At 42.5% G+C, this 60,149-nt stretch overlaps 1 protein-coding gene across 1 annotated transcript; it reads left to right on the forward strand.

The window, feature by feature from the left end:
* The first annotated feature begins 7,957 nt into the window (after positions 1 to 7,957).
* LOC125426318 (F-actin-monooxygenase MICAL2-like) lies at positions 7,958 to 58,373 on the forward strand. Its single transcript, XM_048484578.1, has 12 exons — positions 7,958 to 8,114; positions 11,468 to 11,657; positions 12,976 to 13,148; positions 17,303 to 17,380; positions 22,601 to 22,698; positions 25,919 to 27,233; positions 31,037 to 31,131; positions 38,802 to 38,894; positions 43,333 to 43,582; positions 50,635 to 50,734; positions 51,508 to 51,581; positions 56,898 to 58,373. Exons 1-12 carry the CDS (start codon positions 7,958 to 7,960, stop codon positions 57,080 to 57,082), a joined length of 2,808 nt encoding a protein of 935 aa, XP_048340535.1. The 3' UTR covers positions 57,083 to 58,373.
* The last annotated feature ends 1,776 nt before the right edge of the window (positions 58,374 to 60,149 follow it).

Raw genomic sequence — 60,149 nt, forward strand, 5'->3', positions numbered from 1 at the left:
GGCCTTGTGAACTCTTACATATGTTTTTTTTTGGTTATACTTGGGTTTTGTTTTCTGTCATTTAAGTACCTTGACGTTGAGCAATCTTCAGGTGCAATAGATCCTGGTACTCTTCTAATCTCTGTCCCTGATGTTTTCTAAGACATTCTTAACTGTTCTATGATTGAAAGTACTCTCCAGAAGTTTTATATGTAATTTGCACTATTCTTGGTAATCACACCATCCTTTGTAAAGAAATTAACAAAAGCTTTTTAGAAACCTGATTTCTGACCTGCAGTGAACTAGGTGTTTTTCGATATCTCATCAGCTATTCATTTATAGTGTTCATCATGGTTCTGAGACCCTTTATGGCACAGGCAATAAAGGTCCAGTTTCTACTTGCTGTTGTAAGGTGCCCTGAGTCTGTAAAGGAAAGGGCAACCTATAAATCAAATTATAAATAAATAAAATAAAGTTTATGGTCACAAGCAGTACTATATCTAGGAATTTTAATCCAAATGGTGGACTCCAAAATGGTTGTCTCATGTTCCCCAAGACTGTACACGTTCAGTAAGGCTGTACAAGACTGTACATTCATATTCTTTCTCATGCTTGTGGGAGGGGGGGACCTTCAGACATGAGTGAGGAACAATGATAAAATGTAGATTTTGTCAAAAATGAAAGTATTGCTTTTTAAAGGTATTGATGTGGAAATTGTTAGATGGCTGTTTTCTGCTCTGTTGTGAATCAACTCAGAAGCCTTGGAGCAAATTCTCCTGCTGATTCTTGCCATTATATCAGAACTAGTTGACAATCTTTTGACAATCTAATTGTCTCACATTGTGCCAGGGCTGCTCAGTGGCAGAATGTGCTTTATGGTGTCAGGGTACAGGCTGACAGCCTATGAAAAATGCAGAAAAATTGTCTCAGGGCAAAGTACTAGAATTGGATTGGACCCTATGACTTTTTTCTGCTAACTGAAGATTTGTTACTTAACAGAAGGGATTTCATTTAGCAAAAAGGACTCATTTGGTCCAGCCCAGTGTAATTGTCCTAGTTCTTCCCACACCACCATATTGACTATGAAATGCTGATGAACCTTCAAGTCTTATTTGAGATAATTAAACCATTACGGAATTATGATTACCATATATACTTGCATATAAGTCGAATTTTTCAACCCCCCTCGACTTATACGTGAGTGAGGTGTATTTTTTAAAATATTTTAGGGTTTTTACTTTGTCGGCCACCAGGGGGTGCAGTTTTTAGGCTAGCAACACCAAAATTTCAGGGTATCATCTGATGACATGCCTGATGATACCAGCCAAGTTTGGTGAGGTTTGGTTCAGGGGGTCCAAAGTTATGGACCCCCAAAGTGGGTGCTCCCATCCCCCATTGTTTCCAATGGAAGCTAATAGTAGATGGGACTACCCTTTTGAGGGTCCATAACTTTGGACCCCTTGAACCAAACTTCACCAAACCTGGGTGGTGTCATCAGGAGGGTCTCCTAAAGATACTCTGAAATGTTGGTACTGCTAACATAAACATTCCTCCCCTGACGGACACCCTCAAATTTCCCTTTAAATCACCCCCCCCCTTTCTGAGCGGATTTAAAGGGAGAATCAGGGCTTACAGAGCTAGTTTACTGTTTTTCTTTTAAATAAATATTCAAAAACATTTAACCTACTGATGCCTCAATTAATGTAATTGTATTGGTATCTATTTTTACTTTTGAAATTTACCAGTAGCTGCTGCATTTCCCACCCTCGACTTATACGCGAGTCAATAAGTTTTCCCAGTTTTTTGTGGTAAAATTAGGTTCCTCGACTTATATGCGGGTCGACTTATACATGAGTATATACGGTAATAGAGTTTATTTGCATATGACCATACACCTTTACAAAACATAGTAAACTAATTTGACACTTCTAAAATACATACAAACATTAAAATTCCAGTAGTATAAACAGCCTTAAAACAATAACAATGAAACAGTCAGGATGTCCAGTCAAGTTCAATTTTAGGTAACTCCTCTCATGGACACTACATTGGCCCTTATTTTCCTTACTGCCAAGGCATACTTCTTACTGCCAGGGCATTTTCCTTACTGCCAGGCACATTCTGTAATATATAAAATCATCAGAGTCTGACAGCACAAATATTAATTTCTCAATAACAGAATGTAAATTTAAACCAACTAATACTCTAGCAAGAAATTTAATCCTGCACATAAATTGGGCAATCAAAAATAAAATTGGGTAAATCCTCTGTGACTAGCAAACTGCAAATACAGAAATGTTGTTCCTTTGGTATATGACTATAGTGGCCAATAAATACAGCCATTGTTTTGAAATTAAGGGAGTGAACACTGCTCTGAGGTTATTGTCTGATATCTTAACTAAGCAGGGGGATCTGGAATTATTTGTTTTAAAATAATTTGTTCCACAAAGCAGACTTTGTTTTCAAAATTAATGATTTGTACATCAGAGTATCGACTTATATATCCTCTAAGTTGAAGAGTATTTGCTGAGGGACCATAAAGGTCATCAGGGATGGTATATAGTGGTGAGATTCAAATAATTTAACAACTGGTTCCAGAGGTGAGATTCAAATGATTTAACAACTGGCTGTTTACAAGCGCCATTTTAACAACCGGTTCTGCCGAAGTGGTGCGAACCTGCTGAATCCCACCACTGATGGTATATCATAAAAGTATACTATTGATGAATCCAAGACTTTCTGGGTGTCTTGATCACATAAGGTTAAACGACAATTGATTGAGTGTACTTGAATTATCCACTCTGCATTTTCTAAAGATTTTAGTATAGCAAGATGTATCCAGACTCTGAGGCCGTTTCTGCACGGCCGTAAGGGCGCCTCCACGCCGGCAGGAATTCCGCCGGCGTGGAGGCGGAGGCCGTTCGCATGCAGGCATCTGGACGGCCTCTGGAGACACGAGAGGTACATGGGAATCTGGACAGGCATCTGGACGGCCTCTGGACGGCGACACGAGAGGTACATGGGAAAGGGAAGGGGGGAAGAGGCAGCTCCATGCGGAGCCGCCTCTTTCGGCCGCCAAATGTCCTGCTCACCCTCCTCAGCCCCGCCCACGCTGCCCTCCGACCTCCAGGGGTCGGAGGACAGCGAGGGAGGGACTTAGGAGGCCAGCAGGACGGCGACACGAGAGGTACATGGGAAAGGGAAGGGGAAACAGCGTGTTCCTGGCGGCGCGGTTCACACCGCGCCGCCGGGAAGACGCTTCCCCTCAACAACAACCCTTTAAAGGCTTGTTGTTTAGGGCGGCCTGACGCCGCTCTGGGGGAGGGGGAGCGCAGTCAGGCCTGTGCGAACGGCGGCCTGGGGGCGGCGTTTTTACCGCCCCCAGGCCGTCGTTTTTGGCCCGTGCGGAAAGGGCCTGAGAGAAGGTAGACTGGTTTCTATTCTCATCAAGTCAGCCAGGGTCCCCCTAGGAAGAGCTAAGATATGCCTTAAAATAAATTTTGAATTGTTTCTATGCTAGTAATTATCTCCTCTTTTCAACCCCATACTTCAGCTCCATGTAGCAGGTGGTGGACAACCTTGTTTGCCAATAGTTTTAAGGCAAGAACAATATGCAAGCCTCCCTTTGTTTAACAAAACTTCAAGCAGGAGACTTGATAGTTGCCAAATGGATATTCCAGTTTAGAGTCTCTCTGGAAGTAATACCAAGATACTTGAAGGAACTACACTTTTTAATTGAGTGATACTGTTAGTGTACTTTTTTATATTCATATAGCCAAATAAATAGCTAAAAGCCTCTTAAGTCCCAGTAACTGGTTGCTCATTGATGCAGGTGTGCATACTTTAGTACCTTAATTGTATAATAGAGATTCTGTAGCTGATTATGTATAAGGTGTCTGCCATGCAACAGGAGCGGATGTCCATCACGACAAGGGGTTTTTTCGGACATATTTCCTCAAGTCTCACTTTCACTTTCCATTCTTTCCACGTCAAGTGATACTACTTGTAGTGAGATTTTAATTTGTTTCACTGCCAGAGCTTGGCAGATTTGCCAGTGAGCACAGGTTTGCTCCAGACATTTTCCCTTCACCCGTGGCCAGTCTACCTAGCTTCACCCTTCCCACTCCCTCACACTTCATTTCATTTATTAGATTTTTATACCGCCCTATCCCCAAGGGGCTCCGGGCGGTGTACAACAATAAACATAATAAAATGGCAAAATCTTTAAAAGCTGCGATAAAACAGTAAAAGCTAAGTCTTATAAATACAATACAATAAAATACAATAAAAATACAATAATAAATATAATACAATAAAAATACAATAATAAATATAAATGGCATCCAGCTGCTCCGTATTTGAAATCCTCTCCCCAAGAGGGAGGAATGGCAGGTCCCAGATGTAGAGGGCCATGAGGCAGAGGGCCATGAAAGGGGGAGGCACCATCAGCGGCGGTTCCTCCAAAGGCCCAGCGGAACAACTCGATCTTACAGGCCCTGCCAGGAACTCACCAAGGTCCCGCAGGGCCCGGACAGTTGGAGGAAGAGCGTTCCACCAGGCCGGGGCCAGAGCCGTGAAGGCCCTGGCCCGTGTGGAGGCCAGCCGCATCACCGAGGGGCCAGGGACCACAAGTAGGTTGGCCTCAACTGATCGAAGAGGCCGTACAGGGACATATGGGGTGATGCGGTCTCGAAGATACGATGGTCTCAGGCCGCGTAAGGCCTTAAAGGTCAACACCAACACCTTGAAGATGATCCGGAACTCTACTAGGAGCCAATGCAGCTGATGCAGCACAGGCTGGATGTGTTCCCAGGTGGCGCTGCCTGTGAGCAAACACGCCGCCGCATGCTGTACCAGTTTTAGTCTCCGGATCAAACGCAAGGGAAGGCCTGCGTAGAGCGAGTTACAATAGTCTAATCTGGAGATGACCGTTGCATGGATCACTGTGGCTAGATCCGCTTGGGAGAGGAAGGGGGCCAGCCGCCGGGCCTGGCGAAGATGGAAAAAGGCAACCCGGGTTATATGGGCCACCTGGGTCTCCATTGAGAGAGACGAATCCAGGTGGACCCCCAGGCTGCGCACAGAGGGGGTCGGCGCCAATATGGCCCCCTCCCACACCGGCGGCTGAAAAGTCCCACCTCCCCCTTCGCGGCCAAGCCAGAGGATCTCCGTCTTCGATGGATTCAGTTTTAACCTGCTCTGTCGCAACCAACCAGCAATCGCCTCCATACAATGCTGTAGAGCCGCAGGGGCGGCGGCTGCTCCCCCCTCCATCAACAGAATGAGCTGAGTGTCATCTGCATATTGATGACAGATCAGCCCAAAACTCCGTACCAGCTGAGCAAGGGGTCACATGTAGATGTTAAATAACAGCGGGGATAATAATGCCCCCTGGGGTACACCGCACTGAAGCGGGCACTTCCGGGAGGCCTGATCCCCGCACCTCACTTGCTGATTCCGACCCCGGAGAAACGAGACAATCCACTGAAGGACAGTGCCCCGTACTCCGGAGGCGGCCAGGCGGTGGGTCAAAAGGTCATGGTCGACCACATCAAACGCTGCGGTAAGGTCTAGTAATACCAGCAGCGCCGATCCGCCTTGGTCAAGCTGAATATGGAGTGTGTCTGTGACGGCGACGGGAACAGTCTCCGTCCCATGCCCAGCACGGAAGCCGGACTGGAAGGGGTCGAAAGCCGATGCGTCATCCAGGAAACCTTGAAGCTGCTCCAACACCACTCTCTCAATTACCTTCCCCAGAAACGAAAGATTCGAGACGGGGCGGTAATTGGCCAGATCCCTTGGATCTAATGATGGTCTTTTTAAGAGTGGGTGGACCACTGCCTCCTTCAACCCATCCGGGAAGACTCCTTGCTCAAGGGAGCCATTGATTATACTCAACAGATGGGGTCGTAACTCCGCCCGGCAGGTTTTCACAAGCCAGGACGGGCACGGATCCAGAGGACAGGTAGTAGGTCTAACAGCAGCTAAGGTTCTGTCAACAGCGGCTTCAGAGAGCAGGGAAAACTGGGCCAAACAAGGGCCTGAAGACGGCAAGGGAGTCTCCAGTTCACTAATTGTAGCCAACGTGGGTGGAAGGTCATGGCGGAGCGACGCGACCTTGTCCGCAAAAAAGCTCATAAATGCCTCACAGCTAATACTCAATTGAGGATTTGAAGAACTCTCCGATAAGGAGGTCAATGACCGAATTATACGAAACAATTGTGCTGGGCGGGAGCTAGTGGATGCGAGAGAGGAGGAGAAGAAGGCCCTCTTCACCTCCTTCGTCGCCATCTCATAGGCTTTCATAAACGTCCTATAAGATGTTCACACAGCCTCGTCATGAGATTTCCTCCACACTCGCTCTAGACGTCTAAGCCCCCGTTTCATACGGCGCAGCTCCTCCGTATACCATGGAGCGCGTCGAGAACGGGGGCGTAGAGGACGCCGGGGAGCAACAACTTTGATGGCATCAGAGAGCCGGGAATTCCAGTCCTCCACCTGCTCATCGAGTGTGCCGGCAGGTTCAGGGTCCCGCAGAGCATTCAGGAAACCAAGTGGATCCATGAGTCTCCGCGGGCGGGCGTCAATCAGCCCGTCGCCTAGACAGGGGTGGTGCGGCAAGTCCATCCGGACCTTCAAGGCATAATGGTCGGACCATGGCACTCTATCAATAGAGGATACGACCAAGTTTATCCCCGACCCGAAGACCAAATCCAGCATGTGCCCGGCCTCGTGAGTGGGACCAGAATTTACTAAGGAGAGGCCTAGCGTTGCCATGGATGACACTAGGTCCGCGGCCGCCGTACATGAGGTGACATCGACGTGGACGTTGAAGTCGCCCAAGACAATAAGTCTGGGGAACCGCAACGCCCAATCCGACACCACCTCCAGCAGCCGTGGCAAGCCGTTTCCTGGTGCGCTAGGCGACCGGTATACCAGAAGAACGGCCAACCTCTCCAAGGCCAACCACTCCAGGCCAACACATTCCATGCGGGTGATCTCTGGGACGGGGACTGCCCTGAAGGGAATAGACTCGCGGATGAACAGAGCCACGCCACCCCCCCGGCCCTGAGTTCGTGATTGGTGGAGGCACGCGAAACCGGGTGGCGCGACTTCGCCCAAGGCGACGGTCACTGCCACCAATGCCTTACTCCTCAACTCCCCTTTCCATGATGCCAACTCTTTCCTGCTTCCTACTCATCCTGCTGGCATATTTGGGTAGCCAGCAAGTGGAATTCAAAGAAAAGAAGCTCAACCACATGGGCTGAGCCAAAACACACCGACTTTGAAATTCTCATATTGATGTTCCCTTAAGAAGTGCTTGGTAAATGTGTTTTCAAATCCAGTCATCTCTATAGGTCTATCAAGCTCAGCTAGGACTAGCAATGGGGATCAGAGGCATAATCCTGTAGTATTTGTGGCCTATTCACACAGGCCTAAGAGAGTACTGTACCTAAGGTTGACTGAAATCAATGGGAAATCATAGGTGACTCTTGAATCACATTGATTATGGGGCACCCTACTGTTTCTGGACTGAACTCTCTTTCCTTATTGCTCTGAGTCTGTGAGTGAGGCTACTTAATTGGGTTGTAACAAAAGATTATCGTTTTCTTGAAAATTACTTCTGCTACTGAGAATTGATTTTTGTCTTCTTTCAGTTATAACCTGTTCTTGAAAAGTGAACAAAATGAACCCTTTCTTCTGTTTTTGTAGGGGGGCGGGGAACAAGGCATCAAAATCCTCTGAGGTGTGTTTTTCTTTCTTTCTTTCTTTTTTTATCCGTGACCTGCTGAGATATTCTGTGTTCATAACAAAGAAGCTGTGTGAGGTCACTGGAAATTAAGGACAGGGTAACCATACCACAGCTTGCTGTGATCATACTCCGTTGTTTAATGAAAACTGGTAGCAAGAAGCAGAAAGAATAACTGAAGGAGAAACCATTGTCAGGGTTCCAGTTTAGACCTAGATGATTACATACATGGTCCTGCGCTATGCTTCCATTATCAGTTGGAGAGCTTTTTCAGTGCCTGCCTTTTGTGTACATGCCAAAAGATGCATAGGATGGCAGTTTGAGAATGTAGAGGAAAGCTGTGATAATTATAGGCATGGAACAGCTGCTCAAAACTATCCCACAGGCAAATATTCAAGCAGCATCATAATCTCTGGGGTGTAGTCCTTTGCCTGTTACACTTTGTTTCCTACTCTTTGGTTTTGTTTATCTTCTATATAGCAACTGCATAAGTAATTAATACTACAAGCTCTAATATGAACCTCTGCAATGAGCTGAAGACATTAAAATTTACCCAATGGTTTGTCCTCTTGGCTACCTTTTAACACACCAGATTCTGCCATGTTCAGCTGGTTTTAGAAATCCATCAACATACAGTAAAAATAGAGGAACAACATAGTGCAGAGTGGTAAGTTTCAAAACTTCAGTCAAAGCTCTGCTCATGATCTGAGTTCAATCCTGACAGAAGTTTGTTTCAGGTCGCCAGCTCAAGGTTGACTTGGCCTTCAAACCTCCCAACGTTGGTAAAATTTGTACCCAGCTTGCTGAGGTACAGTGTAGACAACTTGGGAAGGCAGTGGCAGACCACTCTGTATACAAAGTTCTGCTTAGTAAGTGTTATGATGTGACATCAATCCATAGGTCAATAATAACCTGGTGCTTGCACAAGGGAGTAACTTTACCTACAATCATTTTTTTCCAGCCACATCCTCATACAATCCAGTTTTCTAAAATCTTTGAGTAAACACATCAGAAAGGTTTTGCAGCATTGTAGGTAGAGGTGTGGCCCTTCACTCCAGTTACCTAAGCCCCCAGCAGTACAATAAAACACCAGACAACTTTTTGGTGTGGGTAAGAAAATAGGCCATAGCCGTAGAATTTTATTGACAGAAGGTTCAGGAAAGCATGATGGCGCAGCATGGGGAGGTGATCCAAGCCTCTGAACAGCCCGAGCGCTGTCCCCCAGAGTAAACCGGCTCCTCCAGTCCGCCTGCTGGAGGAATCTGTACCTCAGCAAAGAGTTAGAGTGAGGCATACCCAGACCGGTGAAGTGCCCGTGACTGGTGCCCCCTCCAACACCCGCTAGGGGCACAAGCACCTTAGCCCCCTGCGGGGTGTCCCAACCATTGGCTTGTTCTACCCCTACCTCTTAAGGAGGTGTACTAACAGGGGAGCTCCCTCAGTTCCCCCTTTCAGCAGATCACCACCCATGTGCAACCCACAAACAGCTATGACAAATGATAGTACACTTAACAACAACCGATTTAAAGGAACTGGGTGGGTGGGTTTTTGGCACTTTGAATGGTCAGGGATCTGCCTGAGCACATAAAAATCCCTTCATTCTTTGGCCTTGTGAATGTGTGACAATATAGTACAAGAATACCTTACTTTATAAACTGGCTTTGCATTTTAAACAGATGTTTATTAAAGGAAAGCCCACAATTGTAAACACTCCATCAAGTGCATAACTAACATTCTTCACATTTCCTAGACTAGATTAGTATCTGACTTTATAAGCCCAGGTTACAGTTCAGAGTTCTCATGTTAACGAATCTGCACTTCACAAACTCTCTTGAGCAGCACTAACAGGTCAAGTGATTCAAACTGCTTATTAGTTTTTGTAACTCATCTTTGAAGACATTTGGACAGAAGTGTATCTAGAGAAAATGTAGCCTGGGATAAAATCTGAGTTTTCCAGAGGCCCCCTCCCCACCGGATGGGCAGCCACCCTCCCCCACCATGACCAAACAATGATTTTTTGCACCAGGTCATCTCAAAGTCACCATCACATTGTGGAACATGTCCCAACTCACAACTCTGAACACAGCAATGCCACACAGCAGAAATAAAAAAAATGTGACATTTTCAAAATGCTTTCAAAATGTTTAAAAACTGTTATAACATTTTTAAGTGTTCTAAGCGTCATATGGCTTAAAATGCTTTCAAAAATGTTTAATACTGCTGTGAAAACATTTTATGGTGTTATATTCAGCACCCCCAGTTGCCCCCCAGCACTGGAAACACAACACAGAGCCAGGAAGGAATGGAGGGAGGGACGGAGGGACGGAGGGACGGAAAGGGACAAATTTCTAGTCATATTTTTCACAGTAGTTACACACATTGAATTTCAGATTGTGCTGTCCTGTTGTGTGGTTCTATTACAATAGGAATTTATATATACCTTGTATAAGAATAAATAATACTTGGAAATAAGGACTCTGAGACCAGCAATTAAGCCATGCAGCAATGTAAGCCCAATAGCTGGAGCTCTCTGAAGCAATTTAAAAACCATTAACATTTTGGTTTAATGAACTCTGCAAAGTTTGAGGAAGAAAAATGAAATGACTCTCCCCCCACACCCCCACCCACCCCTCTCTCTCTGTCTCTCTCTGTCTCTGTCTCTGTCTCTGTCTCTCTCTCTCTCTCTCTCTCTCTCTCTCACACACACACACACACACACACACACACACACCCCAAATCAGCTTAAAGCCTAGGAAAACCAACATGTTTTTACCTGGAACTGAACACATGGCATCAGGAGAATCCTTGTTGGAGTGGGGACAGAGATCCTGATGCCCCGGCCACAACAAAAGATGTGGTACTTACCAAGCTTGCCTCTAGCTGTTGTATTAAAAATGCAAAAGCCAGGACCCCAGTCCAGGTCTAGAAGGAAGGAATCTGGTGCGGGGGCACACGCACCTACTTGCAGCTGGAGCCTGGAGAGTGGATTGGAGGGCTCACAGGGCAGTGGCGCAGATGGGTGCTGTGCCTTGTTGGCTGCCGGGGCTGTAGTGTGCCACGTGGAGCACCTCATGCATGGCTGGCCAGTACAGTACCTCCAGCCGCAGCCATGCCACTTTCCATTTCCCACTCCTCAACTTCCAACGCCTGTGCAGTGTGCCCCCTCTGGCTTTGGCAGCAGCATGTCACACTCACCAAGCTGGCTGAGGGGGCCAACTGCCTGTGCGCATGTTACACATGGCACACCAGCTCTCCCAGCCAGTGCCTGCTGCCGGGCCATTGAACCCAGCTGCTGCCAGCTGGCCCAGCAAAGGACAAAAAAGGCCTGCGGAGCGGGCTGCACCTGGCCCATCTGCAGCAAACCCGCTGCCTTGCTGCTGTGCAAGGAAAGCCAAGCCAGCCAGCAGGCGGCAAGCACAGCCCAGGCTAGTGTGGGGGATGATTCCCCCCCCCAGGTGACCCAATGGCGGCTGCCTGGGGTCATATGACCCCATATGTCACTGTGGGCAGTATGTCCCTGCATTTGGATCCATATCAGATGGAAAATTACTTCTTCTGTTCTTAAAAGGCAGACTAATTTTGATAGTCAGGTAATTCTAAAAGTACAGAAAGAAGAAGTACGAACAGTTGACATTTCCTTTTCCCCAGGTCCTGTGCAACATTTGAAGCATCCCTGAATAAATTACATGACACTATTATACTATGATACAAAGAGGCTTTTTTTGTTTTCTACTCTAGATTGCTGCTATCATCCAAAAGATGAGCCAACTTCTTCAAAGAAGTGCAAAAATGTCTCTGAAACTGACTTTATAGGAAAAGACGTCTCTGTATCCTCAGAATGGGCCTCCGTAAAAGTTATCCCAGAAGAAGAGATGACTGAACACAACCTTCTGGCTGTCCGGGTTATGGTAACCAGTGATGGAAGCAGGTACTTTGGAATTCTTATGGTTTGGTGATTGATGGTAGTTGGCAAGTTTGCAGTTCCTGAGGATGTCCTACAATTTGCTCCATAAACACAAGTGGTAGCATGGAGGAAGGAAGGATGATGACTCAAGAACATTAATCTTTACAGCTGCTGTAAACCTTGCATATTTATATGATTCATTTGCAGGAAATCTTTACATCCCAAACAATCAAGTTCAGTTTGAATCAAGTTTGGTTACAATTTTTTAAAAAATTCTTGTAAAACTTGCAGTACTGAAGTAAGGAATGTTAGAATTCCATGAATATATATATCTCCTATTGTGAGCTTAACAATTATATATGCTGACTGTAAAGGATATTCTTTGCACTTCTGCACTGGGTAACAAGAGATTTTGTATCATCTCCCCTATTCCACTTATAGGTTTGAGAAACCATTCTTAAATTAAGTCACCCTTCAAAAGTGGGAGAAGTTGTGAAGTTGTGACAAATTCTGCCTTCAACTCAAAGCTGACTTGTGGTGGCCTCATAGACTTTTGAAAGCAAGAGATGTTAGAAGGTGGTTTGCCATCACCTGCCTCCCACCTCACAATCCTTGGAGGTCTCCTATCCAAATACTAGCCAGGATCAGGTCTGAAAGTGTGATTGGTCCAAAGTCACCCAGCAAGCTTCCATGGTGCAAGTGAGGATTTGAACTTGAGTTTCACAGGTCCTAGTCTTACACCTTGACCACTACACCATGCTGGCTCTCACAAGGGATTAGCTAGCAGTTAAAATGGGCTAAAGTGTGCCAACAGCTAAGCAGACTCACATATTTATTAAGGACATGTTTTAAGGATGGTCTCTGTGGCTATGGGAAACTTGCACTTGCAGGCTTTAGGAATGCAGTGAAATTATATTACCAATATTTGTACATTCATCCTAGAAGCAGGGAGGAAAAGGCTTTATGTTAGTTTCGGAAAGACCTTTTATGCCTTTCCCCAGAAATAGCTGATGCAAAATTTTCTGTCTAGAACTGGTATAACAATATTGCACTAGCACACAAAGGTAAGGAAAACATGCTGGTGGAAAAGCCTTTGGATCGCCAAAAATAATTTTTATTTTAAAAAAGAGTTCAAATTTTAGTGCAAAATTCAACCATCCCAGGTTCCCAAGAAGAATTGTATAATAATAACTGGTCTTACTAAATTATGAGGAATATTTAAATCACAGCCAGCAGCTGCTCACACAAAATATCACTCCAAACTGCAGCTGGAAATATTATTAGTTGTCTTATACCATTTGCTGGCCTTGCTTAATTCCTGTGTTCATTCTTTGTCTTGTAGCTCTGAACAAGAATCTGAATTTTGTGGTGATTCATCCAGTTCTGAGTTTAACAAGAGGCAACTTTCATCATCTGAGACCAGGAGCTTCACTCCATCTTCACCGAGCCTTCTGTCCTTGAATAAGAGTTCGGTCCGAAAAGAAGAAGGCCATGCCATGTCCAAATCTGTAAATGGTAAGAGATTTAAAATAGCAAATGTTGTGTTTCTATTGTTACTCAAAGATGCTAAGCCTTCAGTCTATCCTGTCGCACCTAGCTGTATTCTACTGAGCAGGTTGCAGTGCTGTAGGTTCTTCTTTAAAACTGAAAGGAGAGCAAGACCATCCACACAAAAAACAGTTCATTAAACACAATACCAAATAATTACCATATATACTCGAGTATAAGTCGACTTTTTCAGCACATTTTAATGCTGAAAAAGCCCCCCTTGGCTTATACTTGAGTATATACAGTAATTCCAAGATGGCCACCGGAGGTGTGGCACACTGAGAAAGGCGATCACACCAGCTGTGGCAGAAGCATTTTGCCTGCATCCAACTTTGAGTATTAAATTCACCATTCCCTTTTGTGTTTTTATGTACAGCTAGGCTTATAAATCCTCCAGCTTTGATAAAGCCACAGTTTTTGCAATTAGAGTTGCTCTATTGGCTCTGAATGCCGTGTTAGGTATTACTCTGTGCCCTTGAAATTTGTGTTCTGACAGGCATGGCATCTTCTTGGAGAGAGATTCCATTGCACTTGTAGCATTTAAAGACTGCAAAATGCAAGTCAAGATTTGTTACTAGTAAATCAGGTCAAGCTGAGCTTCTGTGCAAATTCCTCTCTGTAAAGCAGTACAAATTAAAGCTGAAAAGAGAGGGTCTTACAGTTCTAAGGACAGAAATACCCTCTGTGCTATTTAGCAAGTGTGGTAGGAGACAAAGAGACACTGTAATTCTTCCTAATGGCTAAATCTTACCTTTGAATAAAATATGTCCCTGAACATGCAAGGATAAAAGCATACACTGTTCACAAGCGATTTTTGAGGGAGGCCTTGTGGGTACTCACAGTCTATACCATGAAGCAGCCAGGCAGTCTCCCTTATTGCCTTCATCCTTTTCATCCTCTGATCATGAAGATTGCTTTTAGTCAACTTTTCTTACAACCAGTGAGATACCTTCATGAATTTTATTGGTATCTATTTCATTTTTGAAATTTACCAGTAGCTGATGCATTTCCCATTCTAGATTTATACTCGAGTCAATAAGTTTCCCAGTTTTTTGTGGTAAAATTAGGTGCCTCAACTTATATTCGGGGTGACTTATACTCAAGTATATATGGTAAATAAAAACATATAAAACACATCATAGCATCTCATCCACAGGCATTAAGGGAGCGTATCTGGTCTTCTCAGGGATGGCAAGGCAAACTCTTACCACTCATAACTGTGCTGCTGTGGACTGAAAGCATAGAAATGAGCTTGGTTTCTTGGGATAGTGCTTTCTCTCTAAGCTACTTATTTCCTGAACTCCAATTGGCTACTATTGCAGGGATATGGAGATTTCAGCACATCACTCATTTTAGGTTCTGATGCTTGAAGAAGCTCTGAGAAATTGTTGGAAAGTTTCTTCAGAGGAGGAAGGGTTTGTGATGCTGCATAACAGAATTGCAGAATGTACCTAAAATATTATGACTGAACCTGAATATTGTAGGTGTGACCTTTTCTGTTCAAGTTGTTTTTTCTGTGAAGTCTGCACTTTTTTCCTGTGTTTGGTTCCAGAAACATTTTTTCTTCATTTTTCCTCCACACTTTTCTGAGTACTTTTACCATGATGTTTCTTCCGATCCATTTTTGAGCCAACTTCTCTTAAATGATAATGTTGAAAAAGTCTTTATTTCTTCTCCCTTGAGGTCACCTTGAGGTGAAGATACAATGTGTCAGGAGTGAGTGAAATTGAGAACAAGTTGTTCCGTAGGAGGAAATTGCTCCTAACTGTAGACACATTGACTAATTACGCAGGGAATTCTTATCTCGGGCCTCTTCTCTGCGCAATGGGCTAGCAGAGGACTCTCCTCACATTTCTCTGTTTACACATCAGGAGCAGTCCAGTGCCTGATGTGCAGTTGCTTCCTGAAGTCTCAACTCTCTCCTTTTGCTGCCATCTTAACTCTGCCCAACAACAGCCTTTAAGGCACATATCTCACTGATATTCTCTTCCCCTCCCTTTCCCTACTCTCTCTCTCTCTCTCTCTCTCTCTCTCTCTCTCTCTCGCTCTCTCTCAATCACTCAAGAGAGAGTGGTTTGTTTTTTTTGTCAAACCCAGCCAGCAGGCAGAGGGAGCTCCTTATTTGGGCAGTGACTCCCCCTGATGTCACTGCTCAAATAAGGAGCTCCCTCTGCCTCCTGGGGTTTGACCAAGCCCAGCCAGGCACCCAGCCAGGGTTCCCCGGGTTCCCCCTTCACCCTCCGAGGAGGGCAGCAACAAGCGGCTTCCTGGAGGCAGGGAGGTTGTCCCGCCCCCGTCCCCAGCCTCCTTGTGATTGATAGAAAATGGTGACTAGCATATAAGCCGAGGGGACTTTTCTCAGCCTTTAAACAGGGCTGAAAAACTCGGTTTATACAGGAGTATATACGGTATTTCAAGTCTTTGCTTTTTTTCTGCCAGTAATGCAGTGTCATTTACATATCTCAAATTGTTAATGTTTGTTGTACCAGTTTTCACTCCACCTTCATCTAAATCTAATTCAGCTTTCCTTATGATATATTCTGCATATAGATTGAACTGATAAGGAGATAACATATATTACAATGTTGCCAGAATTCAAAACAAATTTCAATGTTTCACCTCAAGGTTTTCTGTTTCCAGCAGGATCTTCACAAGAAAGTTATTTTTCCCAAGAGAGATTGTAAATGCACAGTCTAATTCTTACAATGACAGTGGGGCATTTTCACAGATACCACCAAAAGTGCCTTAGAGACTCTAGCTCAAATGTAATTGAAGAAGTCCATTTGAAATAATAGTAGTTGATTCTTCCCCTCTCAGTTGTGTCCAAACTATTGCTAGTAAACTTAAGTTTCTTTCCCAGAACATGATCTAATTGCAAAGGCTGCTCCCATCAGTTTCCAGGTCTCTTATCGCAAAACTCTTCTTCCTTCTCAGCACGTCACATGATAGCTCATATGCTCTCCACCCCTTTCGGCTGTGCTTGCCCTACTTAGTTGACTTATCTGAGCCTTCCTAATCCTATCATTGCACGGACTTTCATGTCCATGTTGTTTATGAGGCTGAGCAATGTGACTTGGCTTTTTCTTCAAACTACTTCTTGAAGAATTGCATTTATTGTGTTCTTGTGTTTCCTGTGGGAATGCTTGGGGTGATAAATAACCTTCCAAAAAAAGGGGGACAAATGCTCATTGTCTTCTTTTTGCATAAGTGTGAAAAAACATACATGCACGAGAAAGCAGTAAGAGCCATAGAACTGGTAGAGCACAAATGAGCTCTTGAGATGTAAGATTCTGGTAAACTGAAATAGAAAACTTTAGGTAGCTGATAGAGGATCTGTGAAAGTACTGGTGGATTAATGTTGCCCTCTAGTGGTGAATGAATATTTACACATGAATCTGCATGGAAAATCTTAAATTGGCAGTTCTAAGGCCGTGGTGCTATGGTAACATTGTAAATGTGTACTTTGGTTGTTCCTGTTGTTGGAAAGTGCTGTCAAGTTACAGCTGGCTTACAAAGACCCCATAGGGTTTTTAAGGCAAAGGGTACTCAGAAGCAGTGTGCTATCACCTGCCTCTGCGTAGCAACTTGGTTTCCCATCCAAGGACTGAGCAAAGTCGACCATTCTGAACTTCTGAGGTCTGGCAAAATTGGGCTAGCCTGAGCCATCCAGGTCCGGGTCCTGTTTCTTAGAGGTAAGGAGTTTTCCTATGACACTAAAACTACTTTAGAGCATAATATTTACAGGAATGCCCATAATGAAGGATTTCTTAATTAAAATGGACAACCTGGGCAATGTTGGCCTGTGTTAGCATTATGTAATGACCCAACTATTTGGTGATACAAGGTCATGGGTTAGTTCTCACTGGTGTGTTACAGAAGCTTGGGGGAGTGGGGAGTTGCCTAGCAGCCAATCATGTGTACCATGGCCACAGCTGTCCATGAAATTTCAGTTCCAGGCTGGAAGATGCAATTGAAAGATGGACTTCAAGCAAAAGGAACAAACAGTGATGTCCTTTAGTGAAAAATGATGGGATGTCTATTGAAAGAGATCAGACATATGTTTTTAGTTGCCTATCTTCTGTAATTATGACTGCTTTGAATTGTTACCTCTCTCTCTTTAGTTCTGCAAAGAGCAAACAGTCTTCATGACTCCACAGTATTCAAAAAGTCCCAAAGCTGGAAGAAAAAAATTCAATCAAGTAAGCTGTCCTATTTTCATTGTTCTACTGTCCCTGCCAAATGTTTGTCTTGTTCAAGTTAAATTTGAGTTCCTGGCCTCAGGATCTACAGTTTCTGCACAAGCAACTTTTCAGTTGAGCGAGTGGGGAAACATCATAGAATGTAAGGTCTTTTTAACTCTCATCTCTACAGAGTAGAGTTTCTTCTTTCCCCAGAAAGTCTCCTCCTCTAAAGGCTTGTAAATCATTATTTTTAGAAGGCTCTTAAAAATGGTTTAAAATTGCTGATTTACTGGGTCTGATATTATTGCTGATACACAGTTGATTTTACTGTTTTGGTGTCTTTCCAGCTTTTTGCTGTGAAATTGTTTTATCTGAGTTTGGTCCATTATGCCCCGATGTGTTCTCGCTTCAAGCAGCCTTCTGCGTTGGATCAGATTTTTAATTACACATCAGCTTCAATATATGATTGTGGTTAGATTTTTCCTTATGCAACTGCTCTGAAGTGAAAACACTTTTTTAAAAGTGTGGGAAAAACCCAGCATTCCCCCCCCCCCCTTTGCAGGGAAGGCAAAGTAAATGTATGCGCAATGCCTCCTTTGGGTTTTTTCATCCCTCCTCTCTTCTCATTTCCCCAACCCTCCTACACTTGCATAATTCCCCCCACCCTTTTCTAGCCAGCCCTCTCCAAGTCCCCTACAATCTCCATTTTTGTTCTCTGGTCAAGTGGCTTCTGGTGAATTTTATTTTAATTTATTTTATTATTTTTCGTTTATTTTGTCATACACTGATGCATTGATGTATTAGTAATGTGGAAAATGTGCCAAATATCTGTGAACTGCAATTGTAAAACCTCTGGGGATCAATCATGGCTTCTGCCAGCCCTGGAGAGCTCATTGCCTGCCATGCCTGCAACAACATATTGGGGGGGGGGGATCCCACTCCTTCCAACTTGAAATCCTTTGTTCAACTACTGACCATCAGTGAATTACTACATGAATACTACATGAATACTTATTTTGTGAAATCTACTTTGATTGGGAGTTTATGCGGTTCCCTGGAAGGTTTGTGGGGCGCCGCCAGCTCTGCTGGCAGAATGGCTCAAAGCCTTGCCAGGTTTCCCTACGCTTATTTGTGATCAATGAAGTTTCCCAGCAGAAAAAGTCCCATTATTGTGGCATGTGAGGGAAGTGATTTTGCTGTCTTCTTCATGCATACCATGGAATTAACTGTTTCACACTGGCAGTAACATCAATGTATCAATATATCGATATATCAGTGGTTAGTATTAGTTATTTAGTTAGTTAACTAATAAAGTATTGATATATGTATGTTATGTTCCATTGAAATTTTTTTAAGAACTTTTGTATTGCCCCCTCCCCGCTCCGCCCAGCAGGCTTTAAGTAAAGAGCCCTAGAAGTTTTATGAGGGAGGAAGAAAGAGCATATGTGCTGCAGGACACTGATATGTGCAGGCACAACTTTTCCATGCTAATTCATCATGCAAATTTTGTCGATGTGGAACAACCAACGGGCAACATGTCATAGTGACAGCACAAATCCAGGGCAGGAGAATGCCATTTGCAAGGAAATGCATTACTCCTGCATGGTGCAAAAAAAAAAAAAAAAGGCTGATGAGTGGGGACAAGAGTGCTACTTGCCCTGCATGAAAGGGAGATAAATTTACTGCTGACAATAAGACATGGGTGTGTAATTTGCCTTTAAGTCAGAGTCCTGCTTTTACCTTTTTGTGTTTTGGTTATCAAATTACATTTTTTTTAAAAAAAAATACAGCAACTTCAGTTTACATTATTATTTATCCATTGGTTTTTAGTGAATTTGTTCTTAGAATTTTTTCTGTGTGCCTCTTTGGATATTATTTTTAAATCAAAAAGCTGGAATGTTTTTTTCAATAAACAAATATGACTCTGTAGTGTGGATTGTGTGGATTGCGTAGAAGGTTTCTATTTTACTCCAGTGGTGCGCGGAGACTCGATTTGAGCTGTGTTACATGACAAGCTATGCTTAACTTGCGTTGTTGAGAAACTTGTCACATATCTGTTTCAGTGGGATGCTGCCACAGATGGTACTGCATGTAGCTGTCAGTAATGGTTCCTAGTGTTCCTAGAAGAACACATCCACATATAGTGCTTGAGCCAGCTCATCTGTTATGTTCAGATCATTTGGGACTATTTTTCTAGACACATTAGGAAAATAAAATATGGGACTACCTAAAACCCAGCAGTTGATTTTGCCATCAAGCCTCCCTCTGCCCCACTCGCTGGAGACCCCTCATTAGTTTTAAGGCTTAATAGAGTTCATTGGGGATCCACAGATAGATTGGGTTAGTACTTGATACTATGCCAACAACAGGCACATTTTTACCCATGGAGGAGAGGGAAATGGAAAGGTGGCAGTATGAATGTCATGCCATTTTAAGCTTTTTTTGTGGGAAGGTTATTTGCTGCTTAATGAAACGCTTTGTGGTTGATTTTTGTTTCATTTTATTATAATATCCATCTCTCTCTTGGGGAGTCTCCAGAGGGAGCTACATGCCTATGGGAAAGAAACAGGGTAGTATTATAAGCAAGCCAAAACTGGTATGCTGAATGAAATGAACTGTGATGTGCTCTCAAGCCACCATCTCATTCACCTCATCTCCAAATATTTGTAACTGTATCCTTTCTGTTTTAATGTAGCTGGATAAAATGCAGTGTCTTTATTCAATAGAATATCTAACACCAATTTATGTCACTAAGAAAAACTGAATCTAGTTCAACTTTCTTCCATTATATGAATGTATTTCATGATGTTGCTGAAGAAAGAAGGTGATCTCTGATCTCTGTTGGAATCTGTGTTAAGTGCAGTGACATAACACTGAACTGTGAAATCAGTTCAGGAAATCAGATAAGCACAAGCCATGTTTCCACTGATTTGCAGTGAGCCAAAGTTCTACTGGTTCAGGTGTTCCTGTCAAACAAATGTATTAATCTCTTCCACAGTGCCAGCTTTTGTTCATGGTAATTTTCTGTTCTTCCTCCTGCTATCTGGTTCTGGTACTTCCTCCCTCACGCATATTCAGCACTCTTCCTGGATGAGCCAACAGCTAAAATTAATCAGATATTAATGAGCCCGTAGCCCCATAGTGCAGAGTGGTAAGCTGCAGTACTGCAGTCAAAAAGCTCTGCCCACAACCTGAGTTCAATCCCAATGGAAGTCACTTTCAGGTAGCTGGCTCAAGGTTGACTCAGCCTTCCATCTGTCTGAGGTCAGTAAAATGAGTACCCAGCTTGCTGGGGATAAAATGTAGATGATTTTCAAGACCTGATTATTTGTTCTTGGCCTGACTTTCCAGGTGAGAACAGGAGATGTGGTATCTGGGGAAAAGTCTGCCTGCATGCAGTATGCTTACTTTCATTTTCTTATCTCACATTGTTCATCTCCATGAGACTTTTCAGCTCCCTGTTTGGCCTCTCAAACATATTTAATCAAATTATGGAATATAGCACCTGTGGTGTGCTGATAGGATATGCATCAAGACATTGGTGAAATCCTGAAAAGTGGGTCTTTGTTTTTGAAGGCTGCTTATACATGCAAACCTTCAATAATGACCCACAGTTATAAATACTACATGAGTTTCAGTACCTTTAAACGTGAAGTGCATCCCTTCTGCTTAGTTAAATGTAGGGGAAAATGGTTGTTTCAATAAACACCAATGGCAGAGTTAGTGTAGAATCAGACAGTTGTGAATAGGTTCCTTCCCCAGTCAAGGATTCAGTCTGCATTGTGTTTGTTGAAAATGCAGACATCTAGTCAAAGTAACTTTTCTTGCTTTGTGCTGCATTGGGCAGTAATCATGTGTATATTACTAAATGTGTTTTGTCCTAAACTGTATAAATATTTCTGGCACTTACTTCAGTTGACAAAAATACAAATTCAATATTAAGCTATGTGATCTGAGAAGCCATATTGAAATAAACATTGTCTCCTGGGTTGAGGTGAACAAAAGCTTTTCTTCTGCTATGTTTGAAATAAAAGGTCATTGATGACTACAGCTCTTTGCTCCTGCTGAGCTTAATTGGCAGCACCAGCAGCAGACCTCAACCATTGCGTTCATGCAAAGATGGTTTGGGATTCCCTTGTGCGGAGGCTGTTGAGAAAGAGCAGATCAGTGAAAATGCTGAGGGTTTGGTCAGAACGATCAGCCTGTCTCTCTGTTCACTGCTGCCAGTCAATATTGTTTGCTTGTAGACTGACTTTTCTAAGTTTGCCTGTGTGAGAAGATTATAGTCCAAAGGTGGCAATTAATTTTGGTCTGCTTGTAGAGCTCAATAATCCTGCATTGAGCTGCCCACAAAATGACTTTTATTCTGTAGTTTGCTATTAAGCTTCTGCCCATCCCCAGAACTACAGCGCTTGGTGGGAGAGCTAGGATCAGATATTGTTTTAATTTCACAGACAGCTTGTAAGGGAGGAACAATTCTGTTTTTATCCCAGATTGGCTAGGGGAAGCATGTTTAGGCCTTGGCCCTGTGCTGTTTTCTAGATCTAAATCACACCTCCTTCATAGCTACTATTGTGCCCCACTAGTGGAAAAATACAAATTATATCCTTTCCCTCTGCAAGGGGCACCTCTGAGTGTCCCCCCCCCCCCACACCCCAAGCAGCAAAAGTTTTAGTTTGCAGTTATTCAGATTGGGAAAAGGAAGCAGAGAAAATTATTCTTCCGTCAATATGACTTCTACTCAGTGGCCCCTGTAACAAGTAATTGGTCCTTCTTTCTAGCTTGACATTGGTATTGAGCTGGTTAAACTGTGTTGATTAGACTGTATGTCTTTTCTCTCTCCCCATTCCCCCTTATTCTTGCCAGATTTGGATACTGGAAACTATTATTGTTATAGTTTAATCTGAAACTGGAATTTAGTTCAACTATGAAAACTCTTTCCATACCTCAGCTTGGCTCATGGTACTTTTTGGGGGAATATATTGCTTCCCCTTCTAAGCATCTCTGCTTGGTGGCTTTGTTTTTAACATTAAGTTCTCTAGAAATTTGTTTTTTTAAGGGGGGAGAGGTTTGGAAGCACTTGAAGTCACCAGCTGTTTTCAGCATTTTGATCTGTGGTTTTGTGTCTATTTGCATACGGTGCTAATATGAGCAGTAAAGTAACATTCGTAAGATTTTTCTGAGAAAAAAAATTAGTTTTGGTGGCAATGATATTGCAATATACTTTTCTTTTGATAGATTTTCCTCTGTTGTACTCAAAGAAGCATGGTCCATTTTCAAAGGACACCCCTGCCAGAACTGGAAGTGATTTTGAAGATGATTTCTCCCCCACAGAAGTAAGAAGCCCATTTTGGGCAATGCATGTGTTGGGGTCTGTAACCATGTTTAATAGCAAACTATGCTGCTTTAAGCAACTGCTTCATCTATTGCAAAATGGAACAGGTTTCCAGAGAATCTAATCCTCTGTCTCAGGGATTCCACATCTCATGCACCTTAGTCCACATTGAGAATTAATGTGATAGATTCTGGAAGACCCATTCTTGGCATGAGTGATATTACTTCTTTCCTTTTTTTAATTGCTTCCTCTAGCTGTCTCTTTTGTCCATCAGTCTGCCACATGGATTCTGCAGAAAGGATATGATTGCAGTAAAAAACCTTTATGTTAGTGTTCCAGAGCATACTATAAGTATGTTTAGGGTAAAAGGGGCTATTTTAAATTGCTCTGTGACTTTATTGCTGCAAATGGAGAGTGCAGAGACTACATATCAATATCTTTACCAAGTACAACATAAAGTGCCATGAGAAGCTGTTCTAAGACAGGATTGTTGCACAGGCTGGCAGGTGATAGAACAGTCACAGAATAAGTTCATAGTTAAATTAACTTGTTTCTTTCAGTGCACACAAAATATGATTCAGTGATTGTCCTTAATGGTGGTATGGTGCCAATATTCTCAGTTACTCTGGATACAAGAAATACTTTATTATTTCTTACTGTCAGTTAGATCTAGGGCCTTTATTGGCTTTTAGCGCAGATTGCCAAATTTGCCTTTGAAATTTAACCACATTCTTATTAAAGCAGTGGCGCAATTAAAAATGTCTAATTACACACATTATGGAATTTATAATGAAAACCAAGTTAGGTTGTCTCTTAGGCTGAATCCCCACTGAAAATTTAATCTAGATACAACCAAGTTTCAAAAGAATCTGCACCTTTTCATCCAGGTTCCAATATCCTCACTGCAACATGTTTCTAGTGAAGACATCTAGGTCTGCCCCTTACGGGGGGGGGGGGGAGTGCCTGCTGTCAGGGGTGTAATTGTTAAGCTAGCAGCACCAAAATTTTGTAGTATCTTTAGGAGACACTTCTGATAATACCACTTAGGTTTGGTGAAGTTTAGTTCATGGGGGCCATAGTTATGGACCCTCAAATGTGTAGCCCCATCTCCTATTAGCTCCTATTGGAAACAATAGGGGATGGGGGCACCCCCTTCGGAGTCCATAGCTTTGGATCCCCTGGACCAAACTTCACAAAACCTGGGTGGTATCAGTAGGAGACTCTCCTGATGATACCACCCAGGTTTGGTGAAGTTTGGTTCATCAGGGCCAAAGTTATGGACCCTCAAGTGTGTAACCTCCATCTCCTATTAGCTCCCATGGGAGTGTTTTTTCAAAAAGGTGCATATACAAGCAGGTCCAGGAAAATCCCGTGATGGGGGGGGGGGGAGCACCAGAAACAGGACTGATCTGTGTTCTGCAGTTCAGATCTGTGAGGAGATCTCAAGGGAACCTGGATATTTCGGGTGACTATCCCAGGATTAATCGCCGGTGAGGATATCATTTTATGTGTATTATCAACGCTTGTTAGCAAAAAGGTCCTTATAACTTGGGCATTACTTATATGCTGTCTCTGTACGTGAAGCGTTCAATCTTTTGAATTGAGGTTAAATGTGCAGCAGCCCATCATTAACCCCTGATAACATCTAGTTGAAGCTTATCTGTGAAACATCTTCACATCTAGCATTTCCCACCCACTTTAGGCAGCTGCCAATAAAATGGCCACTGAATTTGATCACATCACATCCCTACTTTAGTTAGGTATTGTTGGAAGATCAAAGCTGTTTTCAGACATGCAGTCAGTCCATGTTTGCTGTATTTTCATTACCTGTTTTGCATATTAAGCCATTATCACAATCATCTGCAGGCTAATTCAATGTGTATACATGCTATCTGGGTCTGAGATTTTTCGAGGTACTAGTCTCATGGTACAAAATTGGGATGAATGTGTATTCCAATACTGACATGATTGCACACATTCAACATGAGTGTAGATGCATACAGCGTAACCTTGAACCCTTTAGGAGACATACCTAGGACTGCATCTTTACCTGGATGCGAAGTCACATGTATCTTTCTGTGCATGTTGTTCTTTCCTTCTATAGCTGTGTGGCTGCCTATGCGTAGCTCCTCAAGTTAATCAAGGATAGAGTCTGCTGTTCAGAAGAAAGAGTTGAGGTCTGGTAGAGGCTTATGCCCACTGATAATCTGTAGTTTATTACTTGCACATTTGAACTGAAGCCATAGCACATTAGTTGTAAAGAATGCACACAAACAGTAGATTTATCAGATGCCTTTAGTGATATAATTATAAAAGGCAAAGCAGCAAGAGGCTATCTGTAATAAAGTACAAAATGTAATGTAAAGAAAGCTCTGAAAACAGAATGCAAGGAGTGTGTCTACGGAGCTATTATTTAAGATGTGGAATGTTCTGCTATGGATCTGCCATGCCCTTGTAGTGCTTTGCAAAGTCAACTGCCACATGCATCTGAATATCCAAATATCTTGGCTGTCCACTTCCAGGGAAAATGGCATTTCATTCCAGTTGAGCCCCTGAGTGCTCCTAACCATTCTTGCTGAAAGGAGCAATTTTTGCTGACTTGTAGAGAGCGTTTATATCTGTTCTCACCTCCTCAGATACTGGGGACCTTTAATTCAACAGGTGGAGTAGAAAGGGCTTCATATAGACCCAATAGTTTGGAGAAAACCTAGGATCAGCATGTCTGTGTGAGCTGGGAGCTTCCAGAAGTAGCCTTCCCCCTCCCCCTCCTTCCTGCATTGCAGGAGGCTGGACTTGATGGCCCTTGGGGTCTCTTCTAACTCTATGATTCTATGATTGCCCCTCCATTTTTCTCCCCTCTTCCTTCCTTCCTGTTTTCCCAGTTCTTTAATTTTTTATTTTTAAATGGTATTGTTATTATTGTCTATGCTTAGTTATTTTTAATTATTTTAATCCATCTTACTGTCCTGTAATTTTTTGTTGGCAAAATAAAAATTATTTCAGAACAAAAATAAATATCTTGGCAGTCCCCCAGGAGCTTTTTATGAATGCAGGAAGAGTTTCTACATTTTATTGGACTCTTTCTTGAAGTCCATAACTATCTTGACAGTTGCATGGGATAGCATATTTTCTCTTTTGTTTGTTTGAAGATGTTCTCTAAATAGATCATTATGACTGCCTACATTTTTCTCCCAAAATAATCATTTATGCATTTCTTATAGCTGATGTCTCCCAACAAAAATCCAGAAATTACATCAGGACATTTCAAACTCCACAGTCAGGCATTTCAAAGAAAAGGGAGAGCCACAGAGGAACCTGAAGAAATCCCTTTCTATGTTTCTCACCATTCATTTCAAATCACCACAAACAGCAGCCCTTTGGCATGTAGGAAATCTTTCCATCATGGGCACACGACTTCAAATCCCATTGACAAGAAGCATAAAGCTGAGGGCTACAATTCTGGGGACCAACGTTTGAAAAAGCAAACAGCGTGCAAAGAATGTGGGATATCAGGATTGCTTGCAAAATGCTCAGATCTTTCTGTAAATTTTGAAAAGGACAGTAAGGCAACTTCATTATTGTCAAAAGACCAGCATGTAAACAAAAGTAAAAGCAAGATAATGAGGAAGCTCACTTTGTCAATAGAACAACAGTCTGGACTACATGCTCTGAATGATGGTAAACTAAATGGGACAAGAATGGAACAGGAAGACCAAGGAATCCTAGAACAGAATCCCAAACAATCCGATTGTTGTAGACCTACAAAATTCTTAGAGAACTGTTCACCAATTACGTCGCCAGAATACAAATGTCCAAAGAATACTGATGACTGTACCAAAGGACACATCACTGGCCAGTCGAAATCACCACTAAAGCTAATTGCCAGTGCCATAAAGAAGTCCATCATAGAACCTCTTAGATCTCCCCCTGAAGTCTGGAAAAAGAACCAAGAGACAACTGCCAGGCCTCCTTCTGAAAACACAGTTTTCAATTTCCCATATACTGTCAGTTTAAGAAACAGCAAGAATCATGGGAAGCATGACACACAGATGCAAAAGCCAGCTGAGTTGTGCACTCCAGGAAAAGGGCTAAAAAATGGTAGTTCAGATAGTTCTCATTTTTCCAGCAGTCCAAGAGAAGAATGCTTGTTTGATGACGCATCTTTTCCTGTTTACAATATGCATACTAGCCCATCTGAAAGTCTTGATACATTTGAATATCCTTCCCCTACAGATGCAGATGATGTGCCAACACTTCTAGAGAAATTTACTCTTAAAGAGAATCCCTGGATGTCTACCAGGGATTACTTAAGTAACTGTAACGAGGAAAACATTCTTTATTCATCTCTACGACTAAAGAACAAAAGTTCTGATTCTGCTTTAGAGAGTTCTGTACGGAAGAACAATCTCTTGAACCTGTTCAGTAAAATGAAGAGCAATGAAGATAAAAACCCTTCTTTAATGTCCCGTGTACCCTCCAGTACCACCTTTGCTTCTGAGGAAGTAATCAGTTGTCCTTGCAATGGAAAATTTGTGGGTAAGCAAAATGCTCCTTTTGAAAGGTAATGCCATATAATTTTAAAATGTATTGACTTTTCTCCATTTAAACTTGCTATAGGTGTTTGGAACCTATACTATGTGTTGGATCCCAACTAAGACTTCTGCAGGTAGAAGGGATTTCTGTCTGAAGAGAATGATTTTCTTGCATCCCCGCTCTTGCTGCTATCAAAAATGTCTATTGAAAAATGCTATTTCTGAGGGATAGAGGGCTCCCCCCACCCCAGGAAGAGCATGGGGGGAATCTTATGTCTACTGTGGAAGTGGAGGAACTGATAAAATTCACCCTCTCTTTGTCTGTGGAAATCTTGCAATATATTGCTATATGCTTTCTCATTTCTCTCCCTAGAATTTAATTGGCTTGATCCAAATCTAGATAGATAGATAGATAGATAGATAGATAGATAGATAGATAGATAGATAGATAGATAGATAGATAGATAGATAGATAGATAGATAGATAGATAGATAGATAGATAGATAGATAGATAGATACTTACTTACTTACTTACTTACTTACTTACTTACTTACTTACTTACTTACTTACTTACTTACTTACTTACTTACTTACTTACTTACTTACTTACTTACTTACTTATTAGCGGGCCCGGCCACGAGTTGCTGTGGCTCAGTCTGGTGAAGTGGAAAAGAAAGAAAAGGGGAAGCGAACAGTTCGAACATATGTCATTGCACAATGCTTGCAAGGGAGGGGAGGGGCAAGGGGCCCCTCACTTCCCTCTCTCTCTCCCATTCCCTTGCATGGCACCCCGCCCTGTCCCTCCCTAAAGTTCCCCTTCCTCTGCTAGGGTGGGTGGGCCCTGTCTCTTTCACTCCCCTTGCAGGCGAATTACCTAGCTTAAAACACGCTGGGAGGCATGAGCTATGTTGTGTTCAAATTTCGGAGTGTTTGGTCCAGCAACCCCCCAGACTGTTCCAACTGTCACAGATGTGGCATGTACACAATAACTGGCACAGTTGTGACATGTACACAACAGGAGGTGTAGAAACAGTATGGAAACCTGGCCGCACGCGTGCGCGCGCGCGTGCACACACACACACACACACAGAGGCCCCTTCCACACATGCAAAATAATGCATTTTCAAACCACTTTCTCAACTGTTTGCAAGTGGATTTTGCCATTCCGCACAGCTTCAAAAAGCATTGAAAGCAGTTTGAAAGTGCATTATTCTGTATGTGCGGAATGAGCCAGAGAGAGATTCTATCTGTAACAATAACATAATGGGAATAAATTCAACAGGTGAGGCTTTAAGTTAACATCATAGTTGTCTGAAGGATAAAGGCATGCCTGTTGGATTTCTCCTGGCATGTAGATGTTCAATGAGAATATCTCCCCTCGCTCCTTAGTGAGCAGGTCCATGACTTAAATGCAGGTTGAGAGTGTCTAGGTAAAAATTAAGGAGAAGGGAAACCACAATGATCTCAATTTAGAATTCTATTGGAGACCCCCCCCCCCCAAGCCAGATTAAGAGTTGGATGATGCCTTCCTGGAAGAGATGACCAAATGTACAGAAAGGAGAGAAGTAGTAGTAATGGGAGATTTCAATTATTGTGATATTTGTTGGGAGTCAAACTCTGCTAAGACTATAAGGACCAACAAATTCCTCGCTTGCCTTGCAGACAGTTTCATGGTCCAGAAAGTGGAAGAGGCAATAAGAGGATCAGCCATTTTAGATCTGTTCCTAATCAACAATGAGGACCAGGTTAATGAGATGGAAGTAGTAGGATCCTTAGGTAGGAGCAATCATGTTCTCCTGGAGTTTGTTATACAGTGGAAAGGGGATGCCAAGCATAGTCAGACACACATTCTAGACTTTAAGAAAGCTGATTTCAGTAAATTTAGGAAACTACTGGGTGTGATCCTGAGATTAGAAATACTGAAAGAGAAGGGAGGGCATGATGGGTGGGAGTTTCTTAAAAGTGGGATCTTGAAAGCATAATTTCAAACAGTTCATATGAGGAAGAAAAATAGGAGGTATCTAAGGAAACCAGGAGGGATGTCTAAAGATCTTTCCACTGAGCTAAGATTCCATGTATATGAAATGGAAAGAGGGGGAAATAACCAAAGAGGAATTCAAACCAATAGCCAGGATGTGTAAGGAGAAATCAGAGAAGCTAAAGTGCAGAATGAGCTCAGGCTTGCCAGAAAAGTTAAAAACAATAAAAAAGACTTTTTTGGTTATGTCCATAGCAAAAGGAAGAAAAAGCATATGATAGTGGTCACTGTGTGGTCTACCCTACAGCTTCCATCTGCAGTTTGTTGGAAGTGAAGGACTTTCTCCTGCCTCAATGACTGAGGGGGACTTATCAGTGAATCAGCTAGAGGGGGTCAAGATACTGGACACCTTTTCTCTACCACTCTGACACTATCCATTTGATGTGTAGATTGCTACTCTCAGATAACTTCCTTCCTTCCTGCTTGTCCTCCACTCTCCACCATTCCGGCACACAGCCTCCATCTCGCACCAGCTAGATATATTAGAATCAAGAACCTCTCTCACACTTTTCTGCCCAGAATGGAGTTCACTATTAAACACTCCTCTTATTAGTTAGAAACTATGGATTAGCTCTGAGATCCTTTCATTGCAAGTACACACATGCATGGGGAAGCTTTGCTGTGCTTTGCCTCAGTGCGCTCTACTTGTAATGCAAAGGTATCTCTTACTAGAGAGAATTGCCAACATAGATGTCAAGTACACCTAGGGAGAGAAATGCCCTTGTTGGATGTGATGTTATGCCTGACCTCGATCAAATGCTGTATTCACACAACGATTATGGCAAATCATCAGTGTCCAAAATCCTTGATCATTTCAAGCTGCACATACACACCACTTACTGCCTGAACAGAGTCCAATCAGGCTGTTAATCATCAATCTGCAGCAAGTTAAGTATCTAAACAGATGTTCTCTGAACCTATCCTGTCCCCTTATACAGAATATGAATTAGGCATCTGAGGAAGCAGCTTTAATCCATGAAAGTTTAAGTTTGAAAATAATTTTGTTAGTCTTTGGGATGTCACAAGGCTTTTGGTTAACATTTCTCCTGCAGGCTTTGCTTAAATATCAGAGAGCGTTAGTTGCAGAATGAATTTTGAGCCTCAGAGACTGGATATTTCAATTTTTATATATGATCTTTCATGGTGGGATAATCTTGAGAGAGCAAAATATATGAAGTTTATTTAGACCTAATTAATAAAATATTTATATTGCATGAGGCTGAGTGATAAAAACTGCTTCACAAAGTCCATTTGCTTCTGATTACATCTGTGATTTTGTGTGTGTGTGTGTATGACCAGACATTCTGACGCCACCTATTTTACACTGAGCAGATGTCACAATGTAAAAATGGGTGCCAGATGCTACAAGCCACATAAGGGTAATTTGTTTAAGAGCTGGCTCAGACTTGATGGATTCAATTCAATTACTCTGCATGGTGAGCCTTAGACAACCGTTTAGATAACAGCAAACTTCAAATATGAATTTGAATAACAGATTTGAGTTTTAATTGCAGGCTGAGGCAGCTCATGTAGGAAATGGGAATTAACAGATTTGTACCTAAAATTATATATATTTGTAAGGTGGGGGTGGTAAGGGAATTTTGTGAAGACCTTGAATAGTGGCCAAGGATTTAATAACATGATCAGCCAGATGTTTGGTATTGTCTTGGAAAGCTAAGGGCTGGTATAGCATGAAGGCCTACGGGAAAGTTCAAAATGTCAGGGAAAAGAAGGTCTGCCTCACTGAGATTTTTGTATCCATTTTAGGCTCTGAACATCTACCTATCAGAGAACAAGTCACTACCTATTGTTCTTCATCCTCTGATGATGAATTAGAACACAAGCCTTCACTACTGCTCATGGTAACCTTCTTGACATTATTATTCCATAAATGCTTTGGCTTTAATTACATTTAAGAGTTTGACATTTTAATTTTAAACTAAGGCATCTTTTCTTGCAATCCGTTAGTAAGTTTTAAATACAGTATTCTGGATGTTTCCATCCTCTCCTGAACAAGCACTAGTGATTACATATTTCCCTTGGGCATTTCACCAGCTAGTGCAGAGGAGATGGAGGTTAAGTTATGGGGTTAGCAGTGACATATATGCCCCATTACACTGATCACCCCTTTCCCCCAGTGGCTACACTGTGTGGCTGCTATATTTTGGGGGAAACAAGAAGAGCAACAGATGAAGTTACTGGGGTTCTGTGTGGTTTCCGGGCTGTATGGCCATGTTCTAGCAGCATTCTTTCCTGACGTTTCGCCTGCATCTGTGGCTGGCATCTTCAGAGGATTGTGAAAGCCTTCAACAATACAGATGAAGTTACCCTTAGTAGGCAACATAATATCAGTGAAACTATGTTTCTGATATGTTGGCATACAATGTAAGGCTTCAAGAATGCAATCCTAAAGTGGATTTCGCACAGGCCACTATATCAGCTTCCCACTGGCATATATTAAGCTGGTGGAGCCCTGGGGCCGTTTTCACGCTGAGGTGTGAGTGGCCCCAGAGTGGCCATGATCCGTGGAGGCGCTGTACAGAGGCGCCTCCATTTTCTTTCCCCACACTTTCCTTCTCTTCCTGCAGAGCTCTGCAGGGATGGGAAGGCATGTCCATGCTGCTCTTTAACCCCCAGGGGTTGGAGAGCAGCATGGGCATGCCTCCCTGTCCCTGCGGAGCTCCACAGGGAGAGTAGGTAAGTGTGGGGAAAATGGAGGCACCGAAAAGCAGCGCCTCCAACCCAGTGCCATTTGCATGGCACCACCTGGGAAATGCTGTTTCCCAAAACAGCATTTCCACCCCGGTGGGGGGGGGGGAGCATGGCGCTGCTTCGATGCAGAAGTGGCAGCCATGCAAACAACACCCTTGGAATGGTGTTTTTACCATTCCAGCAGTGCCGTTTTTGTCCGTGTGGAATCCGCCAAAGTGAATTACACCCTTCTGTATTAAAGTAATTGTGCTTAGAAGGGTGTAAGTTAAGTTGTGCTGTATGAGTCCTCCAGGAGTTCATCTTTTTGCAGTCACTGTCACTACCTTTTTTGTTTTTTTCTCTAAAAGGAGAAACCCTTTTCCTCAAAATTTTTTGGTTTCTTACTTTAATATTTGTTTTTTAAACTCTCTGATATTCTGTTCACTTTCCTTCTCCATAGTGTTTGAAGTTAGTTGGTTCCCTTGTTCTCTCCACAAAGCAAAGGCATAAAAATGAATCAGTGAGATAGTGTAAAATAATTTTTAATTATCCTATGACAATAGAATTGAGTACAGCTTGTTGGTATTTAAGGTTTATCTATTCTTTTGTTACAAAATTAGGGCACCTAAGTATGATTCTACATATTTACAAAATTCTTTTCCCTCCAGAGAACCCTTAACAAACAAATAAAAAATTAATGGGCAAATTGCAGGCAGAATGAAATGTTATGCACTTGAATAGTAGCTCCCCCTTCCCCCAGGGTGGGTGGACCATGACCAGATGCCAGGCCCCCCTCCCCTCCCTCCCCTCCCCATGGTGATGAGCCCCCTTCCCTCTCTTTTCCAAGGTGGGTGGACCATGACCAGATGCTGGGCCCCCTATTCCTCCCTACCCATTCTCACCTCCCCCCAGGGTGGGTGGGCCATGACCAGAAGCCAGGCTCCCTTCCCCTCACTTTTCCCTCCCTCCTCCTCTCCCTCCCCTAACCCCTAATTTTATATCTTTGTCTAGATTACTGAATGTTGATGATAACGCATTAATAAGTCTTTTCTTTCTTGGCTTGAGAAAATCACCATGTGAAATCATTTCCTTCTCACTTCCCCACTTTGTTGTGGAATGTGCTAGTAGTATTCTCAAATTAATATGCTTGACTTGTATAATGAGCATAAACAGTGGCGTACTACCCATGGGGACTGGGGGGGGGTCAAATGACCCCAGGCACAATGGGGGCACAAAACCACTCCCCACCCTGCTTCGGAAGAGCTGTGTCAGCGCAGGGGAGGAGCCTAAAGAAAGAGCCAGCCAGCTGCCAGGAGCTCACCCACTGCCACAGCTCCCATCCAAGCCGCCTCCTTACCTCCCCAGGCCCTCAGGGGCAGGGGTGGCTTGAACGAGTCCTGCAGCCACAGAGCCCTGCCACCCCCGGCCTCCCTGCAGGCTGGCTCCTGCTGTCCTTAGGACTTGGGGAGGGCAAAAACTGGCTTGCAGGGAGGCTAAGGGTGGGGCTTGGCAATGGGAAGCCATGCCCCCAAGCCCCACCCCCTGGTCCCCATGCAGGCCAGCTTTTGCCCTCCCCAGATGCCATTTACCCCCGATACACCTCTGAGTATAAGCATAAAAAGTGTGAAATTATGCTCCCCAGTTTTAGGGATATGGGCATGGCATCATAAAATGCACCATGTCTGCAACATTGAGAAGGTAGGAAATTCATATCAGCACTTTGTTAATGTATATAAATGTTGACATGGCTTTGCATCATCTGACGTCCCACCAGGAAAAAGAGGGCAAGCCTTTAGAAATTGTTTTACCTTGTCACAGGATATTTCTGCTCTTCACTTTTTGTATCCGCAATACACAATATGGGAATTAGCAAGGCTGGCTGCACTCTATGTTTTTAACACCCACCTCCAGTCCTCCATACAGCTGTGTTCCATGACCTATTTCAGTTTGGCCATTTTTGCTATCTTGCATAATTTCTTGTATTTAGAAGGACACTGGAGTCCTGAGCCAACTCTTATTAACTCACCACTATAGCTCCTGCCATTTCCCAAAGCACTGCTCATCCTTTCTTCAAGAATATCTTCAAGATAATAAAGACAAGCTAAAAAGTTGCATGCCCAGGCACCTACCAAATAAAGACATGAGACAACATTTATCTAATTTATTTAAATGGATAATCTACATAATTTATTAAAATATGTGAACATATTTTAAGGTGAGCTGGAGAACCACCCTGGCTCCAAACTTGGCTTTGCTTATGCCATCTTCAATGTGGCAGGAAGTGCCAAATCTCATCACCCTCTCTGATGCACCATAAAGCCACTATCAGGTTCGGAAAAATGTCACTCACCACCATCCCAGCAGCACACAGCAAATGCCTGCTTTTGAGAGGCATAGCCTATTCAAGTAGCTACCCTGCAGCTCCTGCTCTTGGCTGGAACATTTCCAGGCCTGCTCAGTTTTGCTCCATCCCTCACTTGACAGAAGCGGCCAGAGCAAACAAATCCACAGCTGGTAATGCCTGAATGCCCCTTTAAAAAAAAAAGAAAGATGAGAGTCCTGGGCAGGTGTTTTGTATTTGCTACCAAGGCCAACCATTCCACAGAATCATGGCATATATTTATAAATAAATCTTATTAATAAATTCCTGCCTATGAGAAAAACAAGAGTACAGGTCATATCTAACTCCAGTCACAAAGCAGCAAACCGTATGAGCATGTTTAGAATGGGGACACAAATGTTAGGTTTAAAACAATCTTGATGCATTTTAGACAATCTGCTGATTATCGAAATTCTTCTGTACACAGAACAGCAGCCAAAATGTGCAGGCATGGCACTTCCTGATTGACAGATTTCTAACTGGTTCCAATTTTAATGTTTTTGAGGGTGGGAAATGGTATGCTTAATGTATTTTGCACGTGGATGTTACATGAATGAAGGGAAAGTCCAAAATGCTTGAGTTCAGTAATGAGTGCATTTGTCTCAGCAGGCTGCACTCAAACCTTTATCTGTGACTATAAGGCTGCCAGTTCCCAGATGCTGCCATCTGTCTCCCACTGACAAAACAAATAAGAAAACAAAATTATTTTGTTTACACAGCCCGGAAAACCCGCCAGAACTATTATTTTGTTAATCAATGTCATGGGAAATAACATTGATTCCCCACCTCTCCTTGTCAGTTTTGCATTTGATCTATACAAACAAGTATACAGTTACTATTCCTGATATAGTGAAGTATATTGTAGGGAACAAAGTGGTCCACTTCCCTACAACTACACTTTCGAATGTGTTTAAGACTTAATTAATAATCCAACTGATCCGAAATGTAGCAGCGTGGGTCCTTACGGGGACTTTGTGGAGGAAGCCTATTCAACTAGTGTTCCATGAGCTGCACAGGCTCCAGGTACCAGATCAGGTCAAGGTTGTTGTACCTGCAAGAGCACTCTCCCAATATACCTCTCTCTCTCTCTCTCTCTCTCTCTCTCTCTCTCACACACACACACACACACACACACACACACACACACACACCGAGAACATTACGTTCAGCAGGAACGAACTTACTGGATGTTTCTGTCCCAAAAGATATCTGGCTGTCCTCAACCAGAATCTTTTTTGCTTTGACCCTGGCCTGGTGGAACTCTCTGTCTAGTGAGACTTGGGACCTACAAGACTTACTACAATTCTGCAGGGCCTGTAAGACTGAGTTGTCCCACCAAGCCTGTGGCTGAGGACAGTGATAGTTTCTATCTATGATGGACTGCAACAGAAGTATTTTTTAAAGAGCAGTTCTGTTAAAGTAAAATATTGTTTAACTTCAGAGTGAGGCAGGTAAGGCCTAGGAACAGGGGAGCCACCAGATTGACTGTGGCCTCCTGCACTCTGCTTGAGCAAGTAACTGCACGATACAGATAAAAGGAAGAGGTTAAACTCCTTGTTAGAACAAGTTGAAGGGCTTTTGGTTTGAATCATCCATGCTGTTAAGAACTGTCATAACTGAGGTGGATTTCACACAGCACAAATATAATATCTGTAGAATGTTATAAATAGCATTTTGGGGGGAAACTTCATACAGCTGTTTTCTCCAAAATGAATTCAGTCTGTTATATTCCTCTGGATCTGGGTTTTTCAAAAATCAACAATCTTTTCCTCCCAACCCAGGCTGAGGACAATTCCTGCCTGCTGAGTGAATGCCAGCAGGCAGGAAACACTTTAATTTCTCCTGCCCAAACCTGTAACTTTCATTTCCACCACTTACACCCGCCCTTTTGTATGCTGCAACAGATTCTCTGTGGCAATTCCCCGCAGAGGTTTTCTCTGCTTGCAGCTCCTCTGTTTACTATACCACTGTAAAAAGCAGGTGAATAAAGTTTGTTTAGCCTAGTGATCTGGTGCAGGTGTACTTGGAATGTCTTATTCCTGTTATTTCTATATTTAGATCTATTGCCCACCATCAGTTCTTTTATCTTCAATAGTCGTCATCCCCATTTGGTGCATAGGAGTGCAATGGCACTTGCTGATGTTTCCTGATGCTCCTGGCACCTTCCACACTATTTTCTTATCCTTTTTCAAGTTTCCTTCTCCTTTTTCTTCCCTCATCTGTTCACGTGCCCTGCCTTTCTTCTCTTTCTGTTGCCACTATTCACATTCCTTATTCTTTTTTCTTTATTCCTGTTTCTCTTGAATTTCCATCCCTGTCTCTCACCACTTGTCTAGCAAAGCTTCAAGGCTAAAGGTGATAGAAGGACTTTGGTGGTGGCAATGGGATTGGGCTGGGGAGAGTGTGTTGGATCCACCCCGGGTATAAAGAGATAATGAGTGCCTGAGCCCACTTCTATAATGAACTGTCTTTTATTTTAATATAATTTTTTTCCTCACACTATCAACCACCGCTAGCACATCTGAGACTCATGACAAGTCTCATAGGCAGATTCCGCATGGGCCAAAAACAGTGGAGTGAAAATGGTGTAAAAACTGGTTTTAAATGGTATAAAAGGGTTTACACTGTTTTCACACCGCTGTTTTTGGCCCATGTAGAATCTGCCATAGTGTTTTGGCACATGAGAAACTGTTTTATCTACAGGGAATCTACAGGTTATAAAATGTATGTTTCTTATAACAGATAAATCAAGATATGTTATAATTAAAGATGTAACTTAAGGTGTTGATACATTTAATATGTAATGAGATTGATTTCTCTTGGCAATCACAATTTCGGGTTATTCACTTGAGCTTTTACAACGAATAGTTCTTAAAATGGAGGAGTAGCAGCCATTTTGTGCTGGCACCCATTTCTCAGAATTCCATAAATGCCATGAAGCTGAAGAAGACTGAGGGCCATTTCTTTGCAAAGAATAGAACTGTTCCTAAATATCCATGTGAAGAGTTCCAACAATTTGATATTCATTAAGATCTTGAGAATTTCCCCCATATATTCCTCTTATTTATTTGGAATTTCATCTCCTGGGGTATAGAATATAAGGCATGATATGATGCAGCTCCATGTGGAAAAGAGGTCTTCCTAGTTTGGGAAACACTATAAAGTGTCAAAGAATTTAGCTTTTTCAATGTGAATAGGCTTTGGCTCCTGGCTAAGAAGATCTTCATTCATCATCAGACTTGTTTTCATTCCTTTCTTCAAAATTCTTAGTAATTTCAAAACAGGAATTTTGAACTACTTATTCAAATATGCACATTCTAGCTCTTCTTTTGTCTGTAACCATCTCTATTTCTTCTGGGGAGTTGGTCTGTCTATATCTCCTTCTGAATATGTATGGTAAGATATCTCCAGTAGCTGTAGTTCAGAAGTATTGACAAGCTGGAACATGTCCAGAGGAAAGCAACCAAAGTGGTAAAAGGTCTGGAATCCATGCCCTATGAAGAGAGGGAGCTGGGGATGTTTAGTCTGGAGAAGCAAAGGTTAAGGGGGAGGAGACATGATAGCTATGTTTAAATATTTGAAAGGATGTGATGTCGGAGAGGGAACAAGCTTGTTCTGCTGCCTCAGAGACTAGAACATGGAGTAATGGATTCAAGGTGCAGAAAACTTTCTGACTGTCAGGGTTGTTCAACAGTGGAATTCACTGCCTCTGAATCAGTGGCTCATTCCACATATGCAGAATAATGCACTTTCAAACTGCTTTCAGTTCACTTTGAAGCTGTGTGGAATAGCAAAATCCACTTGCAAACAGTTGGGAAAGTGGTTTGAAAACGCATTATTTTGCATGTGCGGAAGGGGCCAGTGCTTCTTGCTTCACAGCCTCATGCTGCAGTTCCCTGAGTCTTCTGGAGACAGGGCTGTGAAGATTAAAATGTAAAGTTTAAAAAAATCTCAAAAATGCTCTGAAATGCTTCAAAAAACAGGGCAAAAGACTTCTGCAGACAAGGAGTGAAAATGGTGTCTTAAAGGAACAGCACACAAATAAAACCTTTTAAAAACGTTTCAACCAAAAGAATTGCTAGAATAGAGGATTCATTTAAAACATTTTGAGGCTGCAAATAACAATGCAGAACTCCTTGAAGGAAATGTTTTATTTCCTGCCCCAAAATGTTTCAAAGTGTCTGTGTGGAAAAAGCAAATGTATACATTTTAGTCACCAGGATAATTTGCTTTGGGATTATAGATGTAAAGTTTCATCCTCATTGATTGGGCATTGTTGTTGTTTTCATTGACAACGTGCTAATGTCTAGCAAGGTCCCTATTGATAACAGCAAATGGCTTAGAATGTGTCTTACCAACTCAGTCATAAAACTACTTAACCATCCACATTAAAAGAAAGGTCTGTGATCCTCTGTGGCTAAGTACAAAGTATTGATTACTTGTGCTTTGTCTTCGTTACAGGCAAAAACACCACTAAAAAGAAATAGAAAGTTGGAAAAGGAAACAAAGCAACTGTTTAAACAAGAACAACTGAAAAGACTCCATAAAGCACAGGTACTCAAGCGATTTTTCTTATGAAATAGACAACTTTGTCAAATGTAACTGGAGGAGGTGGGTAGGTGCTCCTTTTAGAAAGAGAGGAGATTGCTACCTATACAAAACCTGTGTTTTGTCCTGATCTTTCTTCATGTGTGTTTATGCAATCATATTTTAATTTTTAGACTAAGTCACTTAGGACATTTTCAGATGACAATTTTTTGACTTCTAGAAGCTCTATATTTCCATGGAATTAAAACAGCCATAAGAGCTGATGTGGTATAGTGGCTAGTGTTGGACCAACACCTGATACTCCCACATTCAAATTCCTGTTTCACTAGTCACTAGCTAGGTGATCATGGTGTTACTACATGCTAAGGGTATGATTTATCACTAAGCTACATTCCAGGTTAAATTCCCAGTTAAAAATGTTTTGGGTAGCAAGTCTTAGGAAAGGTATTGTGACCTTGGGGAGCTTCTGCAGTCAAAGCAGACAGTACTTAGATGGACCAATGATCTGATTCAGTTTGAACAGTGCCATAGGTTCATAGGCACTTGTGACAGACCCCCACAACCTTCCAAGTTCACCAAGGCAGGGAAACCACTCACTGGTTTGTCAGACTTTTCCCACCTTTTTCCTGTCAGAGACTGGACTGCTTCAGTTTCCCTCAGCCCCAATACATTCTCCAAAAGATGAACAACGTTCCTTGTTTTAAAAACTTCCTTGACAAACCCCTTTTATTAGGCACACCAAAATAATATTACTGAGGCAAAGATAACTTAAACAGAATAAAAGAGTTATTTGACAAGATAGGAGATGGGAATGAATAACTTGGAGAAAGGAATGGATAGGGCAGCAGAAATATATATTTACAATATTGATCTTTGGCACAGAAGCAGTATTTGTTTTCAAGCACAGACTTAAATAAGTTTGGTCAGTTTCAGTAAGCTTAGATGTTCCTCAGATAGTATAGTTACTTAGATGGTTCTGTTACTTAAGATGGTCTGGCTCAGGGGTAGGGAACCTGCGGCTCTCCAGATGTTCAGGAACTACAATTCCCATCAGCCCTTGGGGGTGTGGGGGGGGGAGGGTGGGTCGGGGGGGGGGCGGGGGGGTGGGAGGTTGGGGGGGGGGGGGGGGGGGGGGGGGGGGGGGTGGGGGAGGGGGGGGGGGTGGGGGGGGGGGGGGGGGGAGGGGGGGGGGGTGGGGGGGGGGGGGGTGGGGGGGGGGGAGGGGGAGGGGGGGGTGGTGGAGGAGGGGGGGGGGGTGGGGGGGGGGGGGGGGGGGGGGGGGGGGGGGGGGGGGGGGGGGCGGGGCGTGGGGGGGGGGGGGGGGGGGGTGGGGGGTGGGGGGGTGGGGGGGGGGGGGGGGGGGGGGGGGGGGGGGGGGGGGGGGGGGGGGGGGGGGGGGTGGGGGGGGGGGGGGGGGGGGGGGGGGGGGGGGGGGGGGGGGAGGGGGGGGAAGGGTGGCCCACCCACCCTAGCGTAGGGAGGGGGAGGGGAGGGGAAGGAGGGCTGGCATGCAAGGGAAGGGGAGGGAGGGGAGGGAGTACAGGGTGGCTCCCCCCACTCCCTGGACTGGCCCTGCATGTCATCAGGAAAACACAAACACCACAAAGTACCATAAATTATCTATCACCCCACATGATACATTCTGTCTCTTACATCTGTGTCTCTTTCTATTTCCTCTTCCTGTGCTTGTAATGGGGTACTTCATTTGATTATTTTTCCTTTTTTCTATCAGTGAAACTTCACAATCAACTATATCTCAATTAAACTGATTTTAAATGTTGTCCTTGGTAGACCATGAGGTAAAGAAATCCAGTATCCCATATGTCCTTTGGACAGTAGCTTTGAGGGTTAGAATTGGATATCAGTGGGTAAGGGGGACGGAGACATGCCTTTGGTGGGGTTGTTTGATATTATTAGGCAGGGGTTTGTTATTATATTAGATTGTGTTAAATTGTGCTGATTTAGTAATTGTGGGGATTAGGTGAGAGGATTACATGGTCTATTTTTGGGAGGCCATCATGGGGTCAGGGATCCCAGTGGTGGCAGGGAGGTACAGAAGTGGGACAAGGTCATATGAGAGAAAAAGACTGAGATGGTAGATAAGCTTGACCCCCTTCTGACCTTCGTCTCATCCCAAACTACGAGTGTGGTAGGCTCAGGCTTCTCTAACATTAGCGTTGTTTAATGGCAGGTTTATAAATAATAAGACAGCTATGCTGTGGCATTACCTGGTGGTGCATAATGTAAACCTGGCATGTGTGACTGAGAACTTGGCTAGGAAAGGCAAAACTGTTGCTTTAAAAGAACTTGCCCCACCAGGTTTCTCGGTCCTTCACCAGTTGTGGACAAAGGGTTGGAAATGTTTACCTAAGAGACTGTCTCTTTCAGAGCAATTCCCATACCAACAATCTCTGGCATTGAGTTTGTTGGTCTGGTGTAGGATACCATGGAGAGTTTGGCTATCTTGCTGCTATACTGGTTGCCTAGCGCACCAGCAGATAGCTTGCCAATATTGCTAAAGGTTGTATCTGATTGGGCCTTGTGGTACCCCAGACTTATGGTTTTGGGGGACTTCAGCGTCAATGTAGATTCAACATCATCTTCACAAGCAGTGGACCAGGTGTCATCCATGGCAGCGCTGGGACTCTGCTTGGTTACAATAGGTCCCACACGTCAAACAGGCCACACCAAACAGGCCACACACTGGATTTGATCTTTGGTATGGGGGTGAATGTGGTACAGACCTCTATTGCTAGAGTGCCCCACTTTGATCTGAGGGACCAGGTGGATATCAACATCTCTCGCTGTCTACATGACAGGATTATTTATGCACACCTGCAGTCTCATGGATCCATTTGGCTTCCAGAATGCTCCACAGCATCTGATCCCTACTGGCAGTTCACTGAGTGAGCTGGTGGAAAACTGGAATGTCCGGCTTTCCAAAGCCATTGACGCTGTTGCTCCCCAATGACTTCTTCACTCCCACAACAGCACAACCCTTTAGAATGTTGAGGGGCTGCAGTTGATGAAATGGGAGCTATGACAGCTACAGCAAGTTTGGTGAAGAAGCTTTTATGACATTTGTGAAATCTCATTAGGTGGCAATTAAGATGGCAAAGAGTTACTTTGCATTCTGGATTGCGTCTGCTAGCTTATGACTGGCACAATTATTCAAAGTAGTTCAGATTCTTACATCCCTACGAATGGGATCTAAAAAAAATTATTCAACCACTAGCTGTGAGACTTTTGTGAGCTTTTTTGAAGATAAAGTCTTGTCACTTTGCCATGGCCTCTTGGCAACAGTTGATGCAGTAAGGGAACGGGAGACCCCTTGGCTGTCTTCTGATCCAATTTTGGACCATTTCAGTCTGCTCTTCCAGTCCGATGTTAGCAGAGTACTTGCTTCTGTGAAACCTACAACTTGCCTTCTTGACCTGTGCCCCTCATGGCTAACGAAGACCAGCTGCAATGTGGTGTGGTGCCCCCTGCTGGATATTATCAATCTCTCCTTTGATCAGGGAGTATTCTCAGGGAGGCTGAAAGAGGCAATGGTATGCCTACTGTGCAGGCTAGGCAGAACTGGCATGCTGCTACAGCAGGGGTAGGGAACCTGCGGCTCTCCAGATGTTCAGGAACTACAATTCCCATCAGCCCCCACCAGCATGGCCAATTGGCCATGCTGACAGAGGCTGATGGGAATTGCAGTTCCTGAACATCTGGAGAGCCGCAGGTTCCCTACCCCTGTGCTACAGCAATACTAGCATTGAGGATGCTCAGGGGCTGGGAGTGACAACAGCTGCAGCAGGGCCTGAGGCAGGGAGGAGCCGCTATGGCAGTCCCAGCTGGTAAACAGTAATCAAAGTCACAATGCAGACAAGGCAGGCCAATGGGAGAGTAGAGGAAGCAGGGTCAAGCAAACCAGAAAGACACACACCAGAGGGGAGTAGCTGAAGTTAAGGTCATTACAAGCTGGTCCAAAGTCAAAGCACAGTCTACAGAACAGTAGAGCGCAGACAGCATCAAGGAAAACAGCACATTGCATTCATGCCTTCAGCTTTCAGCTTTCACTTCTCTTTGTTAAATCTATCTGGGCTGCCTACATGGGGAAGCTCCTAGAAAGACTCAGTACACTCTGTTGCACAGCATTGGCTCCTCTCCTTCAGAGCCAGCCTCAACTTCTGCCTGCACATTTGCATAATGTCTAGAGATTCAGAAGAACTGCTGGCATCTTGCCCAGTACTCCTGGTAAGCTCCAAGCCGGGTACCTGTGACTGTAAATCTTCCTGCTGTGTTGACACAGCTTCCTCGAGTAGGTCCTCATCAGATGAACTCTCAGCCACAGCGGAGGAAGGGGGGATGACACCCACTCTTGAAGAAGCCATCATTGGATTCTGTGGATCAAGCAAACTACTGCCCAGTCTTGAATCTATTGTTTCTGGTTAAGGTAGTTGAGAGAATGGTAATGGAACAGCTGCAGGTATTTCTGAATGATACATCAGTTCTAGATCCCTTCCAGTCCAGCTTTCATTGTGGCCATTGGACAGAGACCGTTCTGGTCGTTATCATGGATGTGCTCTGCTTACAGCTGAACCAAGGCAGGTCAGCATTGGTGGTATTATTAGACCTCACCACAGCCTTTGACACTGACAATCACAACCTTCTGACTCACCGTCTTGCTGATGCTGGGATTCAGGGTACAGCCCTGAAATCTGGCCTCACTTCTCCAAGGCTGAGGATAGCAGGTGATGCTTGGGGGATGGGATGTCTCAGTGGTATATGCTAGTCTGTGAAGTGCTGCAGGTGGCTATTTTCTCACCAAGGTTGTTTAATATCTACACACAGCCCCTAGCACAGCTGGTTCAGAGCTTTGGGCTGGGCTATCACCAATATGCTTGAGGACACCCAGATTTTTCTGATGATGGAGTGTCAACTGATCACTGCCCCAGATGTTCTGGCAGTGTCTGGAGGCCATGGACTGTTGGTTAAGGAACAGCAGACTGAAGTTGAATCCATTGAAGATTGAGGTTCTGTGGCTAGGTTAGGTGGAGTTGGTGGATGGTTTCCAACTTATATGATTAGAATTAGTGGCTTTAACATCTGCCTCATCTGAAAAGATCCTGGGTGTGACTGTGGAGTTCTCCTATGGAAGGCAAGGTTGTACATATGGCCAGAGTGGCCTTTTTTTCATCTGCCACACACTAGACAGTTGGTCCCCTACCACACTCATATGGATCTGGCCACAGTGATCCATGTAACAGTAACAAGGATCCATTTTGGGACCAGTGCTCTTTAACCTATTCATATGACCTGGAAGTAGGGGTAGGTAGCATGGTGGCCAAGTTTGCAGATGATACCAAATTATGTAGGGTGGTGAGAACCGCAGAGGATTGCGAAGAGCTCCAAACTTAGGTGAGTGGGCTAAGAAATGGCAAATGCAGTTCAATGTAGCAAAATGTAAAGTGATGCACATAGGGGCAAAAAATCCAAACTTCACATACACGCTACAGGGGTCAGTGCTATCAGTCACAGACTGCCAACTCAATGCATGGCAGCTGTGAAAAAGGCAAACTCTATGCTGGGGATAATTAGGAAAGGAATTGATAATAAAACTGCAAAGATTGTCATGCCCTTATATAAAGCAGTGGTGCGACCGCACTTGGAGTACTGTGTTCAGTTCTGGTCGCCGCATCTCAAAAAGGATATTGAAGAGATAGAAAAAGTGCAGAGAAGGGCAACAAGGATGATCAAGGGACTGGAGCACCTTCCCTATGAGGAAAGGCTGCAGCGTTTGGGACTCTTTAGTTTGGAGAGGAGACGTCTGAGGGGGGGATAAGACTGAAGTCTATAAAATTATGCATGGGGTAGAAAATGTTGACAGAGAGAAATTTTTCTCTCTTTCTCACAATACTAGAACCAGGGGGCATTCATTGAAAATGCTGGGGGGAAGAATTAGGACTAATAAAAGGAAACACTTCTTCACGCAACGTGTGATTGGTGTTTGGAATATTCTGCCACAGGAGGTGGTGATGGCCTCTAACCTGGATAGCTTTAAAGGGGGCTTGAACAGATTTATGGAGGAGAAGTCGATCTCTGGCTACCAATCTTGATCCTTCTTGATCTGAGGTTGCAAATGCCTTAGCAGACCAGGTGCTTGGGAACAGCAGCAGCAGCAGGCCATTGCTTTCACATCCTGCATGTGAGCTCCCAAAGGCACCTGGTGGGCCACTGCGAGTAGCAGAGTGCTGGACTAGATGGACTCTGGTCTGAGCCAGCAGGCTCTTTCTTATGTTCTTATGTTCTTAACTTCCTTATTGGATTACTGTTACTTGCTCTATGCAAGTCTTGCCCTTGAGGTTGATCTGGAAGTTAAAATTTGTCCAGAATGTGGTGGCAAGGCTTCTCACCAGGGCAACAATGAGACAGCATATTTTACCAATATTATGCCAGCTGCACTGGTTGCCAATAGAATTCTGGATAATGCTCAAGGTTTTGGGTTTGACCTTTAAGGCCTTGAATTGTCCTTGTATCTTGGAAATCGCATATCCCAGTATTGCCCAAAGGGAACACTTTGGTCCTCCAGTAGTAACCCACTGGTGGTCCCTGGCCCCAAGGAAATGTGATTGGCCTCAACCAGAGCCAGGGCCTTCTCAGTCCTGGCTGCACACACATTTTCAACTTGCGCACTCCTCCTCCTCTGATAAGTAGAGAATGATTCCTGTCAGGAGGGGTGGGGGTCAAATAATTTTTTTAGGCTAGGATCTTTTTATTGAATAGTGTGCCATCAGAAATATTATGATTTAGTGTTCACATTTATTTATATTTTATATTGTGATTTCAACTTCACTGTAAAGCACCCTAAGCCTGGTCTTGGTATAAATAAAATAAAGAAGAAGAAATTTTTGTGATAGCAGGATCCATGATTTTCATTGATTTCTTCCTTGAGCTGCACCATCCAGCACAACATCCACATAATTATCGGGTATTGCTGGCTGATTCTCACGAGTAGTCCTCCAGAAAACACAGGAAGCTGTAGCAGAAAGAGGGAGCCGAGACAAATCAGTTGCATGGGTAGAAATCTGCTTGCAGATCTTGGGATTCAATACATTCTGTTTTGCCCAAAGAACACCCGGTGCAAAAATCAAATATGCCATACCAAATTGTTATCAATTTGCCTGTTTGCTGCATCTTGAAAAAGAGAAGCTCCTTTCCTCATTACCAGCCTCAGTAATGTAATTTTTTAAAATTAAGGTTACATTTTTCCTGTCTTTTGATTGATCACTGGCAAGCTAGATGCAGGTGTTCTAGAAGGAACAGTGATTTCTCCTCCATCATAACTGTCACATGCAAAAAAAAAAATTTCCAGCTCAGCAAACTGCTCATGAAAACTATTAATTTTGGGGTTTTCTTATAACAATGTTCATGTTGTTAATGTACAATTCCAGCTGATATAATTCCATTCATTCATCCTTTTCACAAAATAATGTGCATTATTACTTAATGAATGACCATTTCTCATTAGTTTAAGCTGTATTTAAGTAGGGTTGTGCTTATGGAGTTCAAGTGATTTAATAGGTATTATTAAGGTAATTAGAAAAACATCACAGTTAAGCAATAATATTGAGCTGCAGAGGTTGTGAATAACCAAATTTAGAGGCAGGCCTGCTAGTGCTTGTCTTCAGTGACATTAATGCAGCTCCCCTCTAATAATTGTGTGACTGCAGAATGAAAGGGTCTTTTGTTAGTGGAAGCTATTCAGTCCAGTAGCTAATGAATAAGAAGAGAACATGTGTGGGGGTGAAACAAAGTGCTACAAAGGCGGATGAGCAAATGAGACCTTGATGCTCTTGCAAGTGGAACAACAACAATTTATGCATTATAAGAATTAGAAATAAAATTAGAAATAATCTCAGTCCTGTGAATAATGGTGGCTATTATAAGAGAACAGACCAGGTTGAGTGTGATTTGTGGCTAGTTATTTAATCTTTTGTTTAGGGAGTGTTCACTTGGTGTTATTCGCCTGTCCAGCTATTTAATTTCTTGCATACTGTGAGCAGCTTCGATGGGGCTCCAGTGATCTTCTGTGTTGGCCCTTCAATACTAAATATTCCCAGATCATTTTCTAGTTTCTTGCAGTATTTTTAAATCTGTAGGATCCTAGCAGAGCAGCTGTTCCAAAGAGAGGCCCATTATGTATGGAACTCTTACCTCAGGGGTCTTAGCAATGAGGCTGCAGTGTGTTCCCCTTGCATTTTTCTTTTTAAACCCAAGGAGCCATTCACTGCCTGCCTTGCAGCTTGCTTGCTGAAGTCTCTGCTTTTTCTGGTTCTCTTAACTCTGCCCATCAACTCCTTATTAAAGGCACAGATTTCATCATACCCATAATTGCAATTATATCAATATATCTGTGACTGCAGTTATGTCAATATTCTAGCCCATTAAAAAAATTATATCCCCTCCCAAAAGAAAGAGGCAAAGCAATTCCATGGACCACACACTATTGGAAAAGGGGACCTAGTGCTGGATCCCCCTCCCTATCCTTCTACACTCTCTCTCCTTTCTCTCTCTGCCACAGGAAAAGACAGAGGCTTGTTTTAAAATGAGGCTTGTTTGAAATAAAGTTTTAAGAAGCCCTACCAATCATTGGGGAGGGTGGAAGTAAAGCGAGAGGGGAGTGTGGAACCAAAAAGAGACCCTGCTTGTACTGTTCCTTGCAAAAACCCTCTTTCAATTATTATTATTATATCAAGATATCGATATCCCAATATTAGCATTTAGAGAAGCTGAAAGAAGTCAGTAACATGGAAGGTGGGTGAAGAGGAAAGCGTGGATAGCAATATGAGAGAGTGGGAAGGGTGCAGCTAGGTAGGTTGGCCATGGGTGGAGGGAACATCCTTGAGCCAAAGCTGTGCTTACTAACAAATCTGACTGCTCTAGCTGCAAAGCAAATTAAAAGCTGTGCTAGAAGTGGTTTTGCTTGGGATGGAGAGAATGGAAAATGAAAGCGGGCCTCAAGGAAATACGTCCATACAAGAAATCTTGTCGCAACAGACATTCATCCCCATCAAGCAGCAGACACCTTGTGCATAATTGGCCAGAGTGTAATAGTTCCCCTCACAGTGTGTGTCTTGATCTCTTTTACATTTGGGCATGGGGCTGCAGAGGACAATTACCAGCTGCTTCCAATAGGCAAGCTGGTACAGTTGTGTATTTTATGCAACAAATAAAATGCTAATACTATATGCATGCACCTGATGGATTCTCTGAGGTAAGAGGCAGTAGACCTTTGCATACCAGCTATTAAGGAAATCTGGGGTGCTGCCTTTATGCCCTACTTTGGGGCTTTCCAAAGGCAATGGGGGGACATTTTTTGGAAACAGGATGGTGAAACAGATGGGAATATGTTATATTAAGGTATGGACCATAGCTCTTACTTTGTAATACTGTAAGGTTACTAGTCATGGGTAACTTTAAAACTTGACCCACAGGCTAAAAATAAGATGACAAAGTGATCCAAGGCCAACAGAGCTAATTTTTCAGCCATGCAAAGAATAGACTTCATTGGTAGTAAACCCGTAGCTGGACAATTTTTATCTGGGGGGCGGGGAACAAATGAGTCAAATGAGTATATTTGTATACTATATTTATAGATCCATTTTCTACTTGAGACTCAAGGTGAATTATATGGTATAAAGAAATGTAATCAAATAGCATGAGAGATCTCTGAAACAATGCAATAGGATTAAAGTTACAAAAATTCAAAAAGTGCAAAAAACCATCACACATGCTATGTCAAGCCATGCAGAAAATGGAATCACAAAAAAATGAAAACAAGGCTGTAAGAGCATGATGGAATAGTATATACTGTGGCATAGGTTGTTCTTTATTAGCTTTATAAAAATGCTCTTCAAAAACACTATTTTAAATAGTTTGCAGAATTAAAGAAGTGTGGGAGCCTTCTTGAATTCTTATGTTTGCTGTATGTATTATCCTGCTCTTTCTGCATTACTTTCTAGCTTTGTAATACCATTTTGTGCATTGTTTGAGATATTGTGTGCAATGATTTTTGGTGTTTCAAATTGCTATAATCCTAGTCCTATTGCATTGTTTATTAGATGTCTCTTCTGATTGATTGCATTGTTTTATACTGTGTAATTCAGAAACATGGACCATAAATTAATTAAATAATTAAATAAATATACATAATCTGTGAGTAGGATTCTTTTCTAAGTGAACATACACACATCATGCAACAGTGCTATGATCTCTGAGCTGCCCAAGGGTAAGGAATCTGTTACCATCAACTTTCTATCTTCAGAGCAAAATCCACAAACCTCCCCTGTGAATAAGATTCCTGTGGGGTCATATAAATTCACAAAAGGCTTGTTCTCTCTTACTTCTGGGCCTAAATTCCTTATTATTTGTCTCCTGTTCTGTCAAAAATATTTTCTCCAGCAGTAAGAGTTCTTTAGGACTATTGTGGAACACTGTCGTGTTCTCTCTGTCTGTTTCTTTGCTTTGTTCAGAGTCTAGTACAACATGATTTTTACCCCTCATTACTTAATCTCTCTCTCTCTCTCTCTCTCTCTCTCTCACACACACACACACACACACACACACACTCTCTCTCTCTCTCTCTCTCTCTCTCTTTCTCTCTACTCAAACATAATTTTACTCCACTCCTCACAGCCTTTTAAAATCAGGACACTTTAGCCTGCTAACTATTAATTCTGTTTTAGCCAATTGCATACTTGGAAAGATTTATGATAGGATCTACACCTTTTTTCCTCAATTCCTTTCTTTTGTCTTTACATAGAGAATTTACACTTGAAAGTCTTGTGACAGATTTCACACTAACCTCTAGTGATGATTGGAGGGGCATGGCAAATGTGCACTGTGTGGTGTACTGGTTAAGAGCAAGTGGACTCTAATCTGGAGAACTAAGTTTGACTCCCCACTCCTCCACATGAGTAGCAAACTATTATCTGGTGAAGCAGATTTGTTTCCCGATTCCTACATTCCTGCTGGGTAACCTTGGTCTAGTCACAGTTTTCTCTGAACTCGTTCAGCCTCGACTACCTCACAAATTGCCTGTTGTGGGGAGACAAAAGGAAAGAGTTTGTAAGCTGCTTTGAGTCTCCTTACAGGAAAGGTGGGGTATCAATCCAAACTCTTATTCTTTCGTCCCACCATGACTACCGGCCTGGTTGAGGGATGACAGGAAATCTATCCCTGTAGTGGTTGCTTGCTGCAGCAGAAGGATTAGTCCAAGGATTGATTGACATTGCTTCTCTTCCACTCTGAAGTCCATATGAGTACTAAGCAGCCACAAGCAGCCACTATGTGAACATAACACAGCAGTGTGTTCAACTTCTTCATTCCTTCTTGCCTTAGGGAGGAAAATGTATGATGAATTTCCCGGATCTGATCTTAAGCATCTCTAGCTTTAAGGTGCTGAGAATCCTTGAAATTAGAATACTTGTCTAATGCTCTATATCCTGTTTAAAAAATCAAGAGTAATATTGGCTGTTTGAATTACTGACTTTAACTTGTAGGTGTGTGTGTATGTGTTATGCAAGTTTATACATGTTAGAACATTTTTTCCCTACCATCTAGCTACTTTAGTTTCAGAATTTTCTGGCTACCAAAAGAAAAAACCTTTCATTTTCTATATGATACAACTTTGCAAATATGGCAGGGCTATCCTGAAAACCCAATTTTGTAAATTTACTGTTGATATCTTAAACAGATTCAGGCGCACATGATGAAACTCAGCTGTTGCATGAATGGTTTGAGCTGGTATTGGAGAAGAATAAATTAATGCGCTATGAATATGAACTCCTGATCAGGTAAGTAAGAACTCAGTGTTTGCCATTAGTGATGACAATTTTTAGAGATAGGAGGAATATGCTCCTGATCCACCGAGAGGATTTTCTTTCTGATGCATGCAGAGATAATTACTGAACTAAACTGTTGCATTATGCCTTGCATAGCATATCACCATTAGCACAGGGAGTGCAATAGCTGCTTTTTCTTATTTTTTTTGTCATTTTGTAACTGGAAGGTGTTTTACAATAAATGCACCCAAAAGCAGCAATCTGTTTTCAATATGTAGTTTCAGTGAGCGAACGTTATTGCAGGTACTGTAATTTGTATAGTGAATATATTCTGTTGTGATAAATCTTTAGGCACTTAATCCCACAGGTAGGCAAATTGGTAACACTGACAGATGAGCACTTTATGAAAAACAGAAGTACCATACATGCATATCCAAACATACAATTTGTAATTCGTTTCAAAACGAGGAAAAAGGGATGGGTACAAATGTATCACTTTGGTGGTGGAAGTGCTTGGACAGGGTCTTTAAATAACTATATACTATATCAGTTCTGTCAACACATAGCATGCAGAGAATTTCTTCTCTTCACCGTCATAGGTAGTTCTTTGCACATAGTTTGTAGCTCTTTGTGCCTTAGTTTGCTTACACATAAATTCTTTGTGCCTTAGTTTGCCTACCCACAAATAACTTTGGAAAAGGGTCTTAAGCTTACCCCTTCTATATTTTTAGTAAAGCTATTGAGGATTAGTTGGCTGAAATAGCCTTTATTTTCCTTGTGCTCAGAGCCAAAGACTTGGAATTAGAGGATCATCAAAGCCGGCTGGAGCAGAAACTGAGAGAAAAAATGGCTGCTACCGGTAAGCAAACTACTGAATTGAGTTATATGCTGTGATGCCACATATGCTTGTGTATGCATGTCAATTAGATTTAAGAAATACAAGAGACTACTTGATCATCCAGAAACACACTATGTACAATCCTTTGCCCACTGGAGTTTTTTGACCAGATTCCAATACTGACCTACAATTCCAAAGTGTGAAGCCCTCCTCCTCTTACAGAAGAGCCACTCACATTGAAGGAAGAATGCTTAGGATGAACAGAAGCTTCAAACTTTGCAGAGCAGGTTTAGGATACAGGTTTCTGTTTTTTATATTCCTCTTGGTTTGCAAAATAGTTGATGAAGGCTTAGTGGAAGAGCTGCTGAAAGGAACTGACCAAAAAAGCAGGAATGGGCATTCAGATAATTAATCAAGATCTGAATCACATTCATTCATTTATTAATATAGTTGATATAGCTGCTAGATGGTTTTATTTAGGACTGCCATTGGTTAACATAATTAGCACTCCTGAGCTGAGATTTTAAAGTTTGGCTTTTGTTTTTAATGTATTTTATTTTATATATTTTATTTACATTGTAAGCTGCCCTGAGCACCATAAAGAAGAAAGGTGGCTAATCAATGTTTTAAATAAATAAATGGTTCACTGCAATAATTCCAACACTTATTAACAACTGAATTGTTCAGATCTGATTGTTATTCTGGCATTATTGCCAGGTTTCAATTGTCTGAGCAGTGGGAAGGATAGCAAGAGAGAAAATATTCCACGTGCCCCATTCTTATCCCTACCCCCTCACCCCCTGAGAATGCTGCCGAAGAAAAAAATCTTCTCAATCCATGCATCTCTGTGGCAAGAATATTAATTCCATGAAAAGCAGATGTTCAGCTATCTTGTCCAAGGCTTTCACAGGCAAAATCAAATAGCTATTGTGGATTTTCCAGGATATGTGGCTGTGGTTTGGTAGTCTTAGCTCCTCAAGTCTTGCCCATATCTGTGGCTGGAATCTTCAGAGACATGTCGTGTCTTCATCACAGACGCAGGTGAAACATTAGGAGCCAAAAACATCAGACCATGACCACACAGTCCAGAAAACCCACAACAGTCAGTTTCCCTATCTGCCTAAAATTTTGCGGGGAGAATACAGTCCCTGAGAATTTCATCTGAGTTATGTGAAAAGCAAAAGTTATTGGCAGAACATAAAACAAAGATCAAAAGATCAAAACTGATGCACGTGCAGCCATTGTACTGAATCATTATCTTTCATATATTTGTGTGAATTTAAAAGCAGTTTGGGAATTTGAATTGAGGGGAGGAGCTAATGGAAATGCATCAAAATATATACATTTACTGGAGAATTGGGTAATGCATTCACCCCTGGAGTATAGCCACAGTCTTAAACTAAAAAATTGTCCCAAACTCAAAATCCACAACTGCCAGTGTTAATTTCTTCTGAATAGCCAGAAGATGCAGCTTTTGGGACTAGCTTGTGCTGTTTTATCTATTTAAAAGAAATGAAATAAATGGATATGAATATACCCACATTTCTTTTTAACATGAGTAATGTTTATATAGTAATGTAGAGGTTCATGTTATTGAGGCAAACATAACGGCTATATGATGCTGGAATATGAAAACTGAAAATGAAAACTGAAATTTTAAGCAGGAGATGAATGACAGGTGATTAATTTCTTCATCAAATAACTGGCTGTGATATACATTTTTCACATACTGCTATTCTGTCTGGTCGGATCCAAAGAATGGCATAGCTGGCTTCTGCATCTTTCCTGATTCCCTTTCCTGCTTTCACATCGAAAAACCAAAATATTAAACTAATGGGAATGGTTATAAAGCTAATGGAATTAGCAAAGGAGATAGTAATTTGCACAGTGGATATATTTCCCTACAAATATCAACACTTTTCAGTGTGCTAGATCTCAGCCTTGGTTTGGCAGAGGGCTGAAGTAGAAATGGCAGCATGCTGATCTACAGTCCCGTCCACACAGCACAGCGAGAGTGGGTTGTAGGTGGGATAAAGGAACCTGCTCTCCCATTGTTTCATTTGCATGCCTCCGTGCAGGCAGTGACCGGAGCCTGCAGAGGCAATGTGGGCTGCTGTTGCATCTTCACACAGAGGCACAGGTTTTTTTGCCCACTCACCTCCCACCAATGGACCTCCCCAGTCATGCTGCCTTGCCGGACATCACTGTGCAACTGCGGGGTCACAGATAAAGGGTGGGAAGGAACACCAAACAGCATGCGCAGCCACTGAGAGCACCTCCTGCCCGGCTGTTCGCACACAAGCAGCTGCAACCCTGGCTTTTCAAAATACCCCGCAGAAAGTGTCAAAACTGTCCAGGATGCTTTGAGAGTCAAAACTGTCCAGGATGCTTGGAGGTTATTTAAAAACACAGTAATAAAAGCTCAGCTGGAATGTGTTCCACAGGTTAGAAAAGGCAGCACCCAGTCCAAAAGAAAGCCACCATGGTTAACAAGAGAGGTTGAGGAAATTATCAGAAAAAAGAAAATGTCTTTTAGAAAATGGAAGTCCAGTTTGACTGATGAAGAATATGAGAGGGAACACAAATGGTGGCAAAAGAGAAGCAAGTTAGCTGTAAGGGAGGCAAAAAAGGATTATGAGGAACGCATGGCTGCGAACATCAAGACCAGCAACAAACAGTTCTTCAAGTACATCAAAAGCAGGAAGCCAGCAAGGGAAGCGGTAGGCCCGTTAGATGACAAAGGAACAAAGGGTGTGCTAAAAGATGGCAGGGAGATTGCAGAGAAGCTGAATGAATTCTTTGCATCTGTCTTCACACCCAAGAGGAGGTGAGGAACATTCCTGCACCTGAACCAAAGCTTCTTAGGAGGCGAGATCCGAGGAACTTCAAGAATGATAGTGGTAGACAAGGGAAGAAGTTCTGGCAGCCATTGATAAACTAAATGTTACCAAATCCCTGGCCCCAGATTGCATTCACCCAAGAGGTTCTTAAGGAGCTCAAGCATGAAATTGCTGATCTTCTCACTTTAATATGCAACTTATCCCTGAAATCAGAGCTCCATCCCTGAAGACTGGAAGATGGCCAATGTCACACCAATCTTTAAGAAAAGGATCTAGGGGGGACCCGAGGGAAATTACAGGCCAGTCAGTTTTGACATCTGTTCCTGGTAGAATTAGTAGAATCCTTATCATTAAAGATAAAATTATTAAACATGTAGAAAAGCCAAGACCTGCTGAGAAAAGAAGTCAGCATGGCTTTTGCAGAGAAGGCAAATCCTGTGCCTTACAAACTTACTAGAGAGTTCTTTGAGGGTGTAAACAGGCATGTGGACAAGGGAGGTGAACCGGTGGACATTGTCTACTTGGATTTCAAAGGCTTTTGACAACGTTCCCCAGCAGAGGCTGTTGAGAAACTGCAGCCATGAAGGAATAAGAGGGGACGTCCCCCTATGGATTAAAAACTGGTTGAGAAACACGAAACAAAAGAGTGGAGTGTAAATGGGAAGTTCTCACAATGGAGAGAGATGTCGGGAGTGGTGTCCCCAAGGGATCCGTTTTGGGACCAGTGCTCTTTAACCTATTCATAAATGACCTGGAAGTAGGGGTGGGTAAAGCACGTGGTGGCCAAGTTTGCAGATGATACCAAAATTATGTAGGGTTGGTGAGAACCTACAAAAGGATTGCGAAGAGCTCCAAAGCGGACCTTGATAAATTAGGTGAGTGGGCTCCAGAAATGGCAAATGCAGTTTGATGTAGCAAAATGTAAAGTGATGCACATGGGGGCAAAAAATCCAAACTTCACATACACGCTACAGGGGTCAGTGCTATCAGTCACAGACCAGGAAAGGGATTTGCAAGCGTCTTAGTTGATAGTTCCATGGGAATGTCAACTCAATGCATGGCAGCTGTAAAAAAGGCAAACTCTATGCTGGGGATAATTAGGAAAGGAATTGAGAATAAAACTGCAAAGATTGTCATGCGCTTATATAAAGCAGTGGTGCGACCGCACTTGGAGTACTGTGTCCAGTTCTGGTCGCCGCATCTCAAAAAAGGATATTGAGGAGATGAGAAAAAAGAAAAGTGCAGAGAAGGGCAACGAGGATGATTGAGGGACTGGAGCACCTTCCTATGAGGAGAGGCTGCAGCGTTTGGGACTCTTTAGTTTGGAGAGGAGGCGGCTGAGGGGGGATATGATTGAAGTCTACAAAATTATGCATGGGGTAGAAAATGTTGACAGAGAGAAATTTTTCTCTCTCTTTCTCACAATACTAGAACCAGGGGAATTCATTGAGAAAATGCTGGGAGGGAAAGAATTACAGGACTAATAAAAGGAAACACTTCTTCGCATAGCGTGTGATTGGTGTTTGGAATATGCTGCCACAGGAGGTGGTGATGGCCACTAACCTGGATAGCTTTAAAAGGGGCTTGGACAGATTTATGGAGGAGAAGTCGATTTATGGCTACCAATCTTGATCCTCCTTGATCTGAGATTGCAAATGCCTTAGCCGAACTTCAAAGGTGATCGGGGGCAACAGCACTTAAGAAGGCCATTGCGTTCACCTCCTGCATGTGAGCTCCCAAAGGCACCTGGTGGGCCACTGCGAGTAGCAGAGAGCTGGACTAGATGGACTTTGGTCTGATCCAGCTGGCTTGTTCTTATGTTCTTATGTTCTTAAGTGTGATTCAAGTAAAACCCATCGGGGGGGCACGGGGCAGACCCATGTTAGGGATGGGAACCATGAGAAGTTCCCCCCAAAAACAAGTTTTTCACCATCGTTACCCCGCGTTTATTGGCCTGTGCACAAGGGGCCTATGCATGTTTTAAACCAGATTTTTTTAAGTAAAGGAGGAATGAGTATCTTATTTAGTGTTTACAGGCTGAAAGGATTCAGTTTTCTTCTCACCCATAGCTTACCTCCTTGCAGTCTTTTTCACTTGAAACATTCCCAAGCTCAGTACCCTAAGTACATGAGAGATGTGTTTTCAGGGACAGGCTATGGAGAGAAAAAATATATTAAGAGGGTAGGAGTTGTCTGTAACTGCTCGCTTTTATTTCTGCTTTTAAAATTAGATTGTACTTTTTATGATGTTGCTGCTGTGCTGTGTTTTAAGGGTGCTAATGTTGTTTAGGATTTTGAAATTTATTATGTATTATTTTTGTTGTTTTTGTTGTAATAATAATAATAATAATAATAATAATAATAATAATAATAATAATAATAATAATAATAATAATAATAATAATGAGATGATGATGATGATGATGATGATGATGCCATCATCACTTACTGAGATTAGAAAACTAACTTTTATAATATTTCTTTTAAATATATGGCAGACAGTTCGGATATTGAAAAGGACCTGAGTGATGAATATGAAACTTTTGATGAGATGATGATAGTGGCTGAAGAAAGAGATAAGCTTATATCTTTCTTAGAGGAGCAGAGGATAGAGGAAGAAGCACAAGACAAGCATTTGGAAAAGTCCATGTTGTCCAGAGGATACCAATTCAGCTGGACATGATTCCATCCACCTTTCTGTATTTGTGAATATATCATGTATATTTTTCTTACTTTTTAATGATGGTCACAAAGCTATGTATTCATATTTTTACAATAAGCACCTCCAGTACAGCAATGGGTTAACTTTCAACACTACTTCTCATAGTGGAGAAAAAAAGTTTTGTGACTAGATTTTGTATTCATTTGTAAATAAACTGCAGAAGATATGTTAGTTCAGTATTAAACGGAAATAATTTACCAGGTGTATTTACAAGGTTGAGGACATTGTACATATTAATTGAAAATGTAATACAGTGGTAAATATTTGCAACTTGTGGCACAGTAATGTAATATTAAAGGGATTATACTTAACAAAAGGGATCAAGTGAAACTGCTGCAGCTGTAACCAAAGGCAAACGTATGTACTCATGAAAAAAAGTATGTACTACATTAGCATCTGTTTAGGAGATATTCTCATATCAAAAATCATGTAACTATCAGTTGTGTATAAACCAGAACTGTGGCAGATGACAACAGCACAACAATTGGCTACATTTTAATATAATGCCAGTATTTCCTAGCAAGAAATAACTAAATCATATTTTTGCTCCTGTTGTGGAAAAATGCACAAATATGCTCCACATTAATACTTTACACATTTATACCAGGGCTGCACTCCTGAGCTCAGTTAATATGCACTAACATCCCACTGATACAAACGGGACTGTTTGCAAGATTGCAACTCAGTGATGCAAGAACTAATCCCAAAATTGCACTTATTAATTAACTTTGTATAGCCTTGGATACATCATTGATTATTGTAGGTGATTTTTTACACTTGGATTAAAATTCATGGTGAGGGAACTCAAAACAAGAGGGATTATTTCTGTTTAATTAAGAGATTTAACAATTACTTAACTCTGTGAATGGTGCTTAAATACTGTAGCTGTTTGTTAAATACCCCCAATGCCCTAGTGAAAGGAACAGGAGGAAAAACAGGATGTCAGTTACAAATAATGCATAGTGAATCTTTATGATGTTTAGCTAATACTGACGGTATGTCTACCTAGGAGCCAATATTTATAATCCTGGTTAATTTCTGCTGCCATGGTGCTTCTGAAAAGGGTAGAGGGAAGACGTGTGCTCTTCTGCAGTGTTATTATTGTGTGCTGTTTACATAAGAATGTAACTTATAAGCATACATTTTCCTTTTAATATACTTTTCTGTTTTGGCTATTAATTGAACATCTATAATTGTTTACATAAAACTTCTTTAGCATATAAAATGCAATTATATTAGAAATTATACTAGAAATGAGATGTACAGTACATGAGTCCTTTATTTGTCTTTACAGATGTGCCTTTGTCTGTTATTAGTATTATTTTGGAGAAAAAATAGCACTCTGAAATGGTTCCTAACTTTTTCAGCATAGTGACCTACATGCCCAAATCCATACATGTCTAGATATAGTGACCCCCATATATGGCTGTCCAGATTCTCCTTGATGCCCTAGGCAAACTATGACTTTGTCATAATCTATCATTCCATTTTCTGCAAGGCCAATCCAGATGTTTTTGAGAAACCAACAAACATTGCAGAAAGTATATCACTGCCCTCAATACAAACCTCAAACTGGCCATCTGAGATCAATAGCTTCTGACTGTCTTCTTCTCTGTTACTCCCTCTAATCTCCCCTAGTAATCTAAGAAACTTGCTGTAGTACGGTAATTATTAGAACACATTTCACTTGATTCTTCATCAATCAATATGAAGTGACGAAAGAATACCTACTGGAGCAGCAGTGGCATAGGAGGTTAAGAGCTCGTGTATCTAATCTGGAGGAACCGGGTTTGATTCCCAGCTCTGTCGCCTGAGCTGTAGAGGCTTATCTGGGGAATTCAGATTAGCCTGTACACTCCCACACACGCCGGCTGGGTGACCTTGGGCTAGCCACAGCTTCTCGGAGCTCTCTCAGCCCCATCTACCTCACAGGGTGTTTGTTGTGAGGGGGGAAGGGCAAGGAGATTGTAAGCCCCTTTGAGTCTCCTGCAGGAGAGAAAGGGGGGGATATAAATCCAAACTCTTCTTCTTCTTCTATATATGAATGATATTGTTTCTAGGGTCAGATCTTGATTTCAAAATACAGGTCAAATCCTTCTCTTAAATTATGCACTAAAGTTGGTCCGTCTAGGAATAATGTCATCAAACAGGATGATTTTCCAACAGAGATATTATTCTATCTGTCTTCTTGGTCGAATGTTCTGGATTACTTACTGTGAAAGCATCATTGGCTTTATTCATATCACATGGCAGCATATGATATTTTCTCTACAAAGCAGAAATACCATTGGCAAGTCAAATACATAACATTGGCCTACTTTTTAACCTCTGTACAGTGCAATGGGCTTAGTGAAGTACAAGCTGTAAAAGCATCCCTAGTTTTCATCTAAGCTTAGAAGACTGACCTTTTATCACTGCATATGAACCACCATGCATGAGAGAGCAGATGCTAGTCAACAGCTATTTATTTATTGAATACCTTTAACTATCTTCATAATCACTGAAATTTAGACTTGAATTGCATTATGATAAAAGGAAAGACACTGCTGGCTTAACCATCCTGAAAAATCTGCATAGGAGAACATGCTCTAAACAAAACCGGATATAACATTCTATTGGAAAACTCTGAAATTCTGGACAATTTGGAAGGTTACAATGTCAGACTACACAGGGAGGCCATTGAAATCCATAAACACACCAAAAAAACTTCCACAAGAAGAGACTCTGAGAATTAACAAAACTTGGCTACCAGTAATTAAAAACACCAGAATCAAAGGCCAAGGGCATGCTAGGTTCATGGACAGTGGACTCCACCCAGACACAGGGTTTGCATTCACTAAGACTGTTGCTGCTGCAGGGAATGCAAATGTGAATCACTTCCTGGACTGAAAAACCCCACCTGCAATACAGTACTATCAACCACACCTTTGCATAGCAAGTTCCACCCAAACACATACTGATTGGTTCCCCTCCCTGGGACATGGTCAATATATACCCCACTAAAAACATTCCCTTCTCACTGGACACA

Source organism: Sphaerodactylus townsendi, linkage group LG02, assembly GCF_021028975.2.
Source record: "Sphaerodactylus townsendi isolate TG3544 linkage group LG02, MPM_Stown_v2.3, whole genome shotgun sequence".
NCBI lineage: Eukaryota > Metazoa > Chordata > Lepidosauria > Squamata > Sphaerodactylidae > Sphaerodactylus > Sphaerodactylus townsendi.

What these genes read in the sequence shown, in the direction of transcription:
- LOC125426318 (XM_048484578.1), top strand. Translation starts at nt 7,958, where the DNA reads ATGGTCCTGCGCTATGCTTCCATTATCAGTTGGAGAGCTTTTTCAGTG. An exon ending in GAAGAAAAAAATTCAATCAA is followed by an intron (nt 17,381 to 22,600) that starts GTAAGCTGTCCT and finishes TTCTTTTGATAG; the next exon opens with ATTTTCCTCTGTTGTACTCA. An exon ending in AAAGACTCCATAAAGCACAG is followed by an intron (nt 38,895 to 43,332) that starts GTACTCAAGCGA and finishes TTTCTGGTTAAG; the next exon opens with GTAGTTGAGAGAATGGTAAT.